The sequence below is a fragment of the Typopeltis vanoorti genome, chromosome 8 (assembly GCF_054136105.1).
Source record: "Typopeltis vanoorti isolate ZY-2024b chromosome 8, IOZ_Tvanoo_1.0, whole genome shotgun sequence".
Classification (NCBI taxonomy): domain Eukaryota; kingdom Metazoa; phylum Arthropoda; class Arachnida; order Uropygi; family Thelyphonidae; genus Typopeltis; species Typopeltis vanoorti.
The window spans coordinates 57,712,765-57,784,853 of NC_143556.1; the positions used below are offsets into that span (position 1 = coordinate 57,712,765).

General features: G+C 34.1%; 1 protein-coding gene across 1 annotated transcript; it reads right to left on the reverse strand.

Moving 5' to 3' along the window:
* Positions 1 to 10,460: 10,460 nt before the first annotated feature.
* On the reverse strand, positions 10,461 to 50,888 carry LOC150104018 (Golgi-associated plant pathogenesis-related protein 1-like). The gene is made up of 5 exons (XM_090396383.1): positions 50,733 to 50,888; positions 25,115 to 25,264; positions 20,037 to 20,166; positions 16,403 to 16,486; positions 10,461 to 10,642 (listed from the first exon to the last, which is right to left on the reverse strand). The coding sequence occupies exons 1-5, from the start codon at positions 50,886 to 50,888 to the stop codon at positions 10,461 to 10,463; spliced, it is 702 nt and encodes a 233-aa protein (XP_090252509.1).
* Positions 50,889 to 72,089: the final 21,201 nt, after the last annotated feature.

The following is a 72,089-nucleotide window of genomic DNA, read 5'->3' on the forward strand; positions in this document are numbered from 1 at the left end:
GGGATTACTGTATATTTCATGTTTATTATAATTTGGAAACTCTGCTCCGCAGCCTGGTTGGAGAGTAGATACGCTAGCACTCAGCTAGGCATATAATTTTTAAGTTGGTGAAATAACATGTAGAAAAAAAAGTTGATCTGAAAACTTTTTCAGCTGACCTTCCATTCAAATTATAGCATTTTTACTAATTCCTAGTTTTAATTTCGGTGATAACAGAGCTGTCTGTACTGTATGGCGTCTAATCAATAAATGAAATCCTGCCTATCATGGTGTCATTTATTCACAGTATAATTACATATAATATTCACTCTTTAAATAAAAATATAAGTGCCTCGTGTATGAACTCCAGATGTGAAGACATTCCTGTCACTGTGTAATTAATTACTAATATATATTAAATGTTAATAGCATTAATATAAAATTAAAATTGGTGCATCAATTATAACTCCAGAAATCTTTGTCTGTCTTATAGTTACAGTCCAAAATAATTGAGAATAGTAAGAAATTAAACAACGTACATTTTATAAAATGCAGATTGGTATATACAGAACTGTTATTGATAAGGAAGACATTTTAGGATATTGCAATTAAAAGATTTTTTGTCAGTAATTGTCGTTGCATTTATATCACATACAGTATTACATAAAACTAATGCCATCCATTGATAAGGCTAAAGGAAGTATGAAATGAAGCAAACACATTTAACTGTATGATATCCCCATAATTTCATTCATTTGTTATAAGTTTCATTTATTATTAGTTATCAAGATATAATTATTTCTATAACCATGACAATTATAATTTGAAAAAATATAATCGCAGTTTAATAAGAGTAACTCAAACCACCATTAAAATATATCCTGATGATTGTAGCACTTTCTTATAGCAGTATTCGTATATCTTACTTAATATAATATTAAGATATTAACATTTTAAAATAAATGTATTAACTTTATTATATATATATATAATTCACATTTATCTAATCCTTCATATCAATACCCCTTCTATTTTTCTTAACTTAAAAGAAAATTTTTAATTTGTTTCACTAAATTGGTTTTAGAGAAGAATGTGTACAATTCCAATCTTTCATTTATATCAATTGCACTCTTTTATTATTTAGGTGTGTATGCTCTTAAATTACACAATTATTTGAATAATATATTTTAAATATTATTAATCTTATATAACATTTATCTTCGATATTTATCATATAAATATAGATATAATATTTATCTTCGATATTTATATTTTAAATATTATTAATCTTATATAATATTGATCTTCGATATTCATCATATAAATATAGATACTTATCTTCATATTTATAAATATTTCATTGATAATTTTTTTATAAATATTTATACATATTTCATATAGAAATTATTTAAGATAACATTTACTGTCTATTAGTCTTTCAATCTGATTTTGACACTACTTATTTTATGTGCTGGGTTAATCAACTAGAAAAACTTGCAAATATTGAAGTTGAAGTTTCAATATTTGAAATTCAACGGCAACTGCACACTTTAAAACATTGAACTTCAAGGGTTAATACATGTTAATAATTTAAAACTTGAACTTCAAATACATATTAGTATAGGCAAATTTTACGACTATTTCAACGCTATTTTCAAATATGATTCTTGTAATGCTAACATTTTCTTAAAAGAAAACAAAAAAGCAATATTTATGAAACGTCTTTAATTTGTCTATATTAATACGAATATTATATAGAAAAACTGCTTGAGCGAAGTTTTTTCATCATCACAACAAACATAAGAAAGGGATAGTTGCATGTTGCTTATCTAAAGCCATGTTTAATTTTTGATTTGTTACTTATTGATTTGTTTACTACTGCATACTTAGTTGAGTCACACATTAAGAGTAAGCTACTATGAGTTTGGTGACATTTGAATGGCTCAAATGGTTTAAAACCACTTAGCCATTGAATTCCTGAGATAATGAATGTGCTTATTTACTGCTCTTCTGTGCTGCTTCCTTGTATGTTTCATAGGAATTCTATAGCAGTAAGAATATTCTATGTTTAGTTAGAGAGCATTTTTTTAATTAAAAAAAGCTCACAATCGGTCATCTTGTACAACACGGAAAACGTGCTACAAATATATTCATACTTGAGTGTTTCGTTGTAGCCTAGTTTTCCTTGCAAAATTTAAGTTAATTCACTTTTTGTAGGCATTTTAAAAACATTGTATAAAAAAGCAAAAGAAAAAATAACAATAAAAAGCTGCTATATACAATTCTTAGCATTTAAACAGAAATGTATTCTTCTCTTTGTATATATTAACCGTTAAAATATCCTTATCATAAATCAAAAACTTTTGCGAACTTTTAGAAGTTGTGATAAAGGCCTCTGGATTTATATATTGTGAAAAAAGTCAGATGGAGAACAAATAAACATTTTATTTGTTATCCTGGCAAGATTTTATCCGGGCAACAGTTTCTTCGATATTCTAAGTCAGATATATGAAACGCAATTGAGCTTGGCATTCTTTTCTGAATTCGTTCTTTCAGAGTTCTTCAATATTTAAAAATATCTACTTCTTCCGTAAGTCGGATAACATTTTAGTAGTAAGCAGTAGAATTTATTCAGGTCATTTCTATATGTTCGAACCGAAGGGCGAAAGCAACATTCTTTTCCTGCAAGTAGTTGGAATAAATTCCGAAGATGGTCTCGTATGTGTATTTGGGTTCTCTGTCCGAGAAAAGCTCATTATTAAGACTATTGAACTTGACATCTTGCTTGAAATACACAAAGCATTTCAATATCTGAAACAATCTCGCATTTAAATATGCTAGTTTTTTTTTTCTTTTCTTTTTCAGAAAAGAACTATTTCTATAAAAATCTTCTTGGCAGATTTCTTAGAATTTCGCTTCATAAAAAATTGGAATTTTCTATTATCTACAAATGATCAAAAGTTCTAATAATATTTTCTCATAAATCTAATCCTCTTTTTAACTTATTATAAGTTATGAAATTAAAAATAAAATAAAAATAGATATTAAATTACATTTTATATAAATAATTTTTTAAAAAAATAAAAGATTATAATATTTTCGAAATATACCATAATCTTTATTCTATTGATTTTATTTAATAATTTATTTTCAAAGAGTAATTTATAATATAATATGGTAGATTGAATCAATCGACCGTGAGATGCGGTGATTGATTCATTCAATCCAATACCCTTGGAGGGTAACGGATGGCAATGCTGTAGCCAATGAAGTTCTAACTGAGGCTCCGCTATTGCTGTTACCCTCCTGCCATGATCAGAGCTTTAATAGCTCAATAACACCTTATCCCTACACTGTCCTCTACAGATAACGGGGAAGATGAAAAGCATTCTTGCTTCGCCCCTTTAAGCCAGTCCTTATAAGGACTATAAGGACTAATTTATAATATAATATAATATAATATAATAATATAATATAATATAATATAATATAATATAATATAATATAATATAATATAATATATATAATATAATATATATTATAAGTAGTGATTGCGGTAGAAGGAGAAGATTAATCGACCGTGAGATGCGGTGATTATATAATATATAATATAATATATATTATAAGTATATATTATGTATAATATAGTTCGAGACCTACTCTCTCCCCCTCTGTATGAAATATGCAGAGGTCTGATGGCCGGCAGGCCCCACCCGCAATGAGGACCAGTGGTGGATGAATGGTATTTTAGGGAGATAGGTCTCTGCACTGTGTCCAAGTAAGTTCCCGAAACTCCTTTTTCCTTGTTTTTAGGAGAGTCACCTATAATAAACTAACTTTTTGCTGGTAGACGCTTACTCTTAAGCTGTGTACGGGATTAGCTAGTAGACTCTCAGTCTACAGGATTACTTGGGAAACCCGAAAACCACTATTTTCTCTCAGGCCAAATTATGGACTCCCCATATGATGAGCTCGACTTCAAGCAGCTATTGGCAATCTTCAAACATGTAGGAGGCCAGGAGGCCTGCTGCAAAAGAAATGGCCAGGAAAGGTAGCTATTCACCAAATAGAAGAGGTTGAATCAGAGGACTGCCTGACCTGATATTCACACACTAGAGCAGTGGTCGCCAAAGTGGTCGATATCGATCCCCCCCAGGGGTCGATATAACATTGTTAGGGGTCGATTCGGGCTCAGGGGTCGATAGAAAAATATAAGACATCATTGTACGGGTAATATTTAATTCGGTTAATTTGGATTACCTCCATCCTGAATGACAACGTAATTAAGAGTGAATCGTGGGAACAGTGACATGAATTGGACCTGTAAGAAGGAGCAAGGTCATGAAAATAATTACGGAGGCCAATCATGTAGGCCAAAATGACGTATTTACCAATAAACGGATGTCCGTGGTACATCCTATATACCAATAGGAAGACTATTATTATTATTTTGTTATCTAAATTAAATTTTATATTTTATATATTATTTATCCCTCCTATCAAATATGTAATGTTAATAAGGACGTCAAAAACAAAAACGTATCCCTTTGACGTTAAGCCAATATAATAATATATACTATATTATACATACAAGAAACACTGTAACTATAAAATTAACAATCTAAAACTCACATTAGCATTTTTTTTGCTTGTCCTGTCATAATTACGTAATAGTAAAATAGAGGGGGTCGATAAAAATTCAAGAAACTCTTGAAGGGGTTGACGATCAAAGAAGTTTGGCGACCCCTGCACTAGAGAATAATGACGTACTTCCAAGTAGTCAGTAGGAAGAAGCGAAAGAAGGAGTCTCTAGAACCTGAAATGCTGCCTCAGACCTCAGAGAGAGCAACACCAGTGGATACTACAGCACAAACTGAAAGAATAATAGAGACGGATACAGTAACTCAGTCTAAAGACAGAATTCCACCAGTGATCTTACGATCCAAAGAAAATGGTCATCAATCAGTAAGTTGATGAAAAACAAGAACATTAAATTCAACTTAGCAAAGAATACCGATGAAGGAGTCCGGATTCAGCCTGAAGGTGCATCGGACTACCGCATACTCACCGGACATTTAGATGAATTGAAAGTCCCATATCACACATTTCAACTTAAAAGTGAAAAAAACCTCAAGGTGGTAATCAGAGGTTTGATAGAAACCATACCATCTGAAGAAATAGCCACTGATCTCAAATCGCAAGGATTAACACCAATAAAAATATCACACATATACAGAGTGGATAAGCGGTCCATGCCTCTGGTCTTGGTGGAGATCAGTAAAGATCAACGAGAGATTTATGACCTTAAAACTGTCTGTAACTGGTTATCAAGACTGAACCACTCAGAAGGAAGACATCCGCCGGACGATGCCATCACTGTCAAAAGTATGGTCATGCGCAGAAACTTTGTAGGGCGGAATACAAATGTGTGAAGTGCGGAAATAATCATCCCTCGCACACATGTGCCAAACCAAGAACCACTCCTGCTAAGTGTGCCAACTGTGGCGGCCCACATCCAGCTAATTACAAGGGCTGTTCACTCCACCCATCTAACCTGACAAAGACTAGGGAGGCAGTAACCCCGTCCACTCAGAAGCGAGTCACACACCTTGAATCGGAAATTAAAGTGCGGGCTATTACACCTGATAAATCATATGCCTCTGTAGTTTCCTCATGCAACAAATCGGCAAAAATCACACCAAGCAGCCAAAACTCTGCTGCAATTCTTGCTGCCACTTTGGGAGAAATGCTATCAGCTTTTAGCAAATCAAATCCAAACCAGGCTGACTCAAACAGATTTCTCAAAAATACCCAAGTCATATTCTCGTTGATTAATTCGGCCATCACAATAAATTCTATACAGGTTGCATTCTGGAATGCTAATGGACTCAGCAACAACATTCTAGAACTCCACGAATTTGCTACCCACTACAAAATTGATATCCTGTTAGTTAATGAGACCCATCTGCGGCCCTGTGATAATCCCAAGCTAAGAAATTACTCGTTAATTAGAAATGATAGACCTAATGCCAGAGGTGGAGGTCCTGCAATCTTTATCAAGAAAAACATCCGTTATAATGAGATAAAAAATATTCCTACAACTAATCTGGAAAAAACTGGCATAGAAATTTACACCATTAATGCAGGCAACTTAAAAATATATTCTGTTTATAATCCTCCAGGCAGAACTCTGCTATCCTCTGATCTTTCTCAGCTGCTTGACACTACGGAAGTAACAATAGTAGCAGGTGATCTAAACTCAAAACCTCCCTTATGGAATAGCAGGTGTACCAATTTCAACGGAAAAATCCTTTCAAATTTTGCTAAGCTGAGAAATATTATCATTGCAGGCCCGATTGAACCAACACACTATGCAACACATGGCAGGCTCGATGTATTAGATATAGCCATATTCAAAAACACATCTCATCAATTCCAGCTGTAAGTAGTTAATAACCTCAGTTCAGACCACAACCCAGTACTTCTAAAACTGGGAGAGGATCCGGAACTTATTCCCAGTCAGTCATGGATTCAGTGCCGAATATCTCCACCTGTGAAGAAATTGATGCAGCACTCAACAACCTGGAAAGCAAAATTCAAACTAGCTTAACTGCAGCCTCTTCTATTTCCACTCCAGCTCAAGTAAACCTACTTCTAGAAGAAATCCTTGCTCTAATAAAAAACAAAAATAAAATCAGACATCGCTTTCATAACACGCTATCGCCAAGAGCTGAACAGAGCATCAAACTTACTTCGCTATGCACTAAAAGATCACAGAAATCAACAATGGGAAAGAAAACATTGTTCCCAGAAAACTGAAGATAACTCCTTGTGGAAGTTGGCAAAGGCTATCCGTACGGACCGTTCCAATATCCACTCCATTCACGGAGAAAGAGGTATAGTTTATAGGGACGATGAAAAGGCAGAAGCCCTCGCTGAAGCTCTTCAGTGCAGTCCTAATTATGCGCAGGCGGATTTCGTCTTCATAGAGAAAATTCACCGTCGAGTCCGTACTGCGCTCCAGCAGCCTAACAACTGTGAAAATATCTGTTCTACCTCGCCTAAAGAGGTATACTCAATTATTAGGAAGCTTAACAACAAAAAAGTCCCTAGTCCAGATGAAATTAACAACAAAACAATCAAGACCCTTCCACACAAAGCTGTCATGCATTTGGTAGCAATCATAAATGAAATACTCAGACTAAACTATTTTCCAATCCGATGGAAACAAGCAGATATAATCCTCATTCATAAGCCGGGAAAAGCACCTCAGTTGCCGCAAAGTTACAGACCCATCAGTCTCCTTTCATGCTTGTGAAAAATTGCAGAAAAAATCATCCTCAATCGACTTCAAGATGTGGTGAACAAAAACGATACAATACCGAAACAGTAGTTTGGGTTTCGAACCGGGAACGGTACCACACAACAAGTTCACAGACTGGTCGAATTCATCACTACTGGATTCAATTGGCGACAACATACAGGAGTTGTTTTTCTGGATGTAACAAAAGCCTTTGATAAGGTTTGGCACAAAGGCTTCATCTATAAATTATTTATGGCCAACGTTCCGCTCTACCTTATCAAACTTATCGACTCCTTTCTAAAAAACCGGAAATTTTAGGTCAAGTTGAGAGGACTCAAATCCTCTTTGAAAAGAATCACTGCAGGTGTTCCTCAAGGCTCGTTGCTCTCTCTCCGCTGCTTTTTAACATCTTCGTTGCTGACGCCCCTAACACGACATCAACAACCACAGCTTGCTATGCGGATGACATGGCATTTTTGAGTAGATCTCTCAGGCCGAACTTAGCTACACAGCGTCTACAAACTGCAGCAACAAACCTAGAAAAATGGCTCAGGAAATGGAGAATAGCTGTGAATGCCGACAAATGTACTGCCATTCTCTTCACAAGACGGAAGGCATCCCACTACGGAGAAGTCAAACTTTTCAACACAACTATTCCATGAAAATCCAGCACCAAATATTTAGGAATTCAACTGGACAACCGCCTCAACTTTAACTCTCACATAGACTATGCCTGCATCAAGGCAAACTGCAATTATGCAACTTTACTCTCTTCTCAACCGAAGAAGCTGTGTCGGCACCGAAAACAAATTACGGATCTACAAAACAATCATTAGACCCACATTAAATTATGGATCACCGGCTTGAGGTCACACCTCTCCTGGCAACATCAAAAAGCTGCAGGTCATCCAGAACAAATGTCTCCGTATGATATTCAATGCTTCGTGGTTTGTCAGGAATGCTCTCCTCCACCGAGATGCTGACATTCCTGATATTCACATGCTTCTCCGTGATACTTTCACCAAAGCAGCTAGTCATCCCAATCAACTCATTCGAGAGTCATCTAACTACGATGAAAACGATAGGTGGAAACACAAGCGTCCGAAAGCGACTCTGCTCATCGGTACAGACGCTCCCACACTGCCCTAAAATGGCAATGCTGTAGCCAATGAAGTTTTAACTGAGGCTCGTCTATTGCCGTTACCCAGCCATGACTAGAGCTTTTAGCTCAATAACAGCCCATCCACACAGATTCTCTTCATTCAGATGACGGGATAAAGAGTCAAGGACTCAGTCCATCGCCCAGTTCTTTTTAGAACTTTTAGAACTAATTTATAATGTATCCCTTTCAAGATCTATAACTTGCCCAACTCGGGCTGAGCACGTAGCTCATAAATTTTTCCTTACACAGTAGCCTTATCAGATAGCAGGGATTAAAAGGACATTATGTTTCACCCTTATAGACAGTAACGTTCTGCGTAATTTACAATGTATATAATTTATAATGTACATAATATAGATTCATTATAAAGTGCTTTAAAAACAATTTATCAACTTATGCTGCTAACTTTATTAAAAATAAAGTTAGCAGCATAAATTTTTTTTTTTCAAAGATGAAGAAATGAATACATTTACCGTATAAAAATTGCTGAATCATGGGTGTTTTTCATATACCGTAGGTATAAAATCCTACTCCTGCCGTTATATTTACTCCGTATACAAGTGTTATGTTAGACCTATATATTGTGTTCTAAAGAACTTTTGCTTTTATATGATGTTAATTAGCATATTAATATACTGAAATATTAGTATATGAATAATTATTTTTAATAAATGTATGTGTTTTCTTTCATATAAATCCAATGAAACCTTACTGGAAGTACATAAATAATTTTACCGATCTTCTTCTACTGAAAGACCATAAATGACAGTAAAAAATATCTAGTGTGATTTCTATGCCCACATTATATCAAAAAAAAAAAAAATATATATATATATATATATATATATATATATATATATATATAGTGCAAGAAGTTGTCAGTGACGATAAGTGTAAACTTGATGGTCGTTTTATACGGTTAGTATAGTCCAAAACAAACATTTCGATTCATTATTCATTATTATACAATTCTTAGCATTATAGCCGGTGTAAAAGTCGCCTTCTACGCCGGCATATACGGTATCCAGTTAATATTTAATAAATTTGTTTAAAAAATCAAATTAATAAATTGTTTGCTGTTTAAATAGTTATATCATTTCTACTATTTGACAATGTCCACAGTGCACACTTTCAAATATTAGAAATTATTAAATGCCCAATATAATATAACTCAATAAAACGTTCCATTTCTTCAAATTTGAAAATAATTCACTGAATATTGAATCTATTTAGATCTTGCTTTATATTTATATTTCTAAATTTTACATATGAGTAGCTTTTACTAAATTTCTTTGATTAAAAATATATTATTAAGATCACATTCCATCGTGTAGTATTCGGACAGTTCGCAGGTTCCTCATTCCAGTTGAAGTAAGTTGTTATAAAATATAATATATATATATATATATTCACTTATGATAATGTATTTTATATATAAATTTATAATCATAATTTTATGTTTGGAAATCAGAGCTAGAATACAAACACACACATTAAAAAAAAAAAAAAGAAAAAATGATTCTCTCTCTCTCTTTTTTTTTTTTTTTTTGCAAATTTACCGGGAGATGGATCTAATTATAATTATCGTTAAAAGCCATTAGTTTGCTTAAATAATCAGATCCAAAGTCCCGAAACTTTAAGTGTTACAGATCGTAAATATACACAACATTAAAATAACAGTTAGTGAGTGAGTGAGGAAAGGTCACGTGCAAGGAAAAAAAAATCTTTGTAGCTTCCCTAGCAAATAAAACAGCTATTTGCTTCTCCATTCTCTTTACCTTAATGTCTTTTACAGGAGCAGGAAAAAATCATGATATTCTGCATGAGATAAAAGGTTGTTCCATGCTGTATGCTTCTCATCTCTCAAGATACTTTAGGAAACTCGATAATAGTTTTTTTTTTTTTTTTCCCTTCCTGCTAATGACATACTCGGATGATATCTCTGCCACATTAGTCTTGTTTCTCTCAGCCAGAACTTCGATTACGAGACATGCGACAAGCCAGGAAACTCAATTTTCAGCCGATTTCGTCAGCATCCTCGAGTTCAGTGAGAGGGGGAAAGACATTATCCTGGAACTCCCCGATTACATTACCCGATGGTTTGTAATTTGCCACTACAATAATTTTGCCGCATCTTGTTCGAGCTTTACCAATGCCAAATTCGGTACTGCTCCTCCACACCAACTGAGTGAAGTGTCCTAGAAGTAATTAAATAGATGGCAATTATTAACATTCAACGTAAACAGATAGCATTTCGCTTAACTAATAAACACCTAATTTCATCGAATCTATCTATCTTTAAATGCACGTTAATTTAAGAATATAAATTACTAGAAATAAAACTAAAATATTTTATTAATGTAACGAATTCAAATTAATAAAAATAAATAAATAAATTTTAATGGGTGTAATAAATTTTAGAGTTATGCTTCTTCTAGTATGTCGAATCAAGTATAAAAATAAACTCCAGTGTAATACTCTTTGTTTTCATCCACTTCATCAGATACGGAGAATATCTGCATTTCTTTTATTGATCCATAACTAAAACTGATCGCAACTAGTAAGGTATTGAGCAATATAATTATATAGAATTTCCAACAGAAATGATCGCGTAGTATGTTTTTATTTGATTAAATTGGCAGAAACGTTTTAACTTTATTTCTTCAATTTCAGGGACTACTGTCTTCTCATGTTCTACAACAGTTTGCAGTTCTGATGAGATATTTTTTCGTAATAGGCATAACGATTGTGTCCACTTAGACTAAGTGGACACAATCTAAGTATTAGACATTTTATACATTGTTTATGATACTCATGCATGTGATTTCAGTATTGGTCTTAAATCAGACTTTTCTTGCGGAATTGGAAATATTTTCTATAAATTATATGTTTAACTTTTATGTTACTTAAAATTTTTATCTTCTTTTTTTCTATTTCTTATTTTCTTTAAAATATCTTAAATATTTCATCACATCTTTTTTTGTTACTATTAATTGCCATATTAAGTTTATAGTAAAAGCAATGGCTTTCTTTTTACCCCTTGTGGTGGCCGGGATAAGAATAGCTCCACTGCAGCCCATGCATGTCGTACGAGCCGACTAAAATGGGTACCCAGGGAGGGTAATTGGATGGCAATGCTCTAGCCAATGAAGTTTTAACAGAGACTCGGCTATTGCTGTTACCCTCCTGCCATGATCAGAGTCTATGGCTCTATATTACTCCATCCATACATTTTCTTCTACAGATAACGAGGAATATGAAAAGCATTCTTGCTTCACCCATCTAGCCCCTCCCACAAAAAAAAAGTTTTCTTTTTAGGAACTTTCGTTGTGATTTTTATTTTTCATATGTATTTAGAAGTTGGTTCGTGAGCTTGTATGTTTGCTTTTGTTTCCCTTGCGTTTAGCACTGTAATAGTTTCTTTCTGCTAGACATAGTTCTCTCCTGGGATGGTGTCTTTTTTAATTTTTACGAGTTTTACATTGTAAGGAGTGATCTTTACATTTCCCCCCAGCTAAATGCAGTTATCTATTTCCTCGGTATTGATTTCTTGTAGGTAGTAATCTTGTTTCCATTTTTAATTCTGTCGGATTTTTATAGCTATTAGTGAATGCCAATCATTATTATAGAATGCCTTATCAGCATACGAGTTGATAAGGCATTCTATAACGAAATAATCGACTGTTGGAAAAAGACAAATCATCGATGGTCTGCGTTACCGAATACGTCAACGCTTCGGGACTGATGAGGTAACCAATCACTGAGTGATCCGCATAAAGCCATAGATCACTGATGACGGTCAGTTCCTCACTCTTTCTCTGTGATTGCAGATTCCTATTTGTCCAGAGTAAAATAGGGATGGTGTTATCTCCAGATTAGTGATACATCCGGCACTCAAGATGTTCATTTCGGCTTATTTGCTGTAATGGAAGGTTTCTCATCATTTAATAGCATACGAGTCTGCTCATAAGACATTCCATGGATGTGTGTTTGGTTTTAGAAATATCCTTGGTTTTCTCTGGACTCAGAGAGAATGTTATAACGTAATGATCTTCGATCTTTACGTTATAAAGATGTTATAATAAAATTCTTTATAACGTAATATAACGTTATATTACGTTATAAAGAATTTTGATGTTGATGTGGTCTATGTATGTGCTTACAAAATTCTTTTTCATCGTACTTTCTAACAATATAATTTCTTGGCATCTTTAATTTATATTATTATTATTATTATTATTATTATTATTATTATTATTATTATTATTATTATTATTATTATTATGTAACACCTCCAGGGAGTCCAAAGACTCATCGAGGGAGGGCACAGTTGTCTCCACCACTCAAATCCACTCACTACAACGATCCGACTGCAACTACACCAAGGCCATCTACCATCCTCCACCACAACTAGTATTTTCACAGACAATCAAAAACATCCATGCCCACCGCAGGATTCGAACCCTTAGCCATTTGGCTGGAGAGCGGATACTAACCACTCGGCCAACCAGGCCGGCTAGTTAAAAAAATACTCAAGTTAAAAAAAAAATTCATCTTTTTCTTAGTTCATGCAGTGACTGGCATTAGGTTGTAGTTAGTATGTCAGGTATGACTCTATTAGACGAGGACATGTCGTGTATGTTGACAGGGGTCTCGAATTTGTACAACTTTCCCTTTTGAACTGCAAAGCTTAAAGTCTGTTTTAATTTCTTCGTCTCCTTTCTTGTTTTGAATTTCAGTGACGCACAAACACACACATATACACACACAAATTACTGGAAAGAGAATGACATATCTCTTTATAAATGATATGTTTATAAAAAGTGTTTTATTCATATATGGCAAAAAAAGAATAAACAGATATTTAAATATTCCCTGTATTATTTCAGTAGAAGAGTTCTTCAACATAATATAGATGCTTTTATGCTTGCAAGCTTTCCAAAATTGTTTGGAGACTTCATAAGTAGGGTGATGTTCTTGTCGTGATATTACAAGAACGTCGAGCTTACACGGTGCAGTAGTTTCATTCGCTTCGATGAACTTTATGACATCCTTCACATTTCCAGGAGAATTGCTGCACTCCCATCTGTCGTTGCTAAATTGCCTGATAATTCAGCCTCGAATAAACTCGGAATTCTCCTAAGCTCCAATCGCAGCCTTACTGAAATATTCGATTTGTTACATAAAGAAGACTAAATCTTCCTAATCGATGACATGTAGATTTCTCACTTTATTGTGAGGAGGAGGGAGTTGTGGTTTACTCACCACAGATTATAATAATGATAGAAGCTATAGGGCAAGCTTCACACGTGTCATACTAGAAATTTCAGTGATAGGTATGATCACCCGAATGTCTTCGGTCCGGATGGGAGTGTGTGCGTGTGTAATGTTTGGCCTGGAGTCCTTTACTGCTTTCCACAGTTCAATAAAATCGGATTGTGGTTAACATTTTAATTGGCTATATCATTTGTTATCGCAGTGGCTGTTAACTTTTATCTGCATATCTCGTTTAGCAAATGCAGCTCCACTAAAGATTTAACCGTAAATTAAATAAAATAGCCTCTTATGTTTCTTTGAGCTTATATAATATAGTATTATAGTTGAGCCATGTTATATATGCTATAGCACAACTATAATTGCTACGATATATATTATATATATATATATAGTATTTGGCCGAGTGGTTAGCGTATTCGCTCTCCAGCTAAACTGCTGCGGGTTCGAATCCCGCGTGGGAGTGGATGTTTGTGATTGTCTGTGAAAATACTAGTGGTGGATGGTGGAGATAGAGAGTTGTAGCGTAGATACCCTCCCTCGATGAGTCTTTGGACTTCCTGGATGTGTCAAGTAATAATATATATTCTCTAGGTACAGAAAAATCTATGAATTTATGAATTTATTTCTAAGATGCGCAGAACAGACATGTTTTCTTGTACCGATTGAGCGTCATTATATTACAAAGGTAATTCGAAATCGAGTTTTTCTGAGCGATGCTAAACTACACAAAATAAATTGGATAAGGATTTGTCAAGTTCATACCTGACTTATGGGAACATAATACATGATATTTAATAAATAACATAAAACGAATTAACTTGTGTATATATTTAAATGAGCATACATTTTTCGCCCTAGTATCAAGGGCGCCTTCAAGTATGACTTCTAAATTAAAATCCAAGAACAGAAACCGGTATGTTCAACAGAATGGCAAGCGTGAATTGCACATATATGATGAAAAGCGCCATGGTCTAATTATATTAAGGTTATAGTAGAATTAATTTTAACAAGATTAAAAATAATTTTTAATGGGTGGTTCCCAGCCACGAAAGATTATTATAAACCTACAGTACATTTTATGTCGTGGGTGGGCTAAGGATTATTTTTGCTATTTTTATCAATTTTATTATTATTTTTTTATAATTTATTATTATTATTTATTTTTGCATAGTTCGTAACCCTACTGTAGAGAAGACTGAAGATAAAACTTTTTCAAGCCATTTCAGGCTTGAATAAATAAAAAAAAATAATTAAATGAATAAAAGGAAAAACAAAATAATTTAATATATATATAATTAAATTTAAGTTAATTCTGGAATTTGTCAAGAAGAACTACTTCCCATAAGAGGAATAATTTTAAGTCGCTGTAGATTCGGTCTACAGCGACTTAAAATTAGATCTCACAACTCTCTTTGTATAAACGATGCAAGAGATTATTACTTTTATGGAGAAGCTTAATTTTCTTCCAAAGAACTCGGTATTTTGTGGTGATAGAATGCTCCTAAAGTCCCGATTACTCTAGCTCTTAACGTGGAACTTAACGTAGCCTAAATGCTCATCAAAATGCGCAGCTGCAGATCTACCTGTTTGGCCAATATACGATAATCCACACCGGCAAGGAATTTGATCCCCAGGGTGGTCTAAAGGCAGATGTTTATCTTTAATTTTTCTAGGCTCAGCTAAAGATAAACGTCTGCCTTCAGGCCACCCTGGAGTATATTACATTCCTGTATGGATTATCGTATATTGGCCAAACAGGTAGATCCGCAGCCGCACATCGTGATGAGCATTTAAGCTACGTTAAGTTCCACGTTAAGAGTTAGAGTAATCGGGACTTGCAAAGCATGCTTTCACCACCAGACATGGTGATAAAAGCATGCTCTGCAAGTTCTTTGAAAGAAAAGTTAAGGTTATTCATAAAAGTAATGATCTTTTGGAACGTTTATACAAAAAGAGTTGTGAGACCTTGCTACATCGACCTAATCTATATAGATACGATGGACTTAAATTATTCCTCTTATGGGAAATAGTTCTTCGCAAATTCCGCAATTAACTTAAATTTAATTATATATATATACATTTACTATATATTTTTTTAATTTCTTTATTTAATTATTTTATTTCTTTATTTAAATCTTATTAACATTAATTTTACTAGAACCTTAATATAATTAGACCATGAAGCTCTACATCATGTACATCAGTTCACGCGTGCCAACTGGTGAACACCAGATTTTCCATTCTTATTGTTTTAATTTGACAGTCATACTGAAGATGCCCTTGATCCTGGTTTATGTGAAAAGTTTATACTAATTAAAATATGTACCTAAGGTAAATCCATTTTATGTTATTTATTAATTATAGTTTAATATAATGTCGTAATGCAATTTATACTGTGATATTATTCAAAATGGAAGAAACATTATACAAGAAGTAAGATATAATATTTTTTTCATTTATCGACAGTATTTTCAAACAGCTGTATACAGCCTATGGACTTAGAAGTAAACAATTATAAAAACACCATAAACTGCTAAAGAAATAAGAGCTTTAATAAATTTTATATATAACTTTATTGTAAATATTGTATTTGTTATAGTGGAATACTACTTTATAAAATAATTTTGATTTTCAGGGGAAAAAAATAAATCGGACACCATACACCTACAATTATAAATTACCTGATCGCACATGTAATAAGGACGGCTCCTGGTAAAAGTTATACAACTTAATTTCATCATACCAGTACTTCGTGACTTGCTCTCCTGTTTAAAATAGAATGACATTAGAATAAGAACACATTTTGGATGAGGTTAGATAAGGATAAATATTTATTCAAAAGAGATAAATACACTAACCAAATTACTATAGCACAGCTATGATTGTTACAATAAACTACAAAAGCGTGTAAAAATGTTGAACCGTACAACTAAAACAGCACACTCTATGCTATGATTTTTGATGCCGTTTGCTAGGGTTCGGGTTCTTAATGTCTCTACCTCTTTTAGGTATTTACGGAAGTGATGTGTGCCGGAGCAAAAAACAAATCTTGCAGTATTCGAACTCATCTTTGTTTCTTTAATTTATGAAGATGCTGCTGCTATTCCACAATATCCATCGGCATACAAAATTATAGGCATTCATATCTAGAACATGCAATATCATACCACATCACAGATGGTTATAATTAATTAATGCCAGTCAGTCAACATAGTAAAGACTCAAAATATTATATCTACATCTCTTGCTACATTGTAGCAAGTGACATTGACATGTGTGGAAGCAACAGTTTACCGCCCTGATTAATCATGATTAACATATCCGCTCTTCAAGAACAGATTGCGGTTCGAATCCGCTGTAAGTATGAATATTTGTGACTGTCTTTAGGTAAGAGATGAATTTCGTCGACATATATATACGCACTGATATAATTTCATCAGTGTATGATGCAGATATATATATATATATATATATATATACAACTCTTGGGTTATTTATTTAACTGTGTTTAAGAGAAACCTATATCTAATGTTCGAGTTTATAACAAACTCATCTCATTAGTCTGCATTTCTCTTAATAGCCGAAACTAGGAAGTAATCCTTATCTTAACAAAGGCAAGAAAAATAAATGCCATAATACTTTGGCAATATAAAAGAGTATTGACAGGAACATGAAAATTTGAAATGGGTCGTCGCAAAGCATTTTGTATCCCATATCCTTATTTTACGTTCTTTTCAAGGCTACTGTGGGTTGCGTCTTCTCCAAATAAATACTGAAATGATTCTTTTAAACTCGTCTAAATTCAGCTGTTCTGATGACCTTGAAACATTGGCATAAAACCAACCCTTGAATTATAATAACGAGCTTGAAAGGTCAATTGAGTTTTCCATTAGCTTTTCAAGGATATTGTCTCCATTTCCCGTGAAACATCTCTTGTTACTTAAGTGCCACGTTTCTAGCTTGAAGCTTCTCCACTTGGTTCTTCAATTCTAATTAATTTCACACCACACATTCTGGGATATCTATTATTTAACCTCGTGTTAATTAGATAGGTTAGGAGTATGGCAGTGTCACATTATATAATCCTTCACAAATGTCTTTTAATTTCCTTAGAACACATTTTTATTAACACTAAATCTCCTCCCCCCCCCCTTAAGACCTCATAAATTTCTCTAAGTAGGATATGTTACATCGATGGAATAATAAAAACTAAACTAAACATCTTATCACTGAATTTTTTTCTTTATTCCAATTTAACATGTTTAAGTAAAATTAAAGAATTTACCAATTAATTATATATCTAAACAATATTAAAGTATTTAATGCTTTTATAAGCAATTAATTAATAATGTTTACTCATTTCCAGAAACAATAATTTAGTAATAATTTTGGTCTTGTTAGAATCAAATAAATCAAGTTGGTCATTATTTACGGTTATTTGGTGTAAATTTCATTCCTGATATTTCATCCTTAACACTAATAACACTGATGGAATTTTGTAGAGTAATTCCTTATTGAAATATTTTCTCCATATTCCGAATAAAACTGAATAATTTTGGACTGGATAGAAAAATTTGACCATGTGATATAGTAACTATTTATTAAAATGTGTATTATTATTATTATTATTATAGACACCTCCAGGGAGTCCAAAGACTCATCGAAGGAGAGTGTGCCAACAGCATCGAACGATCGATATATATATATGTAATCACTTACGCATGAATTTAAACTCCCACTGTTTTCTAGTCTTCCAAATCTTTTAAAAGTATTCTGAAAAGAGCCAATCTCGTCCAAACAGTTGATTACTCTACTCACCTCTACACCATCAGTAAAGAGAGAAAGTTTACACTTTATCTAAATCTAAATCTTTTCATTACATTAAACAATAAAAGTCTTCACACCTAACCCAGTAGTTCCTCTCCAACCAAGCTGCTTCTTTGAAGAACCTCCTCTAAACACCACTTACCATCATCTATAAATCCATCAACCATATTTTTACCCGTCTCAACCGGCGATCATTAACACTTATTGGACACGTTTTAGTCAGTAGATTCTTAGGTAGAACGCTATCAGAGGCTTGCTAAAATCCAAATAAATCTCATCATAGCCATTACTTAGTTCCAGTTCCTTCGTGTCTTCATCATAAAAAGTAAGCAATTTGTTATAACCGATTTCTTTACGAAATCATGCCGTGCCGTGATCAACAAGAGATTCCTATCAAGAACATGCTGGATACGATTACTAATTAATTTTTTCCTTACTTTCTCTATAACTAAGAAATCTGCTCTGCTATCCCTAGCTTCTGCAACTGGTTAATGTTCATCAAAAGTGCATTAATTATCTCTAACATACTTCAGTTTACTAGGAATGGACACACGTCATGCCTAGCTCCAGTCTTATGAAATACCAACCTTCCCATTATTACTTTAGAATACCGTCACATCTTCGTCCAGTTATTTGTCTTACATTACATTACATTTACTCCAGTCCCAGGCAAAAAATTTAAAAACGATAAGAATTTCATGGCCTCCAGTAACTTGATGTACTTTTTAGCATTTTGTTGAAGACCATCGGCACCAAACTGCCTTAGACTATTAACATTATCCTATAAATTAAAATAAGCTGCAGTCATGACCAGCGCAGAACTTTCTTAGAATCCAATTAGTTACAATTACTCTGCCCTTGAATACCTTGCTAGATCCTCCGGAGCACAGTCTGTACAGACGAAGTCCTTTGGTTGGAAAAACCTGGGTTCGATTCCCGTCCGTGACGCGAGGAACCTTCATCTGGTCTCTTTCGACTAAAGGCGAGTTAGCCGGTCTCATAAGCAGGTAGGAAGTGTTTTTTCACCCGGCAAACCGGCCCTATGAACACATATGGGTTTACAGCCATGAATACTTCGACAATATGTGGAGGAGATAGGGTCTTCATCACATGTCGTTATGCCCAAAGTTAAACCTGAGTCACGTCATGGTAGTCAACCTCCTAGATAGGAGACGGTACATGAATGGGATGGGAATTCCTTGCTATCAAATATGAGAATTATAGGGATGAAATTATCCTTTCTAACTTTTTATTTTTATTTTTTATTTTATTAATAATTTATCTTTTAAAATTAGCAATCTTAAAGAAAGAATTTAAAATTTTAAAGTCTTTTTCTCTAAATTCTTTAATTTAAATTTATACAGTTATTTCAAATATAAATGATATAATTATTAATAATCCATCATAGAATAGCACGGCCAGAAATAGCATAAGTGTATTTCAGTAGGCATTTCAGAATATTTGCTTTAAAAATCAAAGTTTACTCACCTGTAAGATCGTAATCTGGAATATTAGACCATTTACAGAAAAGATTCTCGCCTATGTCTCGAATATTTCGATGATAAATACAATTCGTATGAGCTAAATGGTTAGCCCAAAACTGGGCCATACTGCATAGCTGCGTAAAGGAAAAAAGTACTTGAAATGAGAAAGGGTACCTAAATTACATTTTCATTGACAATAAATAAATGAAATAAATTTGCAAGGGACAAACCTATAAAAAGGTTTATCTCTTACGTTCTAAACTGAATTATAACTCAATTTCAATTAAAAAGCCAAAAAGTTATTCTCAGAATCTGGACCCAAATGGTAGCCTTGTCCTATCTTTCCTGTGTTACTGAAGAGCTACGAAGGCACACACACACACACACACACACACACACACACACACATACACACACATATATACACACACACACACAAATCCTACTGCGAGGCACCGTCATCCTCAAAAGTCAGTGCGAATTTAACGTGTGTTTGCGATGTCTTTGGAATTTTTTGAAATTATTGAAAACGATTATTTACACGCAAAAAAAGAAGTAATAATCAACCAAGATTGATAGGTATTTTTCCCCTGTCACTATTCGTTTTTTCCACAGCAAAACATAGCGCAGTCAAACGTTCTTGAACTAGATACTATTCCCAGTGAAACATCCAATGCTGAATTATGTATAAAGGAGTGTGGAAAAATATGATTTATTTTTAAAACGTGTTACATTCATAAGTAATTGTCATGTAAAAATTGAAGAAATTAATAGAAAGCAAAGCAAAAATATGTTCTTATACTTAAACTCTGAACAGGAATCGAGTTGGTTTACTTATCCTCATAATAGGTAGGAAGTGGAAAGCTGCTTCATGGATTATATTTTATAAAATCGGTCTGAAAATATTTTAATTACAATACTGAAAATATTTAATTGTTTTCAAGTAAATTTATACTGTGCAAGAAGTGAAGTTTCAAAAAATAATCCTTTTAAGAAATTTTAATTAATCACTAAATTATGATAAAACAAGAAAGCTAAGCTTATTTTCGCGTGAGAGAATTTTAAAAGCTTCGCATTTTTTCGTTACGTTTTCTTTAAAAAAAAAAATCAACCTCCAATAATCCTTAGCATATGCCAATAATTTTTGAATTGTTTTGCTGAAATATATATTTCGTTCATTCACTTTTCTCCGCTGCAGTCTAATTCTGATTATTCAGTATTAATATTCAGTCTCAAGTAGGTTTTTTTTTTTTTTTTAACCTTAGAATTTTTCTTTCTTTGAGAAAAATTCGCTCTAAACTTTATGATGATTTATTATAACTCTCTAGATACGTAAAACGTAAAGAGAGGGATATATATTGAAGATGCGAAGTTATTTGACCAATACTATAATCTAAAATCATTTATTAACAGTGAGGTAAGAAGTAAAATATGTTTTTTTTTTAAGTTCCCCTAGCGTGAAATACTTTTTAAGCTACACGATGTATTGCGTTATAATCAGAAATGTTGATAATTTCGTAAGCAATTCTGGGCATAAGTCATATATGGGAAAGATCTTTCTCCCTCGTCAGAAATGCTTACTGACCTGAAAAATTTCTGTTAAGGACATTTCAACAGAAGGTGAGTTAGCAGGTGTCATACCGAGACGGCAGTGTTTTTATCTCCCAGAAACTTGATTTTTCATCCCGTAGAACTGACAAACAGCCAAAAGAATACACGCATTTAATAAACATTGGAAAGCTGTTTCATGGCCTTAATTATTGCACCGTAATTCCAAACAAAAGCAAACAATTTATTTAATACAATTGAAGGTATGTGCATATTTTTATTCTTACTCAATTAGCAAGCAAGATTTATCAGGAAAAAAAAAATTGTGGTCAATATAATATGTAGAAAATTAAAAGCCAGATTTTGTTTCTTTTAAAAAATTGTTTATTTTATTTTTGCTGTCCAAAAACGTAGAATATTGTTAAAGTTATATTTTTTTTCTTAAAAAAAATAAATAAATAAATAAATTTGAGTACCTGTTTACATGGAATTATATTCATATAAAATATTCTAAACTATACTACTAAGAAAACTTCTAATATACATATTAATTTTCTTGAAACTATTTTTTGAAGAAGAAATTTTTGAAATATACGAGTATACATCTTGGAGGTTCAGCTTTTCTTTTTCCTATCAATTATTCTTAATAAGATTTTTAGAACACGATTAGCTGTTTCTAGCTTTTCTGGTTCAATAACTTGAAGAGATCCAGAAGACTCGCTAAGATATTGTCAGTGCTTACTGAAATGCCTAGACACTTTCATTTTGTTTGAACGGATTTTAGAGAAATTGGTATTTCAAATCGTTACACAACTTTGTTGAGTGACTCCAATTTTCTTCTCCATCTCACATTTGCTCAGAGACAAATGTATCGAACACATATTCTGCAACATCTGCTCTCTGAATTCAGAGATGAATTCCATTCAGAGAGCAGATGTTGCTCTCAATTCCATTCAGAGAGCAATATCTGCTCTCTGAATGGAATTGAAATTTAGGATGCACTATGTCCATATAGTTCAATTCCCGTTTCAATTTGATTCTTTTTAGGGGGGGAGGGAGTCATAATTCTGCACTGACATTTTTTTTTAATGTTGAGCCCATAGAAGACAATAGGTTGATCAACTTATAGTACATTAGTACCATATGTGGGCAGTGGGTTGGGAAAGGAGGAACTTGTTTACATTTGATTTAGAAAACTGTATATTGTATTCCTTGGGAAACACAACAAGGGGAAAACTGTTCCACAATACAACAGTTAAAGGAATGAATGAAAAGAAACTTGTCTTGTTCTATGTATTTCAAGGTACACTGTGAAGGGATGTTGAGCACCAGCTGCATGTGTTCCAGCGAGCTTGGTACTAAGTGGGGGGATCATTGATGCTATTTCGCATGAATACTTCCCATAGAAGTATTTGTAGAATACACACAGTGTGGAGACCGATCGTCTGTGAGAAAGTGGGGGTAGTGAGTTGGTAAGAGATGGATCATTTATCAGTCTAATTGCTCTTCTCTGTATTGAGTCAAGCATTTTGAAGGAGCTTTTAGGGGCCCCACCCCATATGTGAGAGCAGTATTCAATAGCTACTCGGATTTGTGATTTATATAAGGTTAACAGCTGTTCAGAGGTGAAGTAACGTCTTGAGCGAAAGAGAAATCCTAGTTTTTTAGAAGTTGAGGATGCAATGGTTGCGATGTGTTTATACCAGGAGAGGTTTGATGTTAGGGTAATTCTGCGAAGAGAAATCTCAGATTGTCTGGAAATTTGGGTGTGGTCAGAAATAATACTGGGAGGAAGTGGTTCTTTTTTATGAGAAATAAGACAGAACTGGGTTTTATTAGCATTAAAATTGACGAGGTTATCTTAACCCCCATTGGAGGAGTGACTGGGTGAAATTTCATGAAACTGGATATAAGGGTCTGCTTCAAAAATAGTACGTTTGTACCAATTTCGATTTTATTCAAGCCATTTGTTTGGAAAAAAAAAATAGCCAAATCAAAATTATACGCGTAGGTAAGCCAAAAAGAGACAGACTTGAAAAACTATTATGCATTTTATTTAATCATTTGAAATATTACATGATTATTATATCATGTGGTATTTTACTACAGTGTGACTAAAAAATAAAATTTATAATTCACATTTAAAAATGAAAGAAAAATATTTTTGTATTGTTACACAGCGATAGGCATTTAGCTTACATATGTCATGAACATAGACTCTTTCGTAACGAGCTGTGATTTTTAAGACATTGGCCGTTTTTAATATTACTTAATAACGTATGAAATGAAAGCAATAATTATATAAAAATATATACACAATAATATAATCATAAATTACTTAATGATAATTAAATAATAAATACAAATTAATTGGTTTAACTAAATGAATTCGTTTACATTAATGAAATACCATTTATATAAATGAATAAATTATATTCAATTTCGAATGAATGGTAGGCATTCGGAGGTCATCAAGAAGCCAATCTTCCAGATATTAAGACCTACATGACAAACATTGCAGAGAAATTCTTCACAATCACGGATAATCACCCAAATCAGTTAGTTCGACAGGCAGCGGACTACAAGCCCTCAGATCGTTTCAAACATAAAAAACCGAAATCCTCCATCGCAAGAGAAAGCTGATACAGCCTCAATGCTCACAATGAGCGGGTAAATTACCCACAATAATCTCATCACCCACAATCTAAAATCCAGATGAAGGGATAAAGAGTCAAGGACTCAGTCCATCAACCAATTAAGTTCAAGTTCAAGTTCAAGCATTCGGAGGTTGTAAATAACTCTCTCGTTTGATTATTTTTTTCCAGTGAATCCCACCATAGTAATGTTAAAATATTAAATAAGGGTTTTCTCTTTTTTTTATTCTCAAATATGAATAAAACTTTTGCAAGAATAGTAGCGCAGGTAACAGCGCATGCAATCGTTATATTTGATCACTTATCCATGTAGTTATAAATCTCCATTTTAAGAATAATAGTATCAACGTCTTTAGTACAAAACCATGCAGACTACATAGCATATTTTTTTATCTTTCTTCAAAGATTTATTTGTCTTTATCCTTTAAAACTGCAGAGATAGTTCAAGTGCTTAAGTAATATTTCGCATAAAGATCTTTAACAGTCCACATTTTTGCTTACGATTTCATATTGTGTATTCATCTTCGCTGTATCATTTTGTAATAACACAACTCTTCATAGTATTGCTTTGTTTTGGCCTACACGTAAGCGAAAATGAATAGCAACACAAAACCACTCTTTGTAACGTCTTTGAACTCGTAAACCCAGAAGATGAAAATTCATAAAGTGGGATCTGCCTGTATATACACAAGATACATGATCTAATAAAGAAATTTAAAATAAATAATACAGATAAAAAAATAAATAAATAATGTAAATACGAAATAATACAAATTATTCGACCATTCAGGAAGTCTAACTCAAATGTATTTAATATTCTAACAAATAAGTTTATATCATAATAAAAAGTATTAGTAAAATATTCTATCTATTATCTTACCTGGTAAGACATTTTCAAAGGCGGTACACCATGCCTTTCCCGAAAGACATTATGCCAGTGCAGCCCGTTAATGACAAAATCGCTTTCGGCAAAGTTCGCCATGATTTCTTCATCCTGATAGTTGACACGAACCGGTCTTCCAAACAGCACCTGCAACGAGGTTAAAATTCATTAGACCAGACTGAAATGGCTAGTGATAAATGCACATGCTGACAGCAGATGGAAGAGAACACTATTTATACTTCCTAATTATGTCTGCAGGTTGACGATCCTCCCTGAAATCAGACAATCGACAACTGCTTATTATCACTGCTTCCATAGCGCGTATTCCCACATTTAGCTCATTTAAAATGAAACGTTCAAAATTGAACTCTAAGAAAAGCTTTCAATAAAATGAAAAGCAAGGTGTTACTAGTTTTCTCATAACTTCTATGACCTAATAATTTCTAATTTTTATTAAAATAAAAGAAAAATAAGTTCTAATAATATAATATGTTTTAGTTTAAAGGTTTCCATTTTTATCACCATGTTGAATGATGAGACGGAAAGAAATCAGTACATTCAAGTAATCTGAACGTAAAACGTTGAAACATTAGGCCATATATGGACTATGGTGTACAGATTTAGTTATCTGTTTTTCAAAAGGATAAAGAGATATCGGAGAAGGTCCAGAGACGATTGACTAAGGTGGTTTCTAGTCTCTGGATTGTTGAGTATGAAGACCAGAGGTGGCTCATGCATAGGCACTGCGGAACTGCAGCTCCCCCAGTTTTTCTCGATATATAAATATATTTATGAATTTATTTATATTTGCTTGTAATATTTAATTTTATCATCAACAATCCTATACAATTCTCTTATTTTGTAAAAAGAATAATAAAAATCCATCTTGTATTTTTATTATTTTTTATTAGTGTCATATTGCTACGCGGGCATGCACATGCACGTCATAGTAGATGCGAGCTATTAGCGTAATGCGGCACTGTCTGTCGCTCAGTTCCACTTTTGTTTATATGTAGTTTGCGCCAGCAGTAGAGTGTTCGTAGTACTTATCGTGTTAACTTCGTCTCTTTAAATATTTGGACATTACAATTAAAGGATTTAATTGTAATGTCCAAAAATTGTAAATCCATTCCTTTAATTACAATTAAAGGAATGGATTTTATGTTTAAGTAATTTTGAATTATACTAAACTGTATAATTTTATCGATAATAAACAATATTTTTTCATGTTTAATTTTTTTTTAAAATGTTTACCATAATTTTGATTATTTTATCCAAACACATATACACTGTACATACAGTGTGTATGTATATTTCGAAAGTTGCAGCACCCCCACGATTTCAAATCACGAGCCGCCACTGATGAAGACAGATTGTGGAAATGTAAATTGCACAGACTAGTGGATAGGATAGGGAGGAGGAAGAGGAATATGATTGAGACATGTAAGTTATTATGGGTTGTTACCAGATTAATGGCGATGATGTTTAAAATCAGGGAAAAACAAAAGGAAAACAACAGATTATTCATGAAAGCTAGATAAGAAGGATATAAGGAGCATATTTTTTGCATGGTGAGTGGTTGATGATTGGAATGCATCGCCTGAGAGGGTTGTGAATGGGGTGACGGCAAATATATTTAAGGCACGGTATGATGAACTGTGGAAGTAATAGTGGACCTCCTGCGACGAGTCACTTGACTCCGTGGAGATATGATAATGATAAAAATCATAATAATATGAACGCAATCTTGGCTGAAATATTATTATTATTATTATTATTATTATGTAACACCTCCAGGGTGTCCAGAAACTCATCGAAGGAGGGTACCTACGCTACAACTCTGCGTCTCTACCACTCCACCAACCCGCAACTACCTTCATCATCTATACCAAAGACACCTACCTGACCACCACCAGTAGTATTCTCACAGACAATCACAAACATCCATGCCCAAGGCGGGATTAGAACCCGCAGCCTTTCGGCTGGAGAGGTGATACGCTAGCCACTCGGCCAACAAGGCTGGCCGACTGGCTAATATGATAAATAATTTAATGGAAATAATTGGTGCGTATATATATCTGTATGTGTGTATTCTTAGGACATTATTCATTATGTTAAGTTTTCGCTGTACATAATTTTATTAGATTTTTACAAGGAGGAATTGTAAACTCGAACAGCGAAGATCGACATCAAGACGGTTCCCCGCCGTTGAGGACCAAATCATCCAGTCTGGTTTCTCCCTTTGTTCTCTCTGAATTTTCCAAGTATATAAACTTTTATTATATTTTATTTATCTTAATTTGCATGATTTTATTTCTCGGTTTTATTGTTAATTTTATTCCGTTATTTATTTATTATTGTAATTTTTTTAGGTGTTTAGCACTTTTTTCCTTGTGATGATCCGTTCAAAATCGGAAAATAAAGAAAATTCGATTTAATTTCATTTCAGATAAGAACATTACTCAACATTAAATTTTATTTTCCACTATTTTTGATTTCTTACATAAATCCGAAACTTCCCTCTACAGATCAAAGACGGAACGTTTTCAAGCCATTTCATACCATAGGTATGAGTGCTGGTGGTCTCACACCGGAGGATGAAATTCATCTCGTACCTCAAGGCAAGCGAGAGCATCCATGCCCATGGCGGGTTTCGAATCCACATCATTTTGAAGAAAGAACAGGTACGTTAACCACTAGGCCAACCATTATAATAATAACTATAAGACTTTGATGATTATTCATGAAATGACTGCCATAATCAAGTATTGTGCCTATTATAGTACAGGAGAGATTGTATTGATGAGTTTGTTCATAGTAGATAGAACGAGGTGACAACGAGTCAGATAAAGATGGAACTTTTTATAGGAGTGTATGGGTGTGGTCTTTCGCTATGGTGGTAAATGTACTACAGGCATTTTAATTTGTTAGTGGAAATTATTTGTCAGTACGCAAACGAAAAGAAAAATGTCCCTTTATTGTCATCATATTGAAGAAGCACTAACTATTCTAGGAGGCGGCGATATTGTAACTTCCAAATCTGAACATGGAAAGACTGTATCTATCAAGATAAAAAAGCATATAATTTCTAAATAACTTGTTTAAAGACAAGAAACAGCATTCTGCTTCTTTGAAAATACCTCTGACGTCATGTAGTTCTAAGTGACAGTGTAATACGATGCATCAACTAACAGTAATCCAGTAATATGCTTTAATAGAATTTTTTTTTAAAAAAAATTGTTTATTTATTTATTTAAAGTTAAGAAGAGTCGGGGAAGTATCTAAATTCCGAAGACAAAATAAAAAAAAAATCTCTTAGCTAATATCGTTTCGTCGATGTTTTTTGCCAGCGTAATATTATATGTATCTTCGAAATAGGTAAGAAGTAAGCTAAGTAGCTTCGCTATAGAACGAGAGCTCGCTCTCCCAGGCCGTATAAAACAATGTTGTTGCTGAAAACAAAACGTAAACTCCTTCACATGAAAGTACATCCACTGTAGCAGAAAGTGTATGCGGGTTTTCTATATACTGTAATTTGCGAGCTTAGAGAATACAAGAACAAACAGTGGGGAAATGTAGAGAGAGAGAGAGAGAGAGAGAGAATGATGGCGTTTCCCATGAACAAATACACAAAGAAATAACTGTATAGTAATGTGCATATAATAATCAAAATAATCAAATCAATCATTCCGTCCATAAACACATGTGTATATCAGTGGCGAATTCTCCATGCTTGCCATGCTTGCTGCGCAAGCTCATTAATTGAGAAAGAAGTAATATTTATTTGTTAATAAATGCATGCAGTTTTTGTAGACAGAAGACGTTTTAAGCTTGCGTGGTAATAATTGAGCTTTGCGTTGTGTATCGAAGGCCGACGCTAGTCAAGCTACCTTGGCTTGCTCGGTTGTGGGAACATCCAGGTCCTCGCTTCAGCACTGTGATTTCATGCGCGCGCATAGCCATTTCCGCTCCCTCCACGTCATCTCACCCTGTTGCTTAAACATGGCCATATGCAGTGAAAGTAGCTCTAGCCAGTGAGCGTCAGCCAGCCTTTACAAGTGTGCGTGTTGCTTGGGAAAATTAAGTTACAACCAACTTTTTATGACGATGTTATTGACCAGTTCATAAAGAAAAACCGTAGGGTAGAATTTGTATTCAAGTAGCTAAATTGAAAAAGATAGAATATCATTTGTAAAATAAACGTTGTATTTGTATGATTAAATGTACATAAATTTCTAAATATATAGTTTTAAATGGTCAGTAATTCATTATTCTGCTAATCAGACGTCAGTCACACCTCTCACTACCTGAATGATAACAAGAGCAAGCGTGAATTTCAAGACCAGCATTCGCACCTGGTGTATATATCATCTAAAAATGGGATGACAAATGTTTAAAATCTAAGTAAAATAAAGAAAAATACAAATTGGACGCGTTTAACTTTATGTCGTACTAATCATAAAAGATGGACGAAAGCAGTGTCTTCTTCTGCACTACAGAGGAAGACACTGCTTAAACATCGTGTTCCAGCACCAGGTTACCAAGGAACAGTATTCGTAGCTTTCAATTCTTGATGCGTTCACTCAGTTTGTTGAGTAGGTCAACTAATGCTGCCTTACTGCCGCCTGGTTGGCCGAGTGGTTAGTATCTGTTCGAAACCCACAGGCGCCGGAATTGAATCCTACTGTGAGTATTGGTGTAAATGGCCTTGAGGTTGCAGATCTTCAAATTTCATTGCCACATATGAGACAACCCTCTACCCAGTTACTGGAGTTCTGAAGTAGCTTGAAAAAGTTCCATGTTGATCTTTAGAACAGAGCTTCCGGGATAGGTAAAAATGAATTGGAAAAAAAAAAAAAAAGAAAAGAAAAGAAAAGAAAGAAAGAAAGAAAAAACAGAAAAATAATCCCTTAGCCCACCCACGTTACTGATGTGCTTATAGGTTTACACCATACTGCAGGTATAAGTCAGGAGTTACATTTAAAAATAATCCATTGTCTTGCACTCTTTAAGGAAAACCCATCTGTTGAACACCCATGGAATCTCAGGATACAGACAACAGATTCTTTTCAGCAATGGACCGAATTTCTAACTTTGGGGGAAGGGGAGAGGACTTCTGGTGTTGGTCTTGTTTACATTACAGATCGTTGCGGCGAACTCAATACCCAGTCTTTGACCAGCAGTAACGGTTTTGTTTTTAAAAAAATCTGGATTAGCAGCTGAAAGTTTCAGAACCAGATGAGGTTTTTTCGTTGTTGTTATTTGTAACAGTTTAAGTGCATTTAACTGTCATCAATCTCCAAGGCTAAAATTGAAACGGCAAAATCTAACTGATAAAGCTAGTCTTGTAAAATTCATTCGCAAGACGTCTTTTAGTCTAGCGGTGAAGAATGTACTCAATGGGACAATGATGAGAGGATCGCTTCTACTCTGCTTGAAAAATGAAGATTATTATTATTATGATTTCAATTAAACACCGCGATCTCAATATTTTGAACTCTGTTATGTGTAGAAACGGTAAAGCTTCATGTGACAGCGAGCAGAGAAAGACTAATGATGTTTATAAATTTAAGACGAGTACTCTTCGCTTGCATGCCCTTCTAAAGGACATTTGTCGTATTTCGCTGGGAAAATATTTTAAGCCATTTTAAATTGGATTGGAGTGTCCTTTCCGAAATAAACAAGTCTCAGAGTAACGTGGCACAGTCAGAAGTCATCGTCGTCAACTTAGAATTCATGCATTCAGTTAATACCTGGAAGCAACTCATGAATTTTAAACACAATACGGCGAACAGCTTGAAATCTAATTTTTGCATAATTAAAGTCACTACAACACGATGAACTTTATGGAAAAAAGTGACAAGGAGATGTTTGCAACCTTTTATAAATTTAACATTGGTAAACATACTTTGCCGCGATTTATTTTCCTCGTGACCGAGCAAAATGCAAGTATGTGGCATTATAATACGCATATTTGTGTTTCTCTTTTAAATGTTGTTACGGATCGTAAAACTCGATACGACAGCAATTACAATGTGATCGTTTATGAGACAGGCCTGCGGCTCTCTAGGAGCATTTTATATTCTTGATAAACTTCATTATAAATTGACTTTGAGTGTCTGTAAGTGCACAAACAGACTTTGAGATTAAAATTCCAATTACTTATGCATTTGAATATAACATGAAAATTAAAATAGCGAAAAAATGTATAACATACCAATATTTGCAATTAAAAAGATCAGGTAAATAATTTATATGAATAAATGATAAATATTTTCACATTTGACTTCTCAAATGCAGTATCGTCCACTTCACACTAAACGATAACGCTGTGCTTAATCTTCGATCAAATTTTTCTTTTCACAATATAATCGGTATTGAATATTAGACATAAAAATACTGTCTAAGCAAAGCATCTTTGTGATGAACGACCTAAATGATACCGATGTCACGTCTGAACACAGAATTATGCTAAAAGGATGTAAATAACATTTTGTTGTTGTATACAATACACAATAAAGAGAATGATGGTAAATTATATTATATTATATTATTTTAATGTCTGTACTTTTCTCCACTGCTGGCGACAGTGTATATATTAACTTGTATGAATGAATGTATGAAGGTGACAATCATAAACATCCATGCCTAGGCAGGATTGGAAAACGCAGCCTCTTGGCTGGAGAGTGGATACTCCAACCACTCGGCAGTTTAATATATATATATATATATATATATATATATATATATATATATATATATATATATATATATATATATATATATATATATGTGTGTGTGTGTGTGTGTGTGTGCGTGTGTGTGGGTGGGTGGGTGAGTGGGTGAGTGGGTGATTTACCTGGTAGAGAATTTTAAACCTAAAATCATATCTCTTTTCTTTATCTCCTTCTTCTTATTCTTCTTAACATTATTATTGTTGCATAGCACTTTGAAGTCTCAGGATCCGTGGCAAAAGAACATTCCTTGCTACAAAGTCACCATATCCATTTCACTATCTACTACACACTACATAATATGTTTAATATTAATTTCGGGTATTCTCTGGTCGGTTTGCCTATTTTGAGGAATACAAAAAGCTCTGCTATCTCGTTTGTGTTGGATAATGCAATTTCAACTGAAAAGATTCATCGCTGAAGATAACAAATAAACTCAGTTCTTTTCCAATAGAAATGCGGAGGTGTCATTTTCCCAACAGTATGATTTCCTTGTCCCATTCTGTTGATCTAATGCAAATCGGCAGTCGATCAGAATACCAGATAACCGTCTTTTATTTCGTCAACTATCTTGGTTTTTTTAACTACTTTTCTTTTCAAGTATACCACAGAGTTCACTCTCAGTAACAATGCATACAAAAACAAGAGAACTTGGACTCTATAATCGTTTCCGCCGAAAGTGAGAAAGAAATGTTTAATTCCCTTAATCTTTAAAATAATACAAAAATTCTTAAAAGAATGTCTTTTAAAAATGTTCTCTGTAGAAAGAGAAGAAACCTTTTGAAAAAGAAAATATTTTCCAGTTTATCAAAATAAGATTTTGGTATTTAAAAAGAGAAAGAGAGAGAGAGAGAGAGAGAGAGAGAGAGAGAGAGAGAGAGAGAGAGAGAGAGAGAATGGAAAATGGTTATCAAACACCTAGCTCAATATGAAATGAAAAGTGAAGAAAGACGACATAGGTCAGAGATAGGTTTAATAAAAAGCAAAAAAAAAAAAAAAAAAACTACTGCAACTTTAAGTTGCAAACATCTTATATCTCTGTAACTTAATGTTCGTAACGCCATTGATTTAAATAAACTATGAGTTTCCGAAGGAAGTGAAACTAAAGTATTAAAATGTAATAATAAAAAAGTTTTCAATTTCAGATGTTATACTTTGGGCTCTATGACACAACCTATTGTAATCAGAATGGTGAAGTTTAAATTTGTATTTAGAATATATTATAACCATGCACATCATGAAGAAAGGACATCTAAGCATAGAATGATGAAATATATATAATTTTTTACCTCTAAAAGAAATATAATTTATTACTTAAATATAAAGATCCAATAGGCTTCATTTGAGCGATATAAACATTATTTAAATTAAGGGGATATTAAATCCCACATTGTTTTAAAACCGAATAAGAAACTCAAAGATTGGAATCAGAGAGTTTCATGCCGAATATAGTATAAAAAAACTATAAAAGTATCGGCGACTACTAGCGTGAGCTAATGCAAGTAGTCCTAGTACGTAGTACAATCTCGGGCAACTCGCAGCAAAGGTGGTAAAGTTCTGATCGCTATTCTTGGTATTTTCCATAATGTAAAAACACATTTCCTAGGAAATGTATGCTGTTATTACATTATGGTGGGAGGCACTACCCAGATCGCTTTCAGCCTTTTTTGAGGATTCATCAGTGAGTAGCTAGAACAAATTAATACCAAAGGGTATTAATTTGCTACGTGTTGCCCGAGTTTGTACTACGTACTAGGACTATAGTTCGCCCACCGATTTGAGGTCCCTCGAAACTACTGCGCATGTCAGAAAAAGGAGAATCCATTCCGATAATAGGGTAATCAGTCTGTCTTCTGGGAGGTAATAATAAACAAACTGAGTTTGTTTATTATTACAGGTCGGAAAATTTAGCTTTTCTTTTACGAACATTGTTGTTTTTAAAGTGTAACTATTTTGCTTGTATAACAGTTGGAAAAATGTACGTAGAGTGTTAATACGTGCAAATACTGCGTTCTGCATAAAACAATGTCACTTCGCTCCATGATAAGTTTCCTTTTATTCTGGGACTTTTTAAAACAAAATCCGATTTCATGAAGTATTTTCCTTAAAGTTTCTCTTTTCCAAGGAAAATTAATTTTTTCTTTAAGCACAGGAATCAATTTCGGAACAGTTGGCACTGTTTTCTCGAATACGTAAAATTCGTGAATAGCTCTTCTTATAACGTCTACATCAAAATCATTCAAAGCTACGGTTTCGATGGTTTTACTCTAGCGCTTTTTTTTTTTTTTTTTTTTTTAGGAGATTTAAATTTTGGCTTACCTTCACCTTTTGATTCCCTACGAATTCTTTTAACAGTCTACCCCGATACGCCCGCAATTGCACTTGCACGTTTTATGACTTGAGAAAGGGGAACAAGAAGACGGCCTTCTGACGATTCTTTTTCACAGAATGTCAGCACATTATTCAATATTCTTTTGCAAGAGCTACTGAAACGTGTAACAATAGAACTTGTTGACTGTACTGGATCCATCAAACAAATTAATAATAAAAAAATAATGCAAAAAGAGAACAACAAAAATCAATCTAGTACTACCACAGCGACAGACAAGAAAGCACGTGATTTCGCATGTTGGCGACCAATTCGTACATCCATCATTTCTATCTCCCCTTCAGCATGAATCGACTATTCTTGGCACAAATCCAAGAAGGGATCTAGAAATGGTGGGCGAACTATACTTGCATTAGCTAACGCTAGTAATCGCCGATACTTTTATAGTTTACTATATCTGTTTACTATAGCATGAAACTCTCTGATTCCAATCTTTGAGTTTCTTATTCGGTTTTAAAACAATGTGGGATTTAATATCCCCTTAATTTAAATAATGTTTATATCGCCGAAATAAAGCCTATTGGCTCTTTATATTTAAGTAACTTAATGGGTGCACCTTTTTAACAACTCGTATAGCAGAGTATATAAGTTCTTTTCGCTTTGGTAAATAATCGACCGTGAGATGCGGTGATTGATTCATTCAATCCAATACCCTTGGAGGGTAATGGATGGCAATGCTGTAGCCAATGAAGTTCTAACTGAGGCTCGGCTATTGCTGTTACCCTCCTGCCATGATCAGAGCTTTAATAGCTCAATAACACCTTATCCATACACTGTCCTCTACAGATAACGGGGAAGATGAAAAGCATTCTTGCTTCGCCCCTTTAAGCCAGTCCTTATAAGTATTTAGATTTATTTAGAAGAGAGCAAAATCGACCGTGAGATGTGGTCTTGGAGGTCATTCAATACCCTTGGGGGGTAATGAATGGCAAACACTATAGCCAATGAATTCCTAACTGAGGCTCGGCTATTGCTATTACCCTCCTCCCATGATCAGAGCTTTAATAGCTCAATAACACCTTATCCCTACACTGTCCTCTACAGATAACGGGGAAGATGAAAAGCATTCTTGCTTCGCCCCTTTAAGCCAGTCCTTATAAGGACCTTTGGTATTTAGAATTCTGACGAAAAAAATTTAGCTTATGTAAAGCGAGAAACAAACTACTTAATATTCTTGAGGATGTCCTAAGTCAGTTTTGGAATTGTGGTGCTTTTATTATATTATGTCTTGAAGATCATGCAATTTTTGATTCAGTGCTCTTGCCAGAACAGTACAGAGTCTTGTAGCAGTGCCGGTAAGACTACAACTGCACGGTAAGCGTTTTTTTTTTAATTTTATTTATTTAGTATTTATTTAAGATACTTTACATTGATAATTATGGAAAAACAGCTAAATGAGACAATATTCGAGGAGGTATATAAAGAATTTATAAGACTAGGTGAACTACTTAACAACAATTGGCCGGGAAAAGTGAAACTTTACGACACGTTTCCCGCGGAATGTGTCACAGACGTTGTCGCAGAAGATCAATTAGAATCGGTGCCTTCTACTCCTTCAGACTTTGTAGAAGTGCGCGCCAGCAAAAAGCGAAGAACAACAGAAGAACCGCACAATGACAATAATGAAATGGAACAGGATTCTCAGGGTTTGGACATCGCTATTTCTCCCAAAGAAAATGTGCCTCCGATCATTCTTAGAGAAAAGCAGAAGTGGGCAGCTTTAAGATCCACAATGTCCAATCACATTGGACATTGTGGATTGTCTTCATTAAGGCCAATTGGCTTCATTAAGGCCAAACACATGGATGAGGGCATAAAGATCCAGCCAGCAACAGTGACAGACTATAGAAGGTTGACCAAAGAACTGGACGACAGGGGCATCCAGTATCATACCTTTGCGCTCAGCTCCGAAAAAAACTTAAAAGTGGTCCTTCGTGGTGTCTGTGAAGACACTGACACAGCAGAAATGGCTGCTGACCTGAACTCTCAGCATCTGCCTCCAGTCAAGGTCCGCAGAATGTACAAAGCAGACAAGACTCCCATGCCATTAGTCCTAGTAGAGATTCACAAAATTTACAAGGATATCTACAACTTAAAAACAGTCTGTGGTCTCATCGTCACACCGGAACCACTCCGTAAAAGATCATCTTCTGGGCAGTGCCACAGGTGCCAGAAGTTTGGCCATGCTCAGAATCTATGTAGAGCTGAATATAGATGTTTGAAATGTGGGGACAGCCACCCAACCAATACCTGCACTAAGCCAAGGACCACCTCGGCCAAATGTGCCAACTGCGGTGGCCCTCATCCTGTGAAAGGATGTACTCAGCACCCAAAGAACAGACGGATGGAGGCAGTCAATCAGCCCTACTCCTACAGTATAAGAACACCAGAGGCCCAGGCATCAAATCTGGAGAGTCAGCGGCCACAATCGGAGACCTCCAAAAATAGAGACACCCAAAAGCAAACAAGAAGTTATGCCGATGTGACCGCACAAATAGACCAATACCAGAACAAAATCAACCAACATCACCTAAAAATCTAACAGCTGTTATTACGGCCTCACTAGCAAACATGCTATAAAATTTCAGCCTATTAAACCCTACTGAAACCTCCACTAAAAGATTTCTTCGTGAAACGCAGGTCATCCTCACAGCTCTCATAAATGAATAGTAACAAACTCATTCCAGCATCTCTTCAGATCGTTGCATGGAATGCAAATGGCCTCAAAAACAAAATTCTGTAACTCCGAGATTTCACATGCAGGTATCAACCAGATGTTTTATTAATCAGTGAAACTCATTTAAGACCCTCAGACAATCCTAAAATAAGGGGTTATTGCCTATACAGAAATGACAGATTACTCTACAGAGGCGGTGGCACTGCCATCTTCATTAAAAATTATATTAAGCACCCCACTCTGTGAGCAACACTTCAACAACTAATCATGAGATCACAGGCGTGGAAGTAGTCACCAGTTCTGCTGGCAGATTGAAAATCTACTCAGCTTACAACCCTCTCCAAAAATCTGTACTACACTCTGATCTAAATGCCATCTTATGCGTCAGAGAGCCGACCATTATAGCCGGGGATCTGAACTCCAAGCACCCTGCGTGGAATTGCTCAACCACCAACAAGAATGGTTGCATCCTTTCCAATTACTTAGGATCAAGCAACGCTGTTGTGGCAGGTCCCACCGAACCAACTCATCTCAGTAGTTCGGCACTGCTGACATCCTGGATATTGCTATCCTGCAGGATATCCATCGATGAACTATCATCCAATCACAACCCAATTCTACTACAGCTGGGAAAACAAGAATACCGGTCTCCTCTTTCTCACTCCTACATAGCATGGGAAAGACTGTCAACAGCACTGAAGGATTATATTGGACCTGTTCCTCACATACGCACAAAAGAAGAAGTAGGAACTGCAGTTAAAAATCTCACACAACAAATTAATTCTGCTATAACGGTAGCTACCTCCAACAAATCTGCCCGCAAGCCAGATCGTTTGCTTGAAGACATCATGAACTTGATCAGACAAAAGCAGAGCTAGTAAAAGATTCTGTAACACGTGTGCGCCACAAGATAAAACAAATCTAAACAGATTACATGGGGCAAAACTCATACTCATAGAGACCAAGTATGGGAAGAAAAGTTTGCCTCCATTTCACCTACTGATCACTCCATCTGGGGACTACTGAAAAATATCAAAAACAAAGTCAGATCCCTTCCCCCAATATTCTCTGACCAGGGTCTTGCTCACACAGATGTAGACAAAGCAGAAGTTATAGCATACAATTTGGAGGAACAATACAGACCTTCGTATGAAAACCTTGACTTTGACCACATATATAAGATTCACAGCAAGGTCAGACACTCACTCAAACTTCCTATCACCAGCACTGACCATATTGCACCAACATCACCTGCTGAGATATATGACATTACTAAAAAACTAAAGAACAAAAAAGCTCCAGGGCCAGCCGGCATTACTAATCGGGTGATCAAACACCTTATTGTCGAATACAATCAGGTGCACTACTGCCCCGAAAAGCAGTAATGCACCTGACCAGTGTAATAAATGCAATTTTAAGATTTCACTTAAAATTGCATACTACAGCTGGGATCCTTCCACCTGGAAACTGGCTGATGTAATTCCTATACATAAACCAGGCAAAGACCCACATCTACCGCAAAATTATCGTCCAATCAGTTTCATCTCCAATCTGGGTAAGGTTGCAGAGAAGGTCATCCTCTCACGACCCCAAACCTCAGTAAATGACCTAAACATCCTCCCTAAAGAACAGTTTGGTTTTTTTCGGCAACACCATAGTATTACCCAGCAAATCCACAGAATTGTGGAATACATCACCACCAGTTATAACCGGCGCCAGTGTACAGAAGCTGTTTTCCTAGACCCTATCCAAAGCATTTGACAAAATCTGGCATTTCGGACTCCTGCACAAACTTATCTCAGCCGGTACTTCACTACAAATGGTTCATCTAATCCACTCATATTTTCAGAATAGAATAAATGCAAGTTATAATCAACGGTTCTATATCGTCCTAGCACCATATCTTTGCTGGAGTGCCGCAGGGATCTCTACTGTCTCCATTGCTGTTTTCCGTATACATGTCAGACATCCCGCACAATCCGATGACTTCTATTTTGGCCCTGTATGCGGACGATACGGCAATAGTAACTAGATCTCTCAGACCCCATTTCATTACTAGAAAGCTTCAAGAAAACCTTCTAAAGCTGGAGGGTTGGTTCTCCAAGTAAAGACTGGAAGTCAACCCCCAGAAAAGCTCAGCCGTTCTTTTCTCAAAAAGGCCAATGTCTCCTGCAGGAGATGTGTTACTATTCAATACTAAAATTCCATGGCAGACAGAAACAAATTACCTGTGTGTAACTCTCGACAAAAAACTATCTTTCAACCAACACATCAAGTCTACGTGCGCAAAGGCATCTAAAGCAATAGCTCAGATCTATCCGCTAATTAATAGAAATAGCAAGCTCAGGAACAGAATCAAATTGCAACTATACCAGATGACGATTCGTCCTATAATCACCTATGCCTCTCCAGCCTGCAGCCACACCTCTAATATTAACATTATCAAGATACAACGATTGCAGAACAAGTGCTTGAGAATGATTCTGAACGCCCTGTGGTATGTTAGAAACAATCACCTTCATAGAGATACAAATATTCCCTATATTTTTTCTTTTCTACAATCCTTAGCATCCAAGTTTTTCCTAAAGACGTCCACACACCCCCAAGCGATTTGGTTCAGCAAGCTGCAGCATACGCGGCAATATTCAAATATAGAAGACCAAAAGCTATATTAGCCTCCTAGCGATGCATAATCTCCATGCCCATTCAGGGGGAGCAAACTACTCATAGATTTTACCCTGACTGTAACCACAACAGATAGTGGGGAATATGAAAAGCATCTTGCTTCACCCCTAAAGACATAAATGTCAATTGTCCTTTGGTATTTATTTGGTCTAGTTACTCACTGATGAAGCCTCAATAAAGGCTGAAACCGGTGAGATTGCTAATATGAGTTCGCTCTGTTAAGGTTTTTGCCTTAAGGGAGCAATTTGAGTCTCCACGGAATATGAGCGGTTCTGCTCGGTGGTGGGTGGAAGGCCATCACTGAGTGGAGCCAACCATGAGATGGACGGTCTTTCGCTCACCATTGAATGGTATAGGGATCGTCCGGATTTTTAGAGACGGCTTTACTTATTCATAAGGCTGAAACCGGTCTGGGTAGTGACCTCCCACCATAATGTAATAACAGCATACATTTCCCAAGAAATATGTTTTTACATTATGGAAAATACCAAGAATAGCGATTAGAACTTTACCACCTTTGCTGCGTGTTGCCCGAGTTTGTACTACGTACTAGGACTGCTTGCATTAGCTCATGCTAGTAGTCGCCGATACTTTTATAGTTTATTATACTATATTCGGCATGAAACTCTCTGATTCCAATCTTCGAGTTTCGTATTCGGTTTTAAAAAAATGTGGGATTTAATATCCCCTTAATTTAAGTAATAATTTATTACAAAAAAATAAAATTTATTATAAATTTTATTTTTGACTTCATGAAATAATTTCCCACATGGAAGCAGGAAAATGCCGCAATTTATCATATAAATCTTATTTATTCTCCTACTTATTTAAATTATTTAATGGTAAAGAGTATACGTTCCTGTTTTAGCTTATTGTTTTGTTAATGTTCCTAAAAGCTTTTCGTGGAGTTAAAATCTTTAAACTAAATGTGAAAATGTTATTCCGGAACATGTTTACACCCCTGTATACATGTTCTTTTCCACTCTTTATTAGTAAAACTTATGTCCATGAAATTAATTTTCCGCCATTAATAATACTGCAATGAAGACCTCATAACATATTTGCGGTTTAATTATCCACATTCCTATGCCAATAAGTTCAAAGGTTATATAGCAGTTAATACAAGAGCAAGGGCAATAAGTCAAAATATCAACTCTTATATAGTAACTTTTATTATTTCGAAAGCCAGATCAATCCAAATTGTAACTCATGATTTCAGAAGCTCGCATAAATACAGATCTAAACTAATAGAGAAAACACTTATCACTTGCAGAGCTAGAAAACTACATGGACCTTTTATTAAAAGCGGGTATTGTTAATTATCCTGAACTTATATAAATAATTAAAATTATTTATAACGTCAATAGAAACAAATTAAGAGATGTTAATATTATCCCTGTTTGTACACATTTGTTGTTTTAATGAAATTAAGAGCTATTAATATTATTCCTATTTATAGATATCTGTTGTCTTAGTAAAAAAAAAAAAGGTTTAAAAGTTCATTTCAGTAATAAAATACACAATTATTTTCATAATAAAAGAATAAGATTGCAACCAAAGGTAATCAATGTTGCTGAAAATGATCACGTCATTGGTATCATTAATCGAAAAAATTAAGAGGAATAATTCTTGATTATCAGCATTTGTTTTTATTTAAATAAATAAATTTTCACTTTATTTATATTTTAATATTAATTTATATATAGTTTTATTTACGATGTTTACGAATATATGAAATTCGTTTATATAGCTATATTTCTAATGTTTAACGTTTATATTAAAATGATATTTATATTATCATATAATTGTTACATTTGCCTTGGTCTTGCACTACGTGCAGGGTCAGCTAGACTTGCAACACTTGCAGGCTCAAACTTGACTTGTTAGTCTGTTTGCTTACTTTGGAAATGGAGTAAAACCAGGTTTAAAATAGCTTGGTATCTTTTAACATTTATTATACCCAAGGTAAAATACTTTCTTCATATATATATATATATATATATATATATATATATATATATATATATATATAGAGAGAGAGAGAGAGAGAGAGAGAGAGAGAGAGAGAGAGAGAGAGAGAGAGAAAGAAAGTTTTTTTTTTTTTTAACTTGGGTATAATATACGTTAAAGATACCAAGCTATTTTATATATATAAACTTGGTTTTAATCCTATTTCCCAAGTAAATAGCTTGGTATCTTTAACATTATATATCATAAACAGGCCTGGATGCATTCACAGTTTTATAATTTATTAAACCAACAGAGCTAAAGTAATCTCACTTTATGTAACTTTTAACCATATTTCAAGCACATTGAACACGTCGCAATTTACGAACAACAAAAACACAGAAACAGTCGTAGAATATTTAGGACGTGAAGAAGGAAACACGAAATGGGCGATAGAAACTAGAGCAAGCAGATCTGTAGAATCCAGCTGTTACTGAAGTCGATTATCCTATTTTACGGTGGCCCGGGAGCGTCAGCTCGCGATGTGTTCCACTGTTGAGAATCACCCGGAAATGTTAAAGGTAATAGCCCCAAGGTCGTCCGCGTTTAAATCTTGCGTTTGTCAGTGCTAATGCTTAACAGTTCCGTCAGAAACCAATATCGAATCGTAATAGCCTGTTGTCGGTTGATCCTAATGCGGGATATAATTATTTATTTTAATTAAAGAATGCGATATTTAGAAGGAAATGCAAAAACTAAAAGGAAAGTAATTAAACAGTGAATCATATAACATGTTTTTTTGAACTTTGCCCTATTATTGAATTAACTGCCTACAGATCGATGATCTTTGTTCTCTGAATGGGTTCTTCAGGTGCTTACGAAGTACCAACAGATACTCCCAGCATCTTGTGGTACTTCCATGGAAAATTCTTATTGTCTTTTATTATATTATATATCATCATGCTTGTCAAGGATTTAGGCCTAAAGTGGCTTGTTCCGGCCTTAGAAGTCATCGGTGAACCTCTTAAGAGAACTCTTGGTTTTTTTCCCCTAATGGTTTGTAATTTAAGGCTTTTTTTTTGGTAGTCTTTCTGTTTTCATTCTTTCAACGTGTTCCATACATTTATGTTTAGATTAAAATTTTTTTTTTCTATTATTGATTCCTGGTTTAATTCTTTCATAATTTCTTCGTTTCTTTTGTGATCAAATAGAGTATACTTTGCAGTTTTTCTTTTCAGCTGTTATTAATCTTCGTTTGTCTTTCTGTTTTATGGTCCAAATTTCACTTCCATGCAATAAGAGACTGGTAGGCAGTGGTGTAGAGTTTTTCCACCCGGGGTGGTCCCTGAGTTTGCCGCCCCTCTCAACACACACCAAAAATACTACAAAAAGTCTAAACGACGTATACGGAAATAAATTAAAACACTGTTTATTTTTGAAGTAAAATTTTAATTTCAACATTCTAAAATGTTATTTTTCTTCTTGCTTTTGTGTTAGCAAAATCGTCGATGACATTGGCGAAGTCTATTTCATAGTAATGTAGGTAATTCTTAATCAATTTTATTTAGAAAAACTCCTTTCACAACTAGCAACACTTACAGCAATTGTGAGGAAAATTCATAGTAATAGTATTACAATATTTGGAAATTAGTTCTCGAAGCTGTATTTTAGAATTAACTGCAAAAGTTCAAAAAGGTTCAAAGTGCCGCCCGGGGCGGACTGCCCCCTCCGCTCCCCGCTAGCTACACCTCTGCTTGTAGGGCTAATATATTGTATACTTTTAGTCTGGTTTGTTTTTGAACTAGGTTAGGTTTAAATACAGAGTTAATCACGCCTGTCGTTTTTAAATATTTAACAATTTTTAGGTTTATATCTTTTTCATTTTCATACGTGATCATACATTCTAGGTAGTTAAATAAATTCACCTGAGCTAAAATCTTGTTATCTATTACTGCTTTAGTTCTTACTGGATCTTGTACTTTAAAGGCCATCATTTTTGATGTAGCACACATCTGTTAATAAATGAATGCATTTAAAATGTTGTTTAAGATTATAGTCATTTAGAATTAATGTAATGAGAGCTAAGGTATGGGACTAGTCTGCTTATATTTGCTAATTGCATGTGTTCCCAGATGATTTTTGTATTCCGAGAGGAATAACCTTTGTTTGTCCAAAGGGCGACCTCCGTCGTAAACTGCTAATTCAGTTAGATTGGAGTCTTTAAAAACGGATTTTTCAATTCGGGATTGCCTTCTAACTCTGGTCTTTTCAGATAAAGATCATGCATCACTCTTTCGACTGCGAAATGTAGGCCACACACTGTTTCCTTTCACTGTTGACTGAAGAAATACAACAGAAAGAAATCAGTACACGAATCAATGCGAAATCTCAATCATTGCAATATTATCCTCTCAATCTTTATTCAACACATATACGACAAGCGTTTCATTTAATGCTATCTACTTTGCGCGTTGACGATTAGAGCATCCCCCCCTCAAAAAAAAAATTATAAGCGTCATTCTCTACATCTTCATGGAGATATTCCTACGATTTCCTATTCTCATGTCAAGATGCTTCAGAAAAGTGAGCCAGTACGCTCTGAAAGTTTGCATATTATATTTCGTCTAATTTGCAAGTCGGCTTCCTTCTTACGTTCTCCTAAGGATATATTCTTTTCTCATGCTGGGAGCTACCAGGCGCTTGCTTATGTAATCTTTTTTACTTTAGTCAAACTGGAAGGCATTCGTCCATTTAGAGGAGGATAGCAAGAATTGAATTGCGCAAAAAAGAGCCTGACATGTTCGATCTTGTTCAACATACAATCGCTACCAATCACAACGAAGCAAAGACAGAGGTGCTCCACAAAACTAGTTCTTGATGGAGAGATTATACAAAATGTCTTAAAGCGTTCTCGCTTCTAACGGTATATTTAAATAGGAATGATTACCTTAAATTTTCCAAGTTTTGGAAAGTGATTCTGTTAAACACTTTTGTTATGTTTATTATTATTATTATTATTATTATTTTATTCGAATAATTGATACACAGTCAAAACAAGATATCATATAAACAAAAATTTATATCATATAAACAAAGACTGGTGATACAAAACAATTCGGATTCTACCCAAGAATCTAAGAAACGTCCGTCAGATAGCCTCGTAAAATATGGACTGTTCCAAGTAATGCTGTTTTTTGTAGGTCGTATGGGGTCACTTCGTTGATGTATAATTGCTGTAAATAGTTGGATAACTTCTTTGAAGTTGCGTCAAGTGCACCGATAGTTATTGGAATGACTTTGGTGTGTTTAAGCCACATTCGGCCAACTTCGATTGCCAGATCTCGATATTTAGTAATTTTTTCCAGTCATTTGTTGTTAATGTTGTTATCACTGGGTACTACGATATCAATAATCCAAACCTGTCGATGTTCGATAATTGTGATGTCAGGTCTATTGTGTTCCAAATGCCGATCAATTTGTATTCTCAAGTCCTAGAGAACTTTTGCTGTTTCGTTTTCCAATACAGTCTCTATTTTATGCTGCCACCAGTTATCAGAAGTAGGAAAGCCATATGTTTTGCATACATGCATACATTTTGCATACAATGAATTATTTTGGCCACTTGAGCGGTATTCAAAGTCAGTTTGAGCTATTTTGCTGCAGGCACTGATTAGATGTTCTACAGTCTCATCTTTCTGATCGCATAATCTGCATTTGCTGTTATTGTCGATGTTCAAACTTTTTGCTTTGATTGCATTAGTTTGTAATGCTTGTTCTTGAGCTGCTAGAATAAATCCTTCTGTTTCTTTTTTAATGTATCCGTATTGTAGCCACTGCCACGTCTTGTTCACGTCGATTTTGTCCTCATTATATCTAGAAGAAATTGGCCAAGCAAATGTTTATTTTTCCAGCTCACATATCGGTTATTTTGTTATTATTATTATTATTATTATTATTATTATTATTATTATTATTATTATTATTATTATTATTATTATCAATCACACGTATCGGGTCAGACCGAAGCAGAGAGCTACCAGTAACCAATGGAGTACCACAGGGAGCTGTACTCTCCCCAACGCTATTCAACATTTACACGCAAGATATTAATCAGCTACCCCTCAAAGGTAAGATATTTCAATACGGAGACGATACAGCTATAATATCCATCCATAATAACGCAAGCATAGCCCAAACAAATATGCAACATGACATAAATCTGATCATAGACTGGCTCACGAAAAACTTCCTAAACCTAAACTCAGAAAAGACAAAATTATTGATATTCAAAAATCTACTGACTCGACCAGTTGATAACAAATATATAACCATCCAACATCCACTTTCCAAAATAAAAAACACACAGAACAGCAAAACCTCTACAATCACTCAGGTTGAAACAATACGATACCTTGGAATTTACTTCGATGCAGATATGGACTAGAATAACCACATAAACCATCTACACAACAAACTCTGAACAATAAGTGACAAACTATAGGTTAAAAGACATAGTTCCCACACGCCTAAAAACACTAATATACAAAGCACTATGCCAAAATATACTAAGATACGCTATAACAACGTATACTTTCTCTGCACCCTACACACTAAATAAATTAATGTCGCTACAGTACAAAATGACAAAACTGATCTTTTGGGGAACAAAGAGAAAATCACGACCTTATAAACATTGCAATGTCAGAACACAAAATACTGACAGCAAAACATTTATGTCACTGTGCAGCTTTGCTAAAACATTATTTTGATGCCAACTACAGGACAGTCAGAAATACATACCGTATAACAAGACCTCAGACAACTAATTATATCACATATAAATACAATAATCACTACGAAAAGGCAACGCGAAACTTCTACATCGCAGACATGATAAACAAATTACCTTTTGAACACAGAAACCTTTCAAACTACAATAGCCTGAAAAGAGCTCTAAGGACATACTATGAACAAGAAACACGCACCCAAAATACCATACAAACTTAATGAAAAAATATATTCGTTCAGGCTTCCAGTTCAGCGACGCATTAAGACATTCCAAGTTGTCGTCTGTGTGTGTGTGTGTGTGTGTGTGTGTGTGTGTGTGTGTGTGTGTGTGTGTGTGTGTGTGTGTGTGTGTGTGTGTGTGTGTGTGTGTGTGTGTGTGTGTGTGTGTGTGTGTGTGTGTGTGTGTGTGTGTGTGTGTGTGTGCGTGCGAATTTTTCAATCAACGGCTGCAGTGGAAATCAAGCCAATTAAGCATAGATTTGATTTCATGGCTTCCCAACACAGCAAATAAACCAATAAATAATTACTGGTGACATCCTCAAATAAGCTCACAAATAAGCTTCGAGGATGAAAGCAGAGAAAATACATCTCATCTCACCCAAGATAAAAAAATAAAATATAAATAAATAAAAATAAATAAATAAAATAAATAAATATATCATATGTAATCAAATGAATTTAATGTACGTATCACATGTAAACGAATGTATGTAATGAATATATCATATGTTATAAAGTATTATTATTATTATTATCAGAATACATGAATGTATCAAATGTAAAGAAATGTATGTACTGTTCAAAAGATATTTTTCGGTGATTACACCACATTTTTTTATTATTCAGTTATATGAAACACTGAAATAATAGTTCCCGACAAGTTTCGTAAATCGTAGCATTTACATCTTCAGGGGGTAAATAGTATAACTTAAAGTTTAAACAAGAGAATTAATAAATACAAATCATAACCGTCTGGCTATTCATAAAACTCAAATAACAGAATGCAGATATATAACGTTATTGACGTTGAACAATACTGGACGATGTCACGTGTTCTTGTTCTCGTTCATACAGTGCTAGCTCAGAGTGAGGTGGATTTTTTATTAGAGCTGACCACACTTGATGGAGAATTAAACCTTGATTTTTATTGCATTGGGTTGGGTTTTTCAGCATATTAGCAGCTTCTTTAAGCAGCTTCTTTAAATTTTCTTATGTAGCAGTTGTTTTCTATGTATGACATCGTCGTTTTTTGACAGAGTATATCGTGTCCAGTGGAAGTGGTATGAAAAGCAAGACCCGTTTTTTGTTCTCTTTTGTATTGTACGTGTTTTTGCTGTTCAGCCATGCGTATTTCTCCAGATCTTCCTGTCTGTCCTACGTAGCAAATCCCGCAAGAGCAATGGATTTTGTAGACTCCTGGTTTTTTAAGAGGATCATGAGGTGGTTTTGGTGGATGTAGGAATCTTGAGATTTTTTCATAGGAAGGAAGGCTACTTTTATGTTGTGTTTGTTCATTAATTTGGCTAGCTTATCTGTAACATTTTTGATATAAGGAAGCGAGATTGTGTTTTTGTAATCCTGTTTTATTGTGTTGTTAGCTGGAGGCATTTTAAGGATTCTCTTGATGGTTTTTGTTTCATACCCATTCTGTTGGAGGATTTGTGTTAAGTATTTTAGTTCTTCATTACCTCTTTCTTGTGTGCTGGAGATATTGAATGCTCTGTCTAGAAGAGTTTTAATTAAGCTTATTTTTTGTGAAGGATGGTGGTGTGAGGTTGCATTTAATCAAACATTGTATAAACAATACTTTTTCACCTATAAAGATAGACTCTAGGAACAAAAAGAAGGATTGCCCATGGGTTCATCATTATCACCTGCATTAGCAAACCTATTTATGGAAAAATTTGAAAACAATGCTCTTAAGAATTACCATAAAAAACCAAAAATATGGCTACGCTATGTGGACGATATTTTCATCATATTCAGTGGAACAACAGATGAACTTATCAATTTCAAAGATTATCTCAACAATTTGCACAACACCATAAAATTCACTCTAGAACAAGAAAAAAATAAAAAAACTTCCTTTTCTGAATATTCTATTAGAAGTTAATGAAGAAAGTAAACGCTCCTTCTCAGTATATAGGAAGCCGACAAACACTGGAAGATTTCTAAATGCAACCTCACACCATCATCCTTCACAAAAAATAAGCTTAATTAAAACTCTTCGAGACAGAGCATACAATATCTCCAGCACACAAGAAAAATGTAATGAAGAACTAAAATACTTATCACAAATCCTCCAACAGAATGGATATGAAACAAAAACCATCAAGAGAATCCTTAAAATGCCTCCAGCTAACAACACAATAAAACAGAATTACAAAAACGCAATCTCGCTTCCTTATATCAAAAATGTTACAGATAAGCTAGCCAAATTAATGAACAAACACAACATAAAAGTAGCCTTTCTTCCTATGGAAAAAATCTCAAGATTCCTACATCCACCAAAACCACCTCATGATCCTCTTAAAAAACCAGGAGTCTACAAAATCCATTGCTCTTGCGGGATTTGCTACGTAGGACAGACATATGTGTATTTCTCCAGGAAGTTCTGGAGAAATACACATGGCTGAACACCAAAAAGACGTACAATACAAAAGAGAACAAAAAACGGGTCTTGCTTTCCATACCACTTCCACTGGACACGATGTACTCTGGCAAAAAACGACGATGTCATACATAGAAAACAACAGTTATATAAGAAAACTTAAAGAAGCTGCTAATATGTTAAAAAACCCAACCCAATACAATAAAAATCAAGGTTTAATTCTCCATCAAGTGTGGTCAGCTCTAATAAAAAATCTACCTCAATCTGAGCTAGCACTGTATGAACGAGAACAAGAACACGTGACATCGTCCAATGTCAATAACGTTATATATCTGCATTCTGTTATTTGAGTTTTATGAATAGCCAGACGGTTATAATTTGTATTTATTAATTCTCTTGTTTAAACTTTAAGTTATACTATTTACCCTGAAGATGTAAATGCTACGATTTACGAAACTTGTCGGGAACTATTATTTCAGTGTTTTATATAACTGAATAATAAAAAAATGTGGTGTAATCACCGAAATATATCTTTTGAACCAATTAGCCACAGAAGTCTACGCCTGCAAGTATGTAATGTTGTTTCACATGTAAACAAATGTATGTAATGTTGTATCATAAGTAATAAATTATTATTGTTATTATTAAAAAATATTATTATTATCTCGTTAATTCATATTGCAGTCGAATGGTAAACTTATTTGTAACATCCTGTACATCACTAGCTTGAAATATTCTGCTCACTTTAATTTTTGGTAATATTTTTCGACCCCATTTTTCGAACGATGATTGCTTTGATACCAAGTCCAAAATTCTGCAAGAAATAAAGTTTATCTAAGTGATACCAAATATTCCATAGTTCAATCAGTTACCGATGCCGCCGGTTGGGAAAAACCAAGGTTCAAATTCCGTTTGGGATGCGAAGAAACCTTTTAATAGATTTTCAATTAAAGTGAATTATCCAGTCTTCTGCGGAGGCAGAGGGTTTCTCTTGCCGAAACCCTATATTTCATTCCTGCAAATAAGCAAATGGACCAGACGAATACACATTCCAGAGATACAGTGTTCTAATCCGCTTAAACCTAACCACCTTATCCTACTAAATTAAGATTATGGAAATCACGGATATTTTGTATGTCGTAGATCTTAAAGTTGCTCAGAAATGACCAAACAAAGAAGCAATCGCTAAATAATTTCGAGTATAACCTCGTAAAATCTAAATCTCTCTTTTCTGTTTGAATCAACAGATATAAAAATGGAAGAAAAACGATGTCCAGTCTGTTATCGACAAATCAAAAATGTTCTCTTGACACTCCATTTTCTTTTCTTTTTTCTTTCTTTTTTTTTTTTTTGTCTGCAATGCTCTCTCCCATGAGAATTTCTTATTATTCTAAAAACTGCGTAATTATGAAATATTAACTATACAATCTTACATATTCTTAATTATTGTCTTTATCACACTTAAAAATCAACCCATTTGAAGCTATGTCTAAATATTAGGACCCTATGAAATAGAGTTAGGCAAAATGTCTGGTTATTACTTTCAGAATATAGTGTATATAGTAGTTTTAAGCAAATCATATTTTTTTTTTTTAGATTTATTTATTATATGTTTCTACGTTGAAGTCTTGGAATTTGTCAGTTTTATAAGTGGTACAAGTAAAATAATATATTTATATGGAAATAAAAAAAGAAAAGAAAAACGGTAGTCAAAAATGTATTGGCATTTGCTGATATTTGCATTATCAACTATTTGCCCATGCAGGTGAATGTCAACTACCTACCTTGTTGAAAGTACTAGGAGAAGCTGTATAAAACGATGACGAGTCTGATGCATTGGAGTGCGTAGGAGATTCTCTGATGACACGTGCTCTTTGATATTTAGGGGATTTACATTTCGAAGGGCGGAGTGACCGCAGCTTTTGACAAAAATAGTCCATCCTGCAATAAAAAATCTTGAAATCACTATACAAAAATGTAATTTAAATGAAAAGTAATCGAATTTAAAAAAAAAAGAGAAAAAGTATATACTGTTATGCGATGATATATTAAGATTAGAGGTAGGATAATTCTATTAGTAGTGTATTATAGATTCACCGTCCTTAATTTGAAACCACTGACCAGAATGAAAGCAGTGCTCAGTCCACTTCGAAAGGAATAAATAAATGAATAAATAAATCATTTTTAACACCTTTTATTCCTTAAACGAGAAATGTTATTTTAAATTATTTTTGAAGACTGTTGAGCAGCCAATCTCCAGCCTTAGCCATCAATGACAGCTATTGGAACTGTTTTGTTTTTATCCCAGTCCCAACAGATGAAAGGAATTGCAATGAACTGACAGTTCCTTTTACGAAATGTGAAATTTTGATTTCAGTTAAATTATTTAAAGAAACATATATATTAAAAACTTGTCTTTTATCAGTGTCCTAAACACGTCAGTTCGCAATAGATGATAACTCAGAACAGATGAAATGAAACAAATTTTTGGTTGACAATAACCAATCATAGTCAATGATTTCTGGGTGTTATTGTCTCAGCCTCGCCCTCTGGTGTTTGAAATTTGTGCCATCTGTACGTCTGTTCAAAGAGCTCAAAGTTGTCCGTATTTGTGAGCGCAAACCCCGACTTAACGCGAATGTGATGCAATGTTTACGCGTCGAAAAGCGTCCTCTTTATGAAGCATTAGTACGTCGTCGTCTGAGCAATTCAGATATAGGCTTTTTATGTCCTGTTCCTACTCTGCAGATGAAGTTAATCTTTCCACCTTAATCTTGGACATCCGCGGTCTCTTCTTCCTGTAGGTTTATATTTATATGTTATAGGGCTGAAAGGCTCACTTTAGTGAGTACGGGAGAGGCAAACCCGAGGCACCTGATGCTGGACCGTGCCTTACTTCATGTAGTATACATCTGTATATTTTCTGTAGACCGGTCCCCCTACTCTTCTTTCTTTCTTTTTTCTTGTTGTTCCTCTTGCTCCTTCTCCCAAAATGCTATTAGAGTAGCATTTTGAGAGAAGGGGGGGGGTGAATCTTTCCTATTATACTATGTTTTTTCCATCTCACGCAGTGGAAGTCTGCTTTCCCTCCCAAAAGGCAGGTTTGGAGGCCTTAAGGTGGCAGCCCCACCACCGAACTCACCCTGCGAAAGGTTGGTAGCTTATCCAGGGGAAATTTACAATTACTCGCAAAGCTCTGAAGCATTAGTATTTTGTGTTTAATTTTAGGAATCACTCTCAGCCACGAGCCAACAGACAATTAGGGGAGTCTTTCACAGGAGTAAATGCAAAAATGTAATATCGGTGAAATGCATGACATAAATGATTAAGTGATAAAATATTTGTCGAAGAAATAAATTTTATAAGAATAAGAAGGATATCTAAGAAAGAGAGAAAAAGAAGGGGGATGAATTTAAAAAAATAGACAATCAGGAACTAATTTGTTCAATGGCTGACATTAATGTCTGAAATAGTATGAGTTCAACGGTCGTTTTATCTAAGTTGCGGGATTAAAAACCTGAGTTTTAGAGAGAAAAAATCATCCTTGCTTGTATCCGAGATCAAATCAATCGGAATCGTCTATAAACAAGCCTTGATCATAGTTCCTCAAGTCAGTAACTAGAAGAGAATTTATAATGTATTTTTTCTAGCGGTTTAGCCTTATAGTTTCAGAGTGTTGCCACAAAACTAAACAGAATCTTTGCTTTCTGATTTCGTTAAGTTTATACATCAAAAGCAACTTTGCTACCAGAGTTGCAAAAGACATAATTAGAGACCCTACACGTACAATTATTAAGGGTGTACTGGAGAATAGAGGGGTGGGGGGATAGAGCTGACTTTGATGTACACTAATCGCTCACATTCATTGTTCATCACAAAATGGAAACTTTTTACTCCAGACCCTATTCATAACATTTTATATAATAAGGTTTCTGTCTTAAGTGTTTCAATAAATATTTACATTCGAAACGCCAGCATTATTTTATAGAAACCATTATTTTAAAATAACTAACGCAAATAATTAAAAATTATATTAATTATGTCTCGTTTATCTTCGGATTTTTATTGTTGAATAACAAAACCACTCGGGTTTTTCGTCCCCCAAAACAGGCAAGCCGACCCAGTGAACACATGCATCTACAGACATAGGACACATACTGGGATACAAAATGGCCAACCACCTTATCCTCGAGGCAGTTACGGTTGCAAGAATAAGAAACCTCGACACCATAAAAAGGTAGAAGAGGAGGATTAAGAAAGAAAGAAATAACAAAATATGTCTCAGTCTTTCTCCATTCAATATGGACACCCCATCCTGCCTATAGATATACTGTTCTTTTATTTAGTTCTGTATCGATGTCCCTTGTTTCTGTCTGTTTACAACATTGGCGATTGCTCATATTTAGTTCGAACAATCTACTGTGTATAAGGAGAAATTATTAATACTACACCGCATTGTCGTCTTTGAAATTGTCCTCACCAATATCCGTTCTTATTCAAGTGTGGAATGATTGTGACAAATCTTTAGATCTTGCATTTGCTGTAATCTGCATTTAAATCCTCTGAAAATGCAGAATTTATATCAGGAAGCAAGTAAATAAACTGCATAAATGTCTTTCGTGACACTTATTAAACTGAGAATTCGTTTATGCATCTGGTGCTTATGTAGGAATAGAAATCAGATCGTAAACCAATATCCTCGCTATTCTCTATTTTTTTTCCCCTTCGCTTCACACTGAAATGTTATTATATTCGAATCTGTGACGTGGTCGCCTAAGCGAGAACACAAAATAAAAACGAATCACAAACCAACACACGTAGCATTGATTTTTCGTTCGGTATGTAGCTCACCAAAGAAGGCTTATCCCAATAATACGTTACATATCATCCATCCTGATCATGAAGCCTTTCAAGACTCCCGCATTTCTCAAACCAATATAAATGTCAAGGTTTTCAATCATATTTCATATTTGATAAAGAGATAAAATATTATGGGTTATGCCCATACGCTTACCATCATTTTTCTTGACTCTTAAATCTCTATACAACATATCATGACAGCTGCCCATCAGAACCTATGATTTGTTAAATATTTATATGAATTTCCCAAAATAAAATTTATATTCATTTTGAGAGATTAAAATAAGTAAGATAATTCCATTCTTCTATGGCAGGGTCATGTTTTCGAAACTTTTTTTTTCCGAAACAAAACTTCGACACCACAATGCAGACTTTGTGTGTGTCTCTAACGTGACTATGATGAGCAATTATCTGTAATTAATCGACTTGGTCAATGTTGTTAATTGATTACGTAATTAGTAACATTTAAAGGGAATTTTAATCAAGGTTGGTATGCTCCGAAGAATTTCATGTTTCACGTCAAGGTTGTGCTTAGTTATCCAAACTCATCTTTGGTGATCAACTAGAATAGCTGAAGAACTAATCTAATGTATTTCATTGTTGATTAAAGGCATTTAAAATTACTTCCAAAGCGTGTTCGATATATCTACATTATCAATTAGTATTACTATACGAATATCTCATTACAATAAGCAAGAAGCACTTCGTTGAAAAATCCATGTATTTAGGCTTAAAAAATAAAATATTAAATATAAAATCTTAAAATTAATTATTATATGATTAAAAATTAATGAAATATTTTTTAGCTTTTATTTTCTTTAAACTCTAGTAGAAACCAATTTTAAACCTCTTTAGTTTTCATATAAAATAAAATAAAATAATTTATTCAAAGTTCATTGTTGTAAGCTATTTTGTTAGTCATCTAGCTGAATGCATGAATATATTGTTATGTGATTTGGGTTACTTTCAGGGTTCAGAAAAACTATTAATTTTTTTTTACATAAAAAGAACGGTAAAAGAGTTTATTCGAAAAGTATTGTTCGAGTCATTTTTTTTTTTTAATCCAGAAATAGGCAAAGCACTATCTATGTACAAGGAAATCGAGGTATTGGTTCTTAACATACTACAGTGATATGAACATTTTAGAATATACAAATGAATGATATAATCCTTAACATATTTTTCTGAAGTGTTCCAACAAGTCAAAAACTTTGACTTGTTGGAACTAACTTTTTTTATTACTTTTGGAAACATTAAAAATTACAACAAGACCCATATTAGATACAAGGCTTAAAGCATGGAGGTGGGGAGTAACCAGGGGGCGCTACTTCGTTCATGCCCTGATGAGGTATACCAGGTGTTAAAGTATGCCACCTAATCCTCATTGGATGTTTGTGAAATATCAATCTATTGTACATACACAAAATATTTAATCTACAAAAACTGATTATTGATACAGAGTTTTCCTGGTATATTATCCTAAATATTTGTATTTATGTTTACTTTTGTTATTTTGGAAACCGTCTTGTAGACATATCGCATCATTTCCTCCTTTTTTCTCCCCCAACACATTAGACCTTCCATTTTCTGATATCTAGGGCGTACAGAGTAACTTTTGAACTTCTAACTCTACTGCGCGATCTCACACGTAATTAGTATAAGGCCACACCCACATCATTTCATGCGATAACAGAGCGTTACAATTAAAGTCGGTTCCACAGATGCATTAGAGTTCGCTCCACGTGTGGCGAGAGCAAAGACTCATTACGGGATTGTGATAAAGCAACAATGGGCAAAAGATGAAAGCCTGCCAGACTCCTATTGGTGATGAGAATGACTAAATAGGGCTGTTGCAATTGTGATAAATGTGCTATTACGTTAGATTTTTTATTTCGTTTATTATTATTTTTTTTAAAATTTCTCTAAAGGAAGGAAAAATATCTCATACGTCTGTTATGTGTTCATTTATGTTTAACAATATAAAATTAAAATCTACGTCACCAAAGGAGCTTGCACAGAGTTCAGTACGTGAAATGCGCATTTAAGTTGGTAATCTTTGAGTAAATGCTTAATCCTACAAGCGATTAATACAGTTAATGAATAATTATATCCTTTTAATTTGTTCACTCAAAATAACAGCAGTAACAATCTCTTGCTTCTTCTCCTTAATATTAGGCTCAAATGATTCAAATGACAGCCAAATAACTGGTCCAAATGAACCTAATTAATGTTATGATGGGAAAGGTATTCCTACCTGCATAGTCCACACTGCTTGACAAAGCGTCGGTGCCCTGTTACTTGTATTTTGCAGAGAGAGATTCCGGCAGGTAGCACACTGTCAATGCTGCTATTCATGACACTAAACAATGGAATCATTTATAAGAGCTTTCGAAAATAGTAGGACCCCCCACTCAACACACACACACACACACACACACACATATCCACGATTATTGATAGAGTTTATGATTTGCTGCGTTTTACGAGAGTGCAAGGCCATCTCGTACTCTTATCCCTAATTGTCCGCGCGGTTAGCCTAGTGGCTTTGCGCTTCGAAACCATATGCCTGGGGAAGGAGTGACCTAGGTTCGATTCCCGTCAACGACGTGAGGAGCTTAAGGATCTTCCTCAGCCATAGCCAAGTTAGCCGGTCTTGTGGGTGGGCAGCTGGGTTTTTTCCGCAAGTTTATCTGGTTTTTTTCATCTCGCAAGCCGGTCCGAGGATACACATGGATTATAGTCAGGAATACTGACCCAATCATATGTCTGATTCGTCAGCTATGTCGGTTCCGGAGCTCGGATAAAATTTGGGGAGTGGGACTAGATGGCACCGTGAACTCCCGTAAAAAGGGGTAACGCTGTATCATCACACGGAATTAGAATTTAATTTATCTCTAATTAGTATTGTGGCATATTGTGATACTTTCATCCCTTGATAATGTTGCTTATTGTTAATTTCATTGGCACAGGCTCTTACAAATGTTGCGAACGGATGAGTCATTCTGGTACATTCTATGATACACCTCTTTCATGAACAACAGGAGTTTCTTTTCTACGCCATTGTATACTGAGGTAAGTCAATTCTAGGGATGTATCTATTTGCCAATATAGCAGCATACGTCGTGTGACCATACGAAGATTTGAGGTGTTCGTGGAAGTGGGACTAAACACAAATGATGCCGATAATATTTCATATCAGCAACATCTGGCGTCTTCTGAAAATCGTTTTCAGCACTAGATTAGAAGAAATAAAAATGGATAATATCTTTTGGCAATGTAATAAAAATCAATGAATCAACGCACAGAGATTAGAAGAATAGCCTGGAATGAGAACATCGTCGTCTCCTTCATCCTTTCACTGTATTAGGGCCTACTGGCCTGTTCCGATCTTACAGCATCCCTTTAAAAGTCCTCATTTTCTTTTTGCTTTATATTTTAATGTGCTTTTTGGTAATATATTTAGAAACATTCTGTTCACATGTTGGATACATTTGTTTCTATAACTATCTATAGTTTGCAAAGTTGATTCGTTGTTATATTTCTTGAAAAATTTCTGTTTCATTTTTTAATATAGTTTAGTATACCCTGCTATTCTTCTTAAAATTTTCATTTTAAGAAGAATAGCATATATATATATATACACTGATCATGCATATTCCATATCGAGATAGTTTCTTGAAATAATTCAGTTTCAAACTGCATATTGCATAAAAAAATCTGCAATATCCAATACAAAAAAATGAACTGATAATAATCTCAACTGCAAATGTGTTGACTTTCGTAGTGTAAGAGCAGTTGATTTGTAACTTCAGTGAAAGTCGAATCATAAAAAATGCAATTGCTACTCAATATGTTTCCTCTTTTTTTTCTGTTAGTTCTTGTTTTTTTTTAACACAAGACCAGTAATTCTGTCTATCCTTGAAGTTTACAATAAAATTACAAAGAATTCAAGACAGTACGCTTATAATTTGTTCATTTAAAACGAAAATTTTTAATCACCAATCGATAAAATAATCCTGAACTGAGTTCATGGTAGCATTTAGGGAGAATACTAATTTATTGAATAATGTGGAACTGTGGATCGTTTTCGCAGTGTAGAATGATGTTGCACTGCATATCTAGTAATTAAAAGCATTAGAAAACGTTCATAAATCCCATCCCATCTTCCTTTTATGTATTAATCTAAAAGGCCCCTTATGACACAGTAACTCCTTTTCTAATAAACTGAATTCTGATAACCTAATAATTTAATTCTGGCTGAACCAACATAGAAGACTATTATTATTGTCTGCTCTGTATATCACCGGATGCGTCCCCTATCCGCTTAGTGTGTAGAAGGTGGGAGGGGGGAGAAACCCTTCCACATCTATATGAAACTGGCTAACGCACTTTTAGCAAACCTCTTACAGAAGTTTTCACCAAAAATATACCTTATATTATTATTTATAAACTTTATAATTTGAAAATATGTCTTTCGGCTTCCATTGTGCTGCTATTCACAACGGAAGAGGTTTACTGCTTAACGATAGTGCATCGTTCCCGGTTTCAATGAACTTTTTTTTTTCTCTTTGGGCCCGGACTCTCAAAATCCTCTATCATCTCTTTAAATTCTACATCTGGTCTCTGTTCATAGTGTAAAAATGCAAAATATACATGTAGAAGAACGATGCTAAATGGGAATTGGCATTCGCAATAAAGTGCAAGAAAAAGTAAAAAAAAAAAAGGGGGGGGAACGCTTCAGGAACAAAACATACCTGTAGCCAATCATAAAAAGGTATGTTTTATAACAGTATTGCGTACAATGACAGCCTCTATTATTACAACAAATTGAAGCTAAAACTGTTTGAGTAGATCCGTTTTATGTTATTTAGGCAAGCTTTCATTATCGTTTCGTATAATTTTGCCATTGAGATAGTCCAAAAGAAAACATTCGATAGATAGCAATCCTGATTACTAAATTTTATTAAATTCCATGAAGCTATGGAAAAATTATTACTATCATTTCGAATCTTTTTGCCAATTAACTCTAATTAGAGTGAAGATTAAAAAAAGGGGAAAGGGAGATATTATTACCATTTCTAATCGCTTAGCCAACAAAGACCGAAATATAACGAAAAAAATCCTTGCTTATCCAGTCGCTCGTTACTGAACAGCTTTGAGCGTTTTCAACAAAGAAAGACTGCATTTTAGATCATTGCAAGAGCTTCATGATTGTTCTCACAGAAGAGTTGGGAATTGTTTTTATTGTCTATATTTCGGTTGGTTTCACGATAACTATAATGTAATATTAGTCAGATTTATGTGCTTCAAAAAGCTTTATTGAGTAGTCATGTTTCTATTTCATTTTTGTTTTCTTAAGAAATTCTTACTGGTGTGACAAATGTTTTGCTTTTTATTAAACGATGACCCTTCTTGTTAGTTTATGTCATAATCATCATCACTGACGGTTTGCAGATCTACACAACCTACCAAAGTAGCTTTGGCTTTCATAACCGAAGATTTTGGCATAAAGTAGTTAATTATATACCTTTTAAACACTTTTTATCTATAGATTGCTTGTGGTGTTCTTGTGGCTGATTTTAGGAAACGAAAAAGTCGAGAATCCAGAAATAAATAACCTTCTTTCTCTGTGTGAGGTTCTGTTATGGACAGGATTCGAATCCAGCTCTTTCTAATCAAAAGTATCGTCGATACCAACTGAGGTACAAAGGCTTTTGTCTTATGCACTAGACATCGTCGGTTTGTCTAATATTGTCACAACAGATGGTAAAATGTCATTAAAGTCCATCTTATTACGGAATTATTATCACTCCGAAACTTTCTGGAAGTTTCGCTCCAACAACTCAGATGAAATGATCGAACACCATGTGAATGTATTCTAGTAGCCGTATTCCATAATAAATTTTCTTAAAATTCATCCTCTCATAGTTAAGATATTGAAATATATAATTTAACACGTTTTATCTTTTTTACGCAAATGCAAATAGTCTGATTAAAACAAAAACTGACACACGTTGAGAAATCTTTTGCAAGGATTCTAAATCTACCAAATTTGAACATAGTTTGTTACGCTAGAATACGGGAATAACTTCATGGAAAGTAGGACAACACAAATCTTAATACTGTGCTAAAAGTAAAAAGTGAAAGCTCTGCTGATACTGAAAAGTTAACATGCACATCGTATCATAAAAAATCACAATAATATATAACCTTATATTGAATTGGAAAAGAAAAGAGAAGCAAACAAAGACAAAGAAGCAACTGAATATAATATATAAATATAATTTACTAAAATAAAAAAAAAGGTTCTCCTCAGAGGCCAAGCAGAAATCTTACGAAAAATACACCTCTCCGACACTTTCAGTTCCTTAGTATCGAACGAGAGTTTTTTGCTCTCTTAAGGTTTCTGCCTGGTCTCTGAGGAGAACCAACCAGTTCGAAACAGCTGTTAGGCTAGTGAAACCTTATCAAAATGACCAATAAAATGCGAGTGTATGGACTCTTGGACAAGCGATCATGTTTTCTATAAGGTCCGCGCTAGGGCAACTCGTAAATGCTGGAGAGTGTATTCCCATAAGCTCTTTGGTAAAATTTCGTACGAAACTTTCATAGTTTCTGCATTCGGCTTTGAAATAATGCTGGATTTAATATCCACTTAATTCTATAAAATAAAAGACTTCTTGTCCTAAGACAGAGAAAAGCATTTCCCGGGGAAAACATTCATTTCAGTCACGCTAAAGCCGATACCTGATGATAATGATTGAAGAGGGTTTATATATTGTCATTTGTAATGCTGTATAATTTTGAATCTTTCGGTTAATTTTATGACTAAAATACTTCGTTTAATCTAAAATCGAAAAGATTCCACTATACAAAATCCTTATAAAAGGCTTATAATAATCGTGTAATAATCCAACCGTAAATACAGTATAACAATATCATTTATAAATAATGTGAAGATTGGATAATATAAGTTAAAAAATAATGCAGCATATAATAATAATAATAATAATAATAATAATAATAATAATAATAATAATAATTGGACCGAAATCGTTAACAAGTAAAACTGGAATGTCAAAAATTAGTAAGAAAAAAAAAAAAAAAAGTTTGCTTCGTACAAAGCCAGCTTATTTGAAAAATTCTTACTGACTGCTCCGGCCAGAATCGTGTAAGGAGCCTATTTTTCTCATTAGATCCAATATTGCGTCAGCTCCATTGTTATAGCGGTGTGAAAAGTAATGCTAGAACCTCGTTTAGTTTTGAATCTTTTCCATGCTTTCAGGTGAGAATAAAAGCTTCTCGTGATATTTCTTAAAAAGATCTTCTCGAGTCACGATGTTGTTAGGTTATTAAGGTAGGAGTGTCGCATTATGACTACCTCATTATCTGGAGGTTTCTTTTCTGAAGTGGTCTTGGCAGGAGTGACAAAGAGTTTGCAGAAAATCTAATGAGATCCGTTCTCTTGTTTCCTGCTATAGTTTGAGGACAAAGAAGACGTAAAGCGAATGCAATTAGTGAAACACTGCACACAGTACGTTACTTGTTCAGACAAAAACTCTTTCTTGGGACAGCGTAACATGAACTGCAGAAAGAGACTCCGTCCGCATTTAGCTAGTCAGATATAACCTGCATTCTAATATTATATAAAAAAATCTACAAACGGAGACTTGAATTTAAAGGAATTGACTTCAAGATTTCTTGTATTGTGCATTATAAGTAATGCAACGGATGCGTGAAATTTATTTTACTTATAGTTATTTATGTTTATTGTATTTACTTATATTTTTTATTTAAAGATGAAAACAAGGCTTATACTAAAGCTTAATTTCGTTTTTCATAAGATGTGAACATAAATCGGGAATGTAATTCACTGTTTTAATTTATCATCCGACTTCCACGAACTTTAAAAGATCTCCTATTTAGTTCTTTATTCCTCCAAGTTAAAAGAATAACCCTTAAGTAAATTGGACCCAAACACAAGAAATTTGTGAAGCAGTAACGCTGATCTATCACAATTAACTAACGTGCCATGAACATTTGTCAGAGATTAACGTTACTAAGCAACACTAGGTTACATGAAAATGGAATCTATTGTTTCGAGAGAAAGATTACGTCACATCCGGTTGAAGCATCAAACTACATGCTATCTAGAAAGACAAATATATTTGCACTCTATATGCGCTTAATTAATCACAGGACTAAATAATACTGAAATAGCAGAAAAATTGCCCGTTAATAATCAGCTGCCTAAATTTTTTATTAATAGTAACATTTTTTTGTGGAATTTTAACTTTTGAAATTTACATTAAGTAAATTGTCAAAATTATAAGTTTTTGTCTCACAAAAATATACTTTAACGAGGATGCTATCTAAGATGAAATTGAAGCGAAGCAGTGAGGAATTGCTATTTCGTCAAAAAAAAAAAAAAAAAACTGTTTTCTTATAACATTTTCAGTTCTGTTTGCTTTAACGTTGAATGAATGGTACTGTCTGAAACAACGAGCAAATCAGGAAGGAGAGACAGAGAGGATTATAAGCTAATTGATTGATTTCTTGTTTCAACAAACTGTTTTCCAAATTAACAAATTTATTATTATTATTATTATTAAAAATATTATTATTAATATTATTCCAAGTAAAAGACACGATTCCATCTAACATAAAAAAAAAAAACTCCTATATCACGGTATCTGTGAATCCCTACTCAGATACCGTATAACGGTCTACGCAAACACATCAAACAGCTACCTAACAAAATTAGAAATATTACATAGGAAAATTGTGTCAACAATGATTTGGAACAACCTACCTTATACAAAACAGCCAATACCCGAACCGCTTATGGTGACACACACAATCCTGAATATTAAAAATATGAAACACTACATAATGTTACTAAAAAAATACTTCAACATCAACTATCGTGACAACAGAGACATATATCACATAACACGACCCTCAACAACTCTTTACATCCATAGAATCTTCAACAACTCATACGGTTCTTTTGTGAGAACGCATCTGATAGCCACGCTACTCAACAACCTACCAAGAAATTTAGAACACATGGACAACTACAGAACATTAAAACACGAACTCTGGAAATTACGCCAACACAGTTAGCGTAATTTCCATATACAGTGCCAAATAACATAAATAGTGAAGGCTAATCCTGCTCTCTTCATAAAAGCGAACCCCAACTTCGAAGTTGGGGGGGGGGGATTAGCCCGCCTCATTCAACTAATCCTCATAATCACAGACTGCAAATTATTGTAATGTATATGTAAATACCGTGTATTATAATAAATGATGATACTGATATGAAAAAAAAATGTGCCTTTATATTTAAAAGAAAAAAATGTTAAAAAGAAATAAGGTACTTTAAACTGCGTACAGAATTTTCTACAGAGCAGAAAATGTAATGTGTCTTAATTGCACATATGTAAATATTCTGTATAATATATAACAGAAAAAAATGATTATTAAAAAAATTATTATATAGAGAAATAATATCAATTGTTATTGTATATATAAAGTGTAAAATGCAAAAAAACTGTAATAATCATCATTGTTAATATTATAATAATATACGTTGTGTAAACAATTTATTATTATTATTATTATTATTATTATTATTATTATTATTATTATTATTATTATTATTATTATTATTATTATTTAAATTAAGGGGATATTAAATCCCACATTGTTTTAAAACCGAATAAGAAACTCAAAGATCGGAATCAAAGAGTTGCATGCCGAATATAGTAAACTATAAAAGTATCGGCGAATACTAGCGTAAGCTAATAAGCTAAGTTTCTTATTCGGTTTTAAAACAATGTGGGATTTAATATCCCCTTAATTTAAATAATGTTTTACATCGCCGGAATGAAGCCTATTGGCTCTTTATTTTAAATAATAATAATAATAATAATAATTATTATTATTATTATTATTATTATTAAACTTACAACTTATGTAGACCAAACAAACGAGGAGGTGTGTCGTGGCATTTATCAAAGAAAAATACAATGTGACAGAAAAACAAACTCATTTCGAACATGGAAACACTAATTTTAGAAATCACAAATAGCCACAAACATAGTATTAAATACACAATAAACATAATATACAGACTCCCAGATAATAATCCACTCAGCTTTCTTCATGTGTTAGAAGCATGACTATGCGGCATCGAAGCCCGTATAACACATAGGCTCATCCTAATAGGAGACATTAATATAAATACTCTTGAACATTCTTCTTCAACCACATATATATCTTGATACATACTTTGATATTCTAGGTCAGTACAACATAAACCTACCATTAACTCCCCAACAAGAGAAAAAATACTCTACAATTCACTAACACAATCATGGATTGATCATATCAACATACGGGCTCCCATTCATACATATACATCATCAGTAATTAACGTCAAAATTGCCGATCACTGCTTTGTCTTAACTTCGTTTTATTACATTACCTACTCCTCCTCCCACCACCACAAAAGTCGAAAAAACTCGATCACACTAAAGAGCATTGTCGATAACCATGTAAAAAATACAAACTGGAATTGCCTACTTAAAATAAATGATCCTGTAACATTATATGAGAATTTGCAACTAAAGTTCACAGAAATATACAAAAAAAAGAAACAAAACCTACACAAATGAAACGACAAACAGACAATAATCCATGGATAAATGGCGGCATAGTAAATACTGTTACTGTAAAAGAAAATCTATGGAAAAAACTAAAAAAGTTACCCAGTAACACACATTTACAAACCTTATACAAAAACACAAGAAATCAACTAACAACAAAAATTCTAGGGCAAAAAGACACTACTACTTCCAAAAATTCATGGAATATAACGACAACATGAAGCAAACATGGGCTACACTCAACGAATTAGTAACTCGAAAAAAGAAAACTTCAGCACAAGATTTTATTGCAAAATGTTTCGGTCAGGATACAAACCAAGAGGAACTAGCAGACTCATTCAACCATGCCTTCACAAACAATATCACACAACTCAAAAAAGACAATCTACCAACGATCAACAAAAAACTACCGACACAAAGTCAACAACAAACGATGTGTTTTCCACCCATAACAAAACAGGACTGAAAGAAGCAATCCTAAAACTAAAACAAAAGGCCACTCCAGGAATAGACAAAATAAGACTCGCAGACCTTTTAACACACTTCGAACAAATAAATACAATACTTTTGAGACTCGTGAACATAATACTGGAATTATTCCACAACAACTAAAAACTGCAATAATGTCGCCAATTTACAAACATAGTAAAAGAAACAATACTCAGAACTACAGACCAATAGCTATCCTACCAGTCATTTCAAAAATTCTAGAAAAAATAACACACACCAGACTACAGAACTATTTACAAAAGTACAACATCATCTCATAAAACCAATACGCTTTCAGAAAACAAAAAGTATCATCACATTATTAGAAGACATCACCGATGCAATAAATAAAGCTCTCGATAAAAACATGTACGCCATCCTTATACTGCTTGACTTAACCAAAGCATTTGATACACTTGAACATGACATACTACTCACCAAACCATACTCAATAAATATAAGAGGAACACTACATACACGGTTCAGGAACTACCTCTCAAACAGAACACAAGTAACAAAAATAGGTACATGTCACAGCCGGGGTATACAAATAAAACACGGTGTCCCCCCAAGGCGCCATATTATCACCCACTTCGTTCAACATATACATCAACGATGTTCATAACATGGCCATAAGAAGTCAAATATTTCAATACGCAGATGACACTGCACTACTAGCAATCCACACAGACATCAACACGGCTCTCTCCAAAGCACAACAAGACATAAATGAAATCACAACATACTTCTACCAAAACGCAATTAGTAATAAACGGCACCAAAACACAGATGTTGATAATACACAACCCAAGAATCATGCGCCCCGCACCACTATCGATACACTGTCACACATACCGCTGCATTAACAACAAAAAACCTGCCGATGTCACGAAATCAAAGCAGTAATACATGCAAAATACCTAGATCTCTACATAGATTGCCAGCTTAAACGGACAAAACATATAGAATACCTACATACCAAACTTAGGATCATCGCAGCACAACTCTTCCAAGTAAAAGACATTATTCCATCTAACATATAAAAAAAAAACTCCTATATCAAGGTATCTGCGAATCCCTACTCAGATACGGTATAACAGTCTATGCAAACACATCAAACAGCCACCTAAAAATTAGAAATATTACATGTGAAAATTGTATCAACAGTGATTTGGATACCTTATACACAACAACCAATATCCGACCAGCACATGGCGATACACAGAATTCTGAGCATGAAAAATCTGAAACACTACATAACATTAATAAGGAATTACTTCAACATCACCTATCGAAACAACAGAGACACATATCGTATAACACAACTTACAACAACTCTCTACATCCCTACAGTCTTCAACAACTCATACGGTTCTTTTGTGAGATCACATCAGATACCCACGCAACTCAACAACCTACCAAGAAATTTAAAACACGTAGATAACTACAGAACATTAAATCACGAACTCTGTAAAATATACCAACACAGTTAATATACCATTATCACTAATATACAAATCCATAAACAGTAACAACAACATAAGTAGTGATGGCTAATCCCACTCTTTCATAAAAGCTAACCCAAGCTTCGAAGTTGGTGGGATCAATCCGCCTCATTCATCTACACGTAATCCTCATAATCAAAGATTGCAGATTATGTAAAAAACAGTCAGTAAAGTGTATTAACAATAATGAAGATACCGATAACATTATTCAGATAAGCTCTACAAAGCTTCGAGGAAGAAGCCACCCAAAGAAACAAGTAAATATTATTAACATTATTCATATCAACGATTCATTTAATAAAAAATGAATTTATCTGAGAAATATGTAATTTATCTGAGAAATAATAAAATGTTAAAAAATATTATTTTTAGCAGGCTTGGTTGGCCGAGTGGTTAGCGTATTCACTCTCCAGTAACAACAGCTAAAAGGCTGCGGGTTCGAATCCCGCTGTGGGCATGGATGTTTGTGATTGTCGGTGAAAATGTGGTGGGCGGTAGGTGGCGTTGGTGTAGATGATGATGGTGGTGGTTGCGGTTAGTGGAGCAAAGAATTGTAGAGTAGGTGCCCTTCCTCGATGAGTCTTTGGACTCCGTGGAGGTGACATGTAATAATAATAATTATTATTAATGTATGTAATTTATCTGAGGCATATAGCGTGTTAATAAATGTGAATGTATAGGGATTCATGTACTTGTATGCAAAAAAAATTATTATGATGATTAGTTAAAAATAGATGTTAACAGTACGTGTAAATACTTGTATGCAGATTAGTGTGCAAGTATCTATTGTAAATATTATGTATTTATAATAATTACGTTTAATTCATTGAAAAAAATTATTATTATTATCAAACCTCTATGGAGAAGAGTTGCCGAAAAGCAGTAGAAAGCTTTGGCTGCATTTAACGAAGAATATCCCATTTGATGATCACTACTGTGATTGTACAAGTATATATTGCACTTTCATACTAAATCATAATCATTCGAAATAAAATTATAACTATTTTGTATATTTTCTTCAAAATAGAGTACGTAGCTTATCCATAGGCCCGGGGTATTCTGAAAGTGAAATATAAAAGCAATACGAAAAATAACTTAAACATATATTGACCTTATGAGTAAGTCACATCTCAGATATCAAATTCTAATAAGTGGTAGACCTTAGCAGAGTGGGCAGCACTTCTGGTCTCCAACGAATAAGTCTTAGATTGAAATTCCCCAGCGGAGATCGATGTTTGTGAATGTCTTTAGTTGGTGGAGAATTTTCATTGTCCGGTGGGACATCATTTGCGTCATGATTGGTGAGAAAATAAGACTAATTAAATTAGGTTTCGTTAGGCAGTAGATTAAAATCATAAAATGATGATCTTTTGGAGTAAGTACACAGTGGGAATACTCTTACTTAATTACTGTACATTAAAAATTATCAAGGGTGTTCTTTGAAATTAACCTAAAAGTGTCTGAAAGAAAATCTAAAGATCATTAATCAATGAAGGAAATATTTACGATGCGCAGAATCCTTAAAGTTTCTTTATAGTCTTTCCAAAAATATCAGTACCTGTGAATGTGTCTAATTAACTTAAAACGTTGTTTTCAGCAGATTATCGGCATTTTATTCTAATCAGCAAATGAAATGATTCAATGTAAGCAATACTTCATCATTTCGTTTACTGATGAAGAAAAAAAAAAGACATCGTGGAAAAACACACTTAAATGCCATGATGAAACTATAATGTTTAAGTGCTTGATATATTATATATTCAACAAAAAAAGCTCAATTTCCAAAGTTGGTTTGATCTAATTCGATTTGCCTTAGAAATTTTATTTACAAATAAAAATGCCACTAATTAACTTTACTACTTCGCTGTTCATTTAAAAATCCATTTCTTGACTCCAAACATTTTTTTTCATAATATTTTAAAGGAATGAAAAGCGGAAAAAAAGAAATGAAACAGAATTGACTACAACCTTAATTAATATTATAAAATTAAAGTAAGCAAAAGACAGAATATCTGTAATATTTTTTCACTAAAATTGTCTACAAAATGTGCATCTGTTCACGTTTAAATTTCAGACATATTTTTACAACCGATATTTTAAGCAACTCTGTCCTATTTTTAAAGGTTAGTTCGATCTCAGAAAAAACAGAATTGAGATACCTAAAGGTGATAACAAAGTTTTTCAAGGTCTAAAAGACATGCACATGGGTGTGGCAAATTGTCACAAAGTCGATATAATCAAGCGGTGTGTGTTAATAATAGTTCACTCAGTCTTGGAAAAATTAAATAGATGAATCAAAATATATAAGTTGCATTTATTTTTTTTTTACAATGAAAAATTTAAAGTCTTTAAGCCCATTATTATATTTTTTTCAGTGTTACCGTCGAAAGAATTTCCACCAATCACATTTAAATAAATAGCACATGCTCAATAAAAACCACGTCAATGAAAATAATAAAAATAATAATAGAAAGGGGGATGGTAAATCCCTTTATATTAATTTAATAAGCCTTTAAGGCTTATTAAATTAATAAAAATAATATTTCGAAATGATTTCATGTACTTGAATGGAATTACATTCAAGCACGAATGCGTGCTCGCGTTACATGAATAACACGGATTGTTCTGATCAAACGTGGGAAAATACAGCTTTCCTGTATTCTAAATATTACATATTACATGTAATAACAAAAACAAAGCTGGTTAAAGTCCCAAATCGTTCACAGGATTATCCCTGCTGTTTAGTTGGAATTATCATTTTGTTATTCTACAATACATAAGGATGATGAAGAAGAAATTGAGTTAGTACCGGCGTAAATATGATAGTTAAAGTTAGAAAAGAAAAATCAGGGCAAGAATTATCATCGAAGATGGTACAAAAAAAATCGAATAGGATTTGACAGCCTTTAAATTATAGATAAACCCGTTTCTGCCGTTGTCTTCTTATCCTGGTAATCTCATATTCAGTTGCACGTGCAAGGAATGGCGCAATTGGATCTCTCTCTCTCTCTCTCTCTCTCTCTCTCTCTCTCTCTGTTATTCTCTCGCAGGAGACAGGTTGTAATCTGGAACCCAAGGCACGCATATATCTGAAGTGCGATCAAAGGATGCGTGCTCGCGTTATATGAATAACACGGATTGTTCTGTGCATGGAACGAAAGAGTAGCATTCGCTAAGCTATTGAATAAAAAATAACTCCTCATCGAAATAGAATATAACGCGTATGCGGTGATCACTGTGTCTTATCGGTAGACGTGAACAGATACTTACCTGTGCTCACAGCGTGAAGTCTAAAACAACTTGCTTATTGCTACGCAAGATCGGATTAAATCAACTGTACATTAAAAAGAAATAAATGAATGCCTGAATGGTGTAATTTCCATTAATAATTTTTACTGTTCCTTAAAATAACTGTAAATAGAAAAACTATCGTAAGATAATTTATATCATCTTGTTAGTTATACCTTCATGTGGTAAGGTATGAATATTTTTATTTATATACGTTCAGTTTTATATTATCTCAGTAAGTGTGCAGTTTATTAAGGGCGAGTCTAACTTATGATTGCAGCCACTTTCTTATACTATCATCGCTGTATTTTTACGAGCAAAAATATATTCACTTCAACCACAAAATTTGCCAAGATACCAATGAGAAATCGATACACCATTCGTTGGACGGATTGATTTTTACGGTAAAGAAACACCACACAACGGTTCTTAGGAGTGAGTCGCGCCCTCTGTAAGAAAACTATGTTATCAGTACGGTAGAATAATGATTAATTTATATTGCTTTAATATTATGATGTAGCAAAATAGTTCATATGATTATTATATGTAAGTGTTGGCTGATCAACATAAGCTTAAATAAAGTTCCTTTCCCTCCTCGTATAGTTTATATAAGCTCTTACAAGCGAGGGATAATCAGCTCCAATAAATATTAAATAATACCACGAGAAAAAATGAGATATCGACAACGTATTGCAACGTAATCCACCATCAAGCCTAACAGAAACGATGGATTTTTAATGACACCCTGCCTGCGATAGGTTGGCAGGAGTGCCTCGGTATCACAGGTGGAATAATGATTAAATAACATTAGAAATTCTAAATCTCCTTCTATAGAAGCCAATCGCGATATTTTATTAAACTACTTCATGCCTACTATTAGTAGGTTGGCGATCTCACACAGAGCAGTGAAAAATGATCTACTAACCATAGACTTTAGCAAATATTCATGCTCAAGTCGGAATCGAATCCACTTTCTGGTTGGCCAGCAGAGCGTCTCTGCTATTGGAGCCAAGCAGGAGGGCCATTTAACAAAATGTGACAAGCAGTACTCCCACAGAATTGTTTAAGGATTTACTAAAGAAAATCGTTACCTGCGCAGGTATGCACGGATATTATCATTAGTCAAATGATCCATCATCATTGTGGAACTAGAAAAAAAAAATTTTTTTTTCCCTTTCGTGTCTTCATATATGCGTAACCTTCGAAAATACTTAATTGCATTACTAGCAATAATTTAGGCTGAGGATTCATTAGTTATTAAATCAATTTATTGTCTACATTGCCTTCGCCATGTACAAAATTCCGGACGATATTGATTTTTAGGATTTAGCCTTTAAGAATCCACTGCATTGCACTGAGCTTCGATTGATTTTGGAAAGGTAATTTTCCTTAAGGCTTTGATAGTTTTAATGTCAAGCAAATGTTCGATATCGTGAATGACGTAAAACTGGAAAATATCCTTCAACAGTGAGAGTTTATTAAAAATTAATTTTAAGTTTTTGCAGTTTCTGTTAATTACTGTGTAATATAAGTTTAATAATTCTGATTGTCCGTCTGTTTGGCCGAAAAATTAACGTACCTGATCTCCAATCAACAAGCTAATGGCTGGAATCCCGTCATGGGCATGGATATTTGTGAAATGTCCTTAGATAGGAGATGACTTCATCACCCGGTGTCACACCACCTTCCCACTTTTTCCGAGACCCGAAGTGCCTTGAAAAAGTTCCATGATTGCATCAACCATCAAAACCATAGAATCCTACCTTTGGGTAGGATTCTATGGTTTTGATGGTTGATGCAATGTGACTATAAGGCAGGTGTATTTATTAATTATCTGTTAATTACATGTTCTTCCTGCGGTTTTGTTTGCTTTTTTTAAAGATAAAAATATTCTGCTGTCTGAAACTTAACCTACCTTCATCTGGAAAGAATTTGTCAATGCTCTTCTTGTCCCAGATGGGATTCAAATCAGGTTTCTAACTGAAGTGTAAATACCTCGACATCATAGCGACTGTAATCTGCCAATGCAAGATATATCTTTGTCCTTTTTATCAAGGTCTAGTTCAAAACATACAGGAAAATAATCAAATTATTCAATCTATGTGTTCTATACTTTTGTGTAATAGTCAGGTTATTGAGTTAAAAGATATATTTTTTTTAAAAAAAAAAGGGAAATAAGTTTACAAAATATTTATTTGAAATGCACTAAATTGAAATAAGTATTGGGACAGCATTATTTCACTGGAACCTAGAAATTTAATTTGTGTGTGTGGGGGGAGTGTAGGGGTGTTTCAAAAGTTTTCTTCTTGATCATACTTTCCACCTA

What these genes read in the sequence shown, in the direction of transcription:
- LOC150104018 (XM_090396383.1), bottom strand. Translation starts at nt 50,888, where the DNA reads ATGGACTATTTTTGTCAAAAGCTGCGGTCACTCCGCCCTTCGAAATGT. An exon ending in TCCAGATTACGATCTTACAG is followed by an intron (nt 16,487 to 20,036) that starts GTGAGTAAACTT and finishes TATTTTAAACAG; the next exon opens with GAGAGCAAGTCACGAAGTAC. An exon ending in CTTATTACATGTGCGATCAG is followed by an intron (nt 10,643 to 16,402) that starts GTAATTTATAAT and finishes AATTACTTCTAG; the next exon opens with GACACTTCACTCAGTTGGTG.